The sequence below is a fragment of the Helianthus annuus genome, chromosome 17 (genome assembly GCF_002127325.2).
Source record: "Helianthus annuus cultivar XRQ/B chromosome 17, HanXRQr2.0-SUNRISE, whole genome shotgun sequence".
NCBI lineage: Eukaryota > Viridiplantae > Streptophyta > Magnoliopsida > Asterales > Asteraceae > Helianthus > Helianthus annuus.
This window is the reverse complement of record NC_035449.2, coordinates 40781669-40853757: the sequence shown is the minus strand read 5'-3', so window position 1 is coordinate 40853757 and position 72089 is coordinate 40781669. Positions and strand designations below refer to the sequence as shown.

The 72089-nt window shown below is 40.5% G+C and overlaps 1 protein-coding gene across 1 annotated transcript; it reads left to right on the top strand.

The window, feature by feature from the left end:
- Positions 1-46940: 46940 nt before the first annotated feature.
- On the top strand, positions 46941-47894 carry LOC110898318 (E3 ubiquitin-protein ligase MPSR1). The gene has a single exon (XM_022145078.2). The coding sequence runs from the start codon at positions 47072-47074 to the stop codon at positions 47624-47626; it is 555 nt and encodes a 184-aa protein (XP_022000770.1). The 5' UTR covers positions 46941-47071; the 3' UTR covers positions 47627-47894.
- Positions 47895-72089: the final 24195 nt, after the last annotated feature.

The following is a 72089-nucleotide window of genomic DNA, read 5'->3' as shown; positions in this document are numbered from 1 at the left end:
TAATAATCACTTTTATAAATTTAAAACCAATTCGTGTGTAATTTCATTGTAAAAATATGTATAGTCACGCACGTACCAAGTTTTTTGCGCCGTTGCCGGGGAGGTGGCGAGTTTTAGGAACGACCCGAGTCATTGTGTTATCGGTGTATATACTTGTTAATATTTGTGTATATTTTCATGATTATTTATTTGTTGATTTAATTGTTAATATTTCTTGCTTTTAATTCAATTAATTTATTTTCGTGATTCTTTTGTACACTTGTAAATTTTTATTCCATTTATTTGTTCAAATCCGGATTTATTTATTCATTTATTCGTTGGGTTTTCGGCTCTTAAAAATCATTTTTGTACTAGTCGATTCGATTATTTTCGTTGCTTTAATTTTTATAAAAATTTCGGCCCATTTTCGGATTTTTATAAATTTTACAGCCCATATTTATACATATTCTGCTTCTATTCAAAAAAAAAACAGCATTATTATATTAATAAAATATTCATTGTGTCAGTTTTTCGTTTGCAGGTTGATGTCCTCAACTCCCGCGCCCGCTATTGCTGAGCCGACTGACGAACCAGCGCATAATCTTAGAAGAAGTAAGAGGCTGCGCGAAAGGTCGCTTGTCGTTGCACAACGCATAGCAAATGCAATCGACGAGCCGGTGATTATCTCTGAAGACGAAAGCTCAAGGGACGAGGAGAGAGTCGTCATGGCGGACGACGACCGACCGCTGAATGAAACAAACCAGCCCGGAAGGGCAGGCCTGGAGCCGAGTATCCTTCAGCCTACTATAGATACTCCTACTTTTGAAATTAGACCTAGTATTATTAATATGGTACAAAATTCTGTACAGTTTGACGGACGTGAGCATGAGGATCCTGGGAGACATATCGCTGCTTTTCTCGCTGTCTGTTCGACATTTAGGATTACAGGTGTTTCGGAGGATGCGATTCGGTTGAGGTTGTTTCCGTTTTCGTTACGTGACAAAGCTAGAGCTTGGCTTATGTCACTTCCTGCCGGTTCCATCAGGACCTGGAATCAGTTGGCGGAGCAGTTTATGCAGAAATATTTTCCGCCCGAGAAAACGAACAAACTACGGAACCGGATTGTTTCCTTTCGCCAGGACGAGGGCGAGTCGTTGCATGCAGCTTGGGAGAGATTCAAAGATTTGTTGATTGATGTGCCACATCATGGCTTCTCCAAGCGACAGCTGGTTTTGACGTTCTATCAGGGGCTCAGCTATAATACGCAAGAGCGATTAGACGTGAACGCGGGAGGCGATCTTGGAACTAAGACGCCGACTGAAGCGTATGATATTATAGAAAAAGCTGCGTTGAAATCCAGCTCGCGTCGGGATGGAGATAGAGGTCGATCATCATCATCTCGCTCAGGAGTTCATGCTTTAGACGACTACACGGCCATTACTGCACAACTCTCAGCTCTTACATCGAGATTCGACAAGTCCCAGATGATTGCGCATGCTGGCTCGGGATGTGACCAGTGCGGAGTGTCACACGAGCCTGGGGCATGTTTTCAGGGAGTCGTATATGAGGGCCACGAAGAAGTAGATTTTGTGAGTAATCAAGTGAGGCCGCAGAACAACCCGTACAGCAACACCTATAATCCCGGTTGGAGAAACCACCCAAATTTTGGGTGGCGAGCGAACGCAGGAAATCAGAACCCATTGGGGTTCACTCAGCGTGCTCCAGCGCCTCAGCAGGGTCAGCAGTACCAGCAGTACAACCAACCCTACCAGCAGCGTCCATATTCGTACCAGAATCAGGGCACTGGGAGTAGCTCCCAGCAGCAGGCCCCTCAGTCTAGTTCCAAGCTGGAGGATATGATGGCTCAGCTTCTCTCTAGCTCTGAAAAACGATACCAACAAAGCGAAGATCGTTTTCTGGCTAACGAGGGAGAAATGAGGAGTCAGAAGGCCTCGATTCAGAATATCGAGAATCAGGTTGGTCAGCTGGCACAGATGATGTCCAAAAGACCCCCAGGCGGTCTTCCGGGTAATACAGAACCAAACCCGGGTGGACACAGGGATGTGAATGCTGTCATGACCAGGAGTGGAAAAACTACCGGACCCGTCATGTCACACCCCCAAAATCCACCCGCGGAGTATCACCGCGTGGGAGCGTGACTGACCAGGATCAAGCCACCAATCATATCGAACATGTAATTAATATCAAATATAATAATTGTAAATCAATCATTCAATATGATAGGTGTTTAAAACATAATCATAGTTTATAAGTATAGCGGAAGCATAAGTACGAAACCCAAATGTGTAACATAAGTTCAATAAGTTTCAAAACATAATCCGTGCTCCACAACGACCTGCTCCTCCTTGTGCAAGCTCCATAAGTATCTAACGACCTGCAAGGCATGTAACAGAGGATCAACAACTAGTTGAGCGAGTTCACAGTTAACAGTTCAGTAATAGCTTAGAGTGAGTAGAAGTATGTTCGTTCGTTATGTCATGTTTCGTATAAGTTTCCATCGCGGCCTCCCAGGCAGGTATGCGAAGATATTAGGGGATATTCATCCCGAGTATTCTAGACTAGGTTTATCCGTATCGCGGCCTACCAGGCAGGTGTGCGAAGGTTAGTAAATTACAGTTCACGGCCTTCCAAAGGCAGGTGTGCGAAGTCAGTCATAATATCGCGGCCAACCCTTGGCAGGTGTGCGAAGATCAGTTCAATAAGTGTTACTAGTCTAGTAGTAGTTCTAACAGTGGAGTATGTACCATAGTTCGTCAAATCACATCACTACGTTCCATTATAGACAAGTACCAGTAAATAATCAAATCCCATTCCCACCCTGGGAACCCCATGCCTTGGCTGTGTGAACTCACCTTGGTTTGCTCGGTATGTTATTGCTTCTAGAGTTAGTTAAATGTATAGGTCCGCTACACACGACCTAGGATGCATTGCACGTGATTCAATGTAAGTGTTACATTCAAGTAGGGTTTACATGTTACTTATGTCTAAACAGTTGTGATCTGTGTGAGGGTTGTGTACAGGATGAGATGATAAGAATTGTTCGCACATATAAGATCATGTAGTACCATTCAATAGCATATAATCACATATAGTACATGTAGTAAGCTTTAACTGTTTGTCCTAAACTCAGGCTACACGTCACTTATAAAGTTCAGACAACATTATTCAAATCGTGAGCTCATCATCATCAAATTCGTTATTGATTATTAGCAGTTTATTATAATCGTTTTCTGCATGCGTATCATGAAACCGTATATATATATATATATATCATTCAGTATTCGATCATCAGAACAATCACACAACACTAGACAATTACACATCAGACAAGTGTGGGGGGGGGGGGGCTTCTCCTGTTTGAAAGTCGGATCATGCAACAAAGAATTAAAACTCAGACAATATAAAGTGTGGGGTTAAAGTCGGACCATAGAATATGGGAATTAAACTCGGACATGTGGGAGATGTCACAAAGGTCGGACTTGGGTGATCCATCAAACTCGGACCATGTAAGGGGAAGGGGTTTAAACTCGGACAAGATCAAAGGGACAAGAAACTCGGACCTCATGTGATAATTACTAAACTCGGACCCCATATGATAATTAGGAACCTCGGACTTGCATTCATATAGGTAAACTCGGACCATATGCTTCTTGTTAAACTCGGACCACACTAAGTATTAAACTCGGGCAACATTCAAGTATTAAACTCAAGCAATATTACAGATTTTTAATAATAATATCGGTGGGCACTTGAACACCATTGGGCCGATTACAAAAGCCAATGGCCTTTACTTGGCCGCCCACCCCACCAATTACAAAACAGCAACATCACCACACTTTAATCTGACATGAGACTTTAATTTAATCATTCAATTCTAAACCTTAATATACTAGCCGAATAGGATCAAGTGACCACATGCACTAGCTGACAATTGCATCCCTAAACCTAATACTATTGGACCTCATTTTTCATCAAATCACATGCATGACATAGATGAATTATTGCTCTGATTGCACAATTATTACAATTCACATGTAGGCACTTTGCACGCATAACAAGATCGAATAGCAGGGTATTATGAAAACAACTACAAACCGCAAACTCGATCCAGTCATTTCAAAAACATACACATACACTTTTGTCGATCACAGTCACACATAAACAAGATCATCATTACGAAATAACAAATATGATAATTACTAACCAATGAGCTCGATCTAATTGGATGATGCCTCGAAGGGGGGGTGTCCACTGCCGTCGCACATCAAGTGAGGGGAAAATAATTTCTAGGGTTTTGGTTTTATAGATTAACCTTCTTACGTAAATGAGGAGCCGATATATTAAAACACTAATTCTGGGCCCGAAGCCCTTGTGTTAATTTGTCCGGCCCACCAGTTGATGAAAACACTATTGTGTTTTGGTTTGGCTAAGCATGTTATGTGGGGGGGTAGGGTAAACAATCCAAGTTCCATATTCTAATAAGTATACTACAATAATCATATAACACAACCCCATAATGCACTTCACAACTTATATTGCACTTCAATTAAATAAACACGATTGATAATACACCGGATATAATATATAGTCACAATACGATTTAATGTATTACTAACGTGTCCAATTGTAAAACCAACAAGTCGCGCAAACAATCAATCTAATCAATTATGTGCAATAAATGTAAGGATGAAAGTCTTAGAAACTCGAGTTGTCACATTATCCCCAACTTGAAAGAAATTTCGTCCCGAAATTTGGTACGCACTCACTGAGGAAGCTAAGTAAGCTGTATCGTTCACTGGTTTTCCTGGGGTATCACATCATCCCCCCGTTGATTTGGAATTTCGTCCCGAAATTCAGTGGTAGCTTCAGCCTCAGTAGTGGTTGCATTGGTTTCGAATAACAGGGGGTACTTTTCTTTCATTTGGTCTTCGCGTTCCCAGGTGTACTCTGGGCCACGTCGGGAGTTCCAACGAACTCGAACAAGAGGGATTCTCTTGTGTTTGAGGACCTTAATATCCCGGTCTGTGATTTCAACTGGTTACTCGACGAACTGCAACCGCTCGTCGATAGTGAGTTCCTTAAAAGGAACTATGAGAGTCTCATCTGATAGGCACTTCTTCAGATTCGACACGTGAAATACATTGTGAACTGCACCGAGTTCAGCTGGTAGGTTCAGTCTGTAGGCTACTGGGCCTATTCTTTCTATAATCTCGAATGGTCCGACATACCGCGGATTTAGTTTGCCCCGTTTGCCAAAACGTACCACACCCTTCCAGGGTGAGACTTTAAGTAAAACCCGGTCCCCGACCTGAAATTCCAAAGGCTTTTTACGCTTATCCGCGTAGGCTTTCTGACGGTCGCGTGCTGCCGCCATGCGTTGTTGTATCTGTGCAATCTTTTCTGTGGCGTCCACTACAATCTCTGGACCCGTAATCTGGCTATCCCCCACCTCTGCCCAACAGAGAGGTGACCGGCATTTACGCCCGTACAATGCCTCGAATGAAGCGGCTTGTATGCTGGTGTGATAACTGTTATTGTATGAGAACTCCACTAAAGGGAGATGCTTTTCCCAGCCGTTGCCGAAATCAATAACACATGCCCGAAGCATGTCTTCAAGAGTTTGAATCGTTCGCTCAGACTGCCCATCCGTCTGAGGATGATATGCTGTGCTCATGTCCAATCGTGAGCCGAAAGATTTATGCATCGCTTGCCATAGCTCTGACGTGAACCGTGCGTCCCGATCCGAAATGATGGAGGTGGGCACCCCGTGCCTTGAAACAACTTCTTTAAGATAGATGTCTGCGAGAGTGGAGAACTTATCCGTTTCCTTTATCGCTAGGAAGTGTGCAGACTTGGTGAGTCGATCCACGATCACCCATATGGTATCGTTCCCACGCTGAGATCTTGGTAAGCCTGTAACAAAATCCATGGAAATTTCTTCCCATTTCCATTGAGGTATCCTGGGTTGCTGAAGTAGACCAGCTGGTTTCTGATATTCAACCTTGACCCTCGCACAGGTCAAGCACTTGCCGACATAGGTGGCGATGTGAGCTTTCATACTTGGCCACCAGTATGTTGTTTTGATATCGTGGTACATTTTATCCGACCCTGGATGTACCGAATAGCGAGACTTGTGAGCTTCATCCATTACAAGTTCGCGTAGACCGCCATAAAGTGGGACCGGTAAAGTGTCCTTTCGACTGAGGGCGTCAGCCACAACATTGGCCTTGCCTGGATGATACTTGATAGCGCATTCGTAATCGTTGAGTAGCTCGACCCATCGTCGTTGACGCATGTTCAAATCCTTTTGCTTAAGAATATGCTCGAGACTCCTGTGATCGGTGTAAATCGTGCACCTGGTGCCGTACAGGTAGTGTCGCCACATCTTAAGCGCGAAAACAACAGCTCCCAGCTCTATATCGTGCGTCATGTAGTTCCGTTCATGAATCTTGAGTTGCCGCGAAGCGTAGGCGATAACTTTATCCCGTTGCATCAATACACACCCGAGACCCTGTATCGATGCGTCACAATAAACACGAAGTCATCTGTGCCCTCCGGCAGTGAGAGAATAGGTGCGCTGCAAAGTCTATCTTTAAGGTACTGAAAAGCGGTCTCTTGGGAATCTCCCCAACGGTAGGTGACACCCTTCTGTGTCAGCATAGTAAGCGGCTGCGCGATCTTCGAAAAGTCTTTAATGAATCGTCTGTAATACCCTGCCAAACCCAAGAATTGGCGTATTTCCGTCGGTGTACGCGGTGCAGACCAGTTCTTGATCGAATCCACCTTGGATGGATCGACGTGAATCCCATCCCTGTACACCACATGGCCTAAGAAGTGGACTTCACGTAGCAGAAGTCGCTTTTAGAAAACTTTGCGTACAACTGCTCCTTTCGAAAAATCTCCGAGATAAGACGTAAGTGCTGCTCGTGCTCCTCCTGACTCTTGGAGTAGATCAGAATGTCGTCGATGAAGACAATGACAAATTCGTCCAGGTAGGGTTTGCACACCCTGTTCGTAAGGTCCATAAATACGGCAGGTGCGTTCAATAATATCAAACCATCCATCATATCAAACATAAAGTATAGTAGTTAAAATAATTCATTAAACCCAATACAATTGATGTTCAAACCAAACTTTGTTTGAGTAGCGGAAACATAATAATGAAAACCCAAAATAAGTTATAAGTTCAAATATCGTTCATTGCGTCTCCTCGTCCTAACACGAAAGCTTGACCTCTTGCCTCGTTGCCATTGTTGTTGTTGTTGTTCCCGTTGCCCTGGTTATTGTTGTGATTCTGATTCTGGTTCAACTGAGGACAATCGCGTTTGTAATGCCCTTCTGCCCCACACTGGAAACATCCCCGGTTTCCACGCTGTGGTTGTTGCTGCTGGTTCTGTGGAGTTGGCGGTGGGAGTTGCTGGCCGAGAGCTTCTACAATCCTTTGCCTCATGACCCATCTTGAGGCATCTTTGACAACGTTCCCTGCGACATCTTCCGCTGTGGTGTCGGTTGCACTTATTACACAGTGGGTGAATTCCCCGATATCCACCCTGCCCCTGACTGCCAGATGATTGCTGACTCGAGTTCTGGTAGTCATTTGTCTTGCGCTGCTGAGACTGAACAGAAACCGATCCCTTGCTGGAATCCCCCTCCCATTTCCTCTTGTTGTCACTGGGAGTAGCAGAAGTGGTGACAGCAGCAGTGGTAGCCTTGACACGTTTTGGCAGCCTGTTCTGATCCACTGCCTGATCTGTAATACGATGAGCAAGGCGCTGAATAGCCTGGATATTATCAAGATTAGCCGATGTCACATGGCTCTGGATCTCTGGCGCCAAACCCTTGAGATACATCTCAATACGCTTGTATGGTGGGTCTACCATAGTTGGGCACAACACAGCCAACTCGTTCGACCTCTTGGTATAAGCCTCGATTTCTGATCCAACCATTTTCAAATGATACAGCTCGTCTTCCAACTTATGAATGTCTTCTCTAGTGCAGTATTCACGCTTAATCAATTCCTTGAAGTCATTCCAGGGTGTGGCGTTAGCAGCTGCCAACCCTAAGATCTGTACCTGCGCGTTCCACCAAGTCAACGCGATCCCTTCCAAAGTACCAGTGGCAAACTTAACCTTGCGTGCCTCAGGGCATTCACACATCTTGAACACTGACTCGAGCTTTTCAAACCAGTGGAGGAGTCCAACCGCTCCTTCAATGCCGCTGAACGTGCTAGGGCGACAATCCATGAAATTCTTGAAAGTGCAGACAGGCTGCTGCGCGTGTTGACCTATTGTGTACGAATAGGACAAAGTTAAATACGAGAATTTATGTAGGATCTAAAGATCCTAGTGTATGTCTATACTGCAGGGTATACTACCTGCTTGAGCAGCTGCAAGTGCCGCAGCAACTTGAGCCTGAACAAGAGCCTCTAGCTGGGCTTGAGTCATGTTAATACGTCCGGCCATTGATCTTCACATCAAAGGCAATATAAGTGAGAAAGGTTCGCGAATAGTGCGATGACAGAAGAGTGTAAGCACGTAAGTGTTCTTAAGCAATAACAAGTAGTGAGCAAAGTAATGTAAGCATACTACGAGCAAAGTTCTATGCAGTTCTAGCGAGCAGGTAATAAACATAAACCTTATTACCTAGGATGTCGAGTCTTGCACGTGGAGCGAAGCGTCGTTGTGGATCGTTGAGAGCACTGTTCTGGTTATAGTCTGGTTTTAATAAAAACGTTTTCCCATATTAAAACCAAGTTCTCTATAACCAATGGCTCTGATACCAATCTGTCACACCCCCAAAATCCACCCGCGGAGTATCACCGCGTGGGAGCGTGACTGACCAGGATCAAGCCACCAATCATATCGAACATGTAATTAATATCAAATATAATAATTGTAAATCAATCATTCAATATGATAGGTGTTTAAAACATAATCATAGTTTATAAGTATAGCGGAAGCATAAGTACGAAACCCAAATGTGTAACATAAGTTCAATAAGTTTCAAAACATAATCCGTGCTCCACAACGACCTGCTCCTCCTTGTGCAAGCTCCATAAGTATCTAACGACCTGCAAGGCATGTAACAGAGGATCAACAACTAGTTGAGCGAGTTCACAGTTAACAGTTCAGTAATAGCTTAGAGTGAGTAGAAGTATGTTCGTTCGTTATGTCATGTTTCGTATAAGTTTCCATCGCGGCCTCCCAGGCAGGTATGCGAAGATATTAGGGGATATTCATCCCGAGTATTCTAGACTAGGTTTATCCGTATCGCGGCCTACCAGGCAGGTGTGCGAAGGTTAGTAAATTACAGTTCGCGGCCTTCCAAAGGCAGGTGTGCGAAGTCAGTCATAATATCGCGGCCAACCCTTGGCAGGTGTGCGAAGATCAGTTCAATAAGTGTTACTAGTCTAGTAGTAGTTCTAACAGTGGAGTATGTACCATAGTTCGTCAAATCACATCACTACGTTCCATTATAGACAAGTACCGGTAAATAATCAAATCCCATTCCCACCCTGGGAACCCCATGCCTTGGCTGTGTGAACTCACCTTGGTTTGCTCGGTATGTTATTGCTTCTAGAGTTAGTTAAATGTATAGGTCCGCTACACACGACCTAGGATGCATTGCACGTGATTCAATGTAAGTGTTACATTCAAGTAGGGTTTACATGTTACTTATGTCTAAACAGTTGTGATCTGTGTGAGGGTTGTGTACAGGATGAGATGATAAGAATTGTTCGCACATATAAGATCATGTAGTACCATTCAATAGCATATAATCACATATAGTACATGTAGTAAGCTTTAACTGTTTGTCCTAAACTCAGGCTACACGTCACTTATAAAGTTCAGACAACATTATTCAAATCGTGAGCTCATCATCATCAAATTCGTTATTGATTATTAGCAGTTTATTATAATCGTTTTCTGCATGCGTATCATGAAACCGTATATATATATATATATATCATTCAGTATTCGATCATCAGAACAATCACACAACACTAGACAATTACACATCAGACAAGTGTGGGGGGGCTTCCCCTGTTTGAAAGTCGGATCATGCAACAAAGAATTAAAACTCAGACAATATAAAGTGTGGGGTTAAAGTCGGACCATAGAATATGGGAATTAAACTCGGACATGTGGGAGAGGTCACAAAGGTCGGACTTGGGTGATCCATCAAACTCGGACCATGTAAGGGGAAGGGGTTTAAACTCGGACAAGATCAAAGGGACAAGAAACTCGGACCTCATGTGATAATTACTAAACTCGGACCCCATATGATAATTAGGAACCTCGGACTTGCATTCATATAGGTAAACTCGGACCATATGCTTCTTGTTAAACTCGGACCACACTAAGTATTAAACTCGGGCAACATTCAAGTATTAAACTCAAGCAATATTACAGATTTTTAATAATAATATCGGTGGGCACTTGAACACCATTGGGCCGATTACAAAAGCCAATGGCCTTTACTTGGCCGCCCACCCCACCAATTACAAAACAGCAACATCACCACACTTTAATCTGACATGAGACTTTAATTTAATCATTCAATTCTAAACCTTAATATACTAGCCGAATAGGATCAAGTGACCACATGCACTAGCTGACAATTGCATCCCTAAACCTAATACTATTGGACCTCATTTTTCATCAAATCACATGCATGACATAGATGAATTATTGCTCTGATTGCACAATTATTACAATTCACATGTAGGCACTTTGCACGCATAACAAGATCGAATAGCAGGGTATTATGAAAACAACTACAAACCGCAAACTCGATCCAGTCATTTCAAAAACATACACATACACTTTTGTCGATCACAGTCACACATAAACAAGATCATCATTACGAAATAACAAATATGATAATTACTAACCAATGAGCTCGATCTAATTGGATGATGCCTCGAAGGGGGGGTGTCCACTGCCGTCGCACATCAAGTGAGGGGAAAATAATTTCTAGGGTTTTGGTTTTATAGATTAACCTTCTTACGTAAATGAGGAGCCGATATATTAAAACACTAATTCTGGGCCCGAAGCCCTTGTGTTAATTTGTCCGGCCCACCAGTTGATGAAAACACTATTGTGTTTTGGTTTGGCTAAGCATGTTATGTGGGGGGGTAGGGTAAACAATCCAAGTTCCATATTCTAATAAGTATACTACAATAATCATATAACACAACCCCATAATGCACTTCACAACTTATATTGCACTTCAATTAAATAAACACGATTGATAATACACCGGATATAATATATAGTCACAATACGATTTAATGTATTACTAACGTGTCCAATTGTAAAACCAACAAGTCGCGCAAACAATCAATCTAATCAATTATGTGCAATAAATGTAAGGATGAAAGTCTTAGAAACTCGAGTTGTCACACGTCATATCGGACTCAGTACCGATCACTGAAGCGGTCCCGACTGACACACTGGACGAGGTGCAAGCCAGGCTGCGCCCAGCAAGTACAGCACAAGTCCAGGAGCTGGTCAAAGATTACACTCCTCCGGTACCTTATCCAGGCAGGCTGAAGAAGCAGAAAAATGAAGAACAATACGGTAAGTTCCTAGAGTTGTTTAAGCAACTACACATCAATATACCGTTTGTTGAAGCCTTGGCCCAGATGCCAAAGTATGCGAAATTCCTTAAGGATATCCTCTCGAATAAACAGAAGCTCGAGGATATATCATGTGTGGTGATGAATGAGACTTGTTCCGCCGTTCTGCAAAACCGTCTGCCCACGAAAATGGGAGATCCTGGTAGTTTCACGCTCCCGTGTTTGATTGGAAACATGTCTGTTAGCCATGCATTGGCTGACTTGGGAGCGAGTATTAACCTTATGCCGTATAAGGTTTTTACTAAACTGGATCTGGGTGAGCCGTCACCCACTAGGATGAGCATTCGGTTGGCAGATCGCTCAATAAAGTATCCGCGCGGATTTGTGGAAAACATGCTTGTAAAAATCGATAAATTTGTTTTCCCCGTGGACTTTGTTATCCTTGACATGGATGAAGATTCAAGGGTACCTTTGATACTTGGACGTCCTTTCCTCAATACAGCGAGGACGATTGTTGATGTGGCAGCTGGCCAAATCACGCTCCGAGTGAATGATGAGCACGTGACATTCGATATCAAAAGATCGATGCAGCATCCGCAATGTCACGATGACAAGCTTTATTACGTCGACATTGTTGATGCATGTGTGTGCTCTCATTTTCAAGGTACTATTGACGAGATTGATTCGGACACACGTCTGTCGTGTGGGGACCTGATTGGCATTACGCAGGAGGGCCACGATTTCGAGCAGCCAGTCTATCAGATTGGTGACGATGGTTCCCAGAGTCCGGAGAGATTTCTTGAAATTGACCATGTGAAAAAGGGGGAAGCAGAGCCTTCGGTTGAAGATCCGACGCCTTTGGAGTTGAAAGAACTCCCGCCACATCTCGAGTACGCATTTCTGGACGAGGAGCGTCGCTTACCGGTCATAATTTCGGCATCATTGGAAAAGGATGAGAAAAATCGGCTTCTCGAGGTTCTGAGACTTCATAAGAGAGCCATTGCATGGAAAATCATGGATATCAAGGGCATCAATCCTTCTTTTTGTACTCACAAGATTCTGATGGAAGACGAGTACAAACCATGTGCACAACATCAGAGACGTTTAAATCCAAATATGCAGGACGTGGTGAAGAAGGAGGTGATTAAATTGTTGGATGCCGGCATGATTTATCCTATTTCTGACTCTGTGTGGGTGAGTCCGGTGCAGGTTGTACCTAAGAAAGGTGGTATGACTGTAGTCTCGAATGATAGGAATGAACTAATTCCTACCCGTACCGTCACTGGGTGGCGAGTTTGCATTGACTACCGCAAGCTCAATGATGCTACTCGCAAGGATCACTTCCCGCTTCCATTCATCGACCAGATGTTGGAACGTCTGTCGGGGAAGTTGTATTACTGTTTCCTTGACGGATTCTCTGGGTACTTTCAGATTCCTATCGCTCCTGAGGATCAGGAGAAGACTACCTTTACATGCCCCTTCGGCACATTCGCCTACCGGCGGATGCCTTTTGGGTTGTGTAATGCACCAGCGACCTTCCAGAGATGCATGGTTGCAATTTTCCATGACATGATCGAGGATTCCATGGAGGTTTTCATGGATGATTTTTCGGTATTTGGGGATTCCTTCGATCACTGCTTGGAAAATTTGAGAAAGATGTTGAAGAGGTGTGAGGAGACGAATCTGGTCCTGAACTGGGAGAAATACCACTTCATGGTGAAGGAGGGCATAGTTCTTGGACACAAGATTTCGCATGCTGGTATGGAGGTCGATCCAGCCAAAGTGGATATCATTTCGCGACTTCCGCCTCCCACCTCTGTTAGAGCGATACGGAGCTTTCTCGGTCATGCCGGGTTCTATCGGCGATTCATTAAAGATTTTTCAAAAATCGCCAGACCCATGACCCGTCTGTTGGAGAAAGACGCTCCGTTCATATTCGGAGATGATTGCTTGAGAGCCTTTGACCTTCTCAAGCAAAAGTTGATTGAGGCCCCTATTTTAGTTGCACCGGACTGGAGTTTGCCGTTTGAGATTATGTGCGACGCGAGTGATTACGCCATAGGGGCCGTTCTTGGTCAAAAGAGAGAAAAGCACTTTCATCCGATCTATTATGCGAGCAAAACTCTTCACGACGCTCAAGAGCATTATACCACGACTGAAAAAGAGCTCTTGGCGGTCGTTTTCGCATTTGACAAATTTAGATCGTACTTGGTGCTTTCGAAAACCGTTGTGTATACTGATCACGCAGCCATCCGATATCTCTTCAGCAAGCAGGACGCTAAGCCACGTCTGATCAGGTGGATCTTGTTGCTGCAGGAGTTTGATATTGAGATTCAAGATAAAAAGGGTGCGTTGAATGTAGCGGCTGACCATCTATCTCGGTTAGAGCATGGAGACATCGTGGACGCGCGTTGGGATTCCATAAATGACAACTTCCCACACGAGTCTTTGATGAGTGTTGAGATATGCGATGAGTCGCCATGGTTCGCTGACCTTGCGAACTACCTTGCTTGCGGGATTCTGATTAAAGGGTTGACTCACCAGCAAAAGAGGAAATTCTTTTCGGATGTCAAGCACTACATTTGGGATGACCCTTACTTGTTTCGGGTTGGTGCTGATCAGGTGATTAGGAGATGTGTTTCAGGGAAGGAGGCGACCGATATTCTGCGCCACTGTCACGAGGGACCTACCGGAGGCCACCATGGAGCCAACTTTACCGCCAAGAAAGTGTTGGACTCCGGGTTTTATTGGCTGACTATATTTCGTGATGCGCAGAGTTGGGTTAGAGCGTGCGATGCTTGCCAGAGAGCGACAAATATATCGGCACGTGATGAAATGCCTCAGACCTGGATTCAGGTTTGTGAAGTCTTTGATATCTGGGGGATAGACTTCATGGGACCATTTCCCCCCTCACGAGGTAATAATTACATCCTGGTCGCGGTTGACTATGTATCGAAGTGGGCGGAGGCACAGGCCTTACCCACCAATGATGCCAGGGTGGTCGTGAGATTTTTGAAAAGCTTATTTGCCCGGTTCGGCGCTCCGAAAGCGCTTATCAGTGACAGAGGGACGCATTTTTGCAATACTCAGCTCGAGAGAGCCTTGTCCCGTTACGGTGTGCATCACCGTCTATCCACGCCCTATCATCCACAGACAAGCGGGCAGGTGGAAGTCACGAACCGGGGGCTGAAAAGAATCCTTGAGCGGTCAGTGGGTGCAAACCGCAAGGATTGGTCAGATAAGCTTGATGAAGCGTTGTGGGCCTTCCGTACGGCTTACAAGACGCCTATTGGGACTACTCCCTTTAGGCTTGTTTACGGAAAGGCATGCCATTTACCGGTTGAGCTGGAACATAAAGCGATGTGGGCGCTAAAGACCGCAAATCTGGACCTAAAAGCCGGAGGTGAAGCCCGGTTCCTCCAGATTCACGAGTTGGAAGAGTTGCGACAGCGCGCTTATGAGAACTCCGTGTTGTACAAGGAGCGCACGAAGAGATTGCACGATAAACGCTTGAAGGACCACAAGGAATTCCAAGCGGGCGATCTTGTTCTTCTTTACAACTCGCGGTTGCGCTTATTTCCCGGAAAGCTTCATTCACGTTGGACAGGCCCATACACGGTTAAAGAGGTATTTCCGTATGGGACTGTTGCAATAGAGAACGCGGACGGCGTTATTTTCAAGGTAAACGGGCATCGCTTGAAGTTATACGTTGCCGGGCCGACAGAGTCGGTGATGGAGGTCATTGAGCTCCAAACCCCGCACACGTCATAAGTGTGGGGAGGAGAGAGTCTACGCTGCTGACTCGTGGATCAAAAATGCAGCAAGAGCGTATTTTGCGCTTTAGGGGTAGTTTAGTCATTTAGGATTTAATTTCTAGTTTTAGCTTGGAGTCTTGCTATCGACTTGTCGACAAAAATTTAGCTTGAGTCTACGCTACTGACACGCCGACAAAAATGTAGCAGGAGCGTCTTTGGCGCTATAGGGGCAAAATTGTCCATTTTTATGTTTTTATAGTTTTAGCGTAATTTAGGTTAGTTAGGTAGTTTCCGTTAGTTTGTACAGTTTCTATTCGTGCCGAGCGAGGGTTCTATGTTGCAACATTGTTAGAACAGTAGGCGTGTTGAAAAAATGGCGAAAAACGGCCAAAACAGTTGCTGGAAATGCCTTCTGTAGAAAATTCTGATCTGCAGCTGATGCACGCCCGTGCCAGGATCCGCACGACCGTGCGTTTTCGGGGTTCCGGCACGGCGGGTCGCACCCTCGGTGCATCACCGAGGAAAATGAGAGTCGTCGGATTCGCACGACCGTGCCAAACGGCGAACGACCGTGCGGCAGGCTGAGGGCATTTTTGTCATTTTGCACATTATATATACCTTCATCTGCTGCAAAACCCCTCATTCGCGAACCCTAGCAACTGCAGCCGTTCCAGAGCGGTTTTTACACCAAATCGCACGATTTTTCGCACGATCTCGCACCCAAATTCGCACGGTACGTCTCTAGTGTTAGATTTCTTATTTTCTTGCTTTCTAGGTAGATTTCCTCCGATTCAACAAGGGATTTATTAGGGTTCTCTTCATAAACAAATCGAAACCCTAACCCTTGTTGAATCGAAGTATCGTGGACACCCGATTGTGATTCCGACCCCTGTTAGCCCAATACTTGTTGAAATTTGCGAAACATCAGGCTGTTATTAGATCAGGGGTTCGAAATACTGCAGAATCGGCGTTGCACGGTCGTTCGTGTATGGAACGGTCGTGCCTTTCCAGGTGTTCACTACTTCTGATGTTGGTTCGGAGTTGCACGGTCGTTCCGATGTTCGCACACCGTGCGTTTCCGAGTTTGCTGGGCAGATGGTGCACTTCGTCGGTGATGCACGACCGTGCATATCGCCGCACGCCCGTGCCGGATGCCCAGATCAGTTGGACAGAAGCTTCATAATTTGCTGCTCGGTTGTTTTTAATTCCATTTTCTCCTGTTTCTATCTTTCTAACAATGTTCCCCATTACAGATGAATCATCCCTTCCTACAGTTTGACCCCAACAACGAGCGTGAAGCTTTATGCATTCCAAAAAGAGATGAATTATGGGCCCGGAGGGGGCAATTCGGAGTCCCTAGATGGCTGTATTGGGAAGTAATGCAAGAACTAAATCAGTATGACCGTTTAGAAAACATGATGAGTCGTCCACTTATAAATCTGGTTGGTTGCAACCGACCCGTTTACTTGGAGCTTACCATAGAGTTCTTTGCATCATATGCTTACGAAAAGCCAGTTGCTGCTCGACGACCCAAATTCCGCCACAAGGAGCGGATAGCTTTCAGATTGTGTGGAAGACGGCACAGGTGGTCGGTTGGTCGTTTGGGAAGGAACTTGGGATTTACACTAGGGAAGACATGGATGATCCCAATGTCTTCACAGAGCAGTTCACTTTCCCGTCTGATGCAGCAAGGGATGAGTTTTGGGCTGCAAATGCTGTTGGGGACCCATACAACCCAAGGATGTCAAAGGCCTCACGACTTAAAGACCCTCTGGTGCGAGTGATGCACCATGTGTTTAGCCACACCATATGCGGGCGCATGGACAGTCTTGGTAACTGTCCAACACCTGATTTGATTTTTTTTGTATGCATTGGTGGAGAAGGCGCCCATCAACTTAGCGTTTTAGAAAGCATCGGACTTGATAAAAACTCGACAAGCAAAATATTTTTGAAAAAGGAAACCGGAAAGCGTGACAAACAAAGAAAGACTTACATGATAGTTTTCACACTTTTACCCATTCCATCCGTTACGTGAGCATATTTGAGCCTATTGTTATATATTTGTTCATTTCGGATATAGGAGTGAGCCGGATGTTATGTGTAATATAGAACTTGTCACTAGTATGCTTGTTAAAACCATGAACTTGTGAATTTGTGTAAAAGTGATAGAGGCACTTAGATTACCCCTTTGTTGTAAGCCTTGTTCTTTGTGTTGTGCTTTCCGTTCACCTTATATTACCCTTTAGGATTAACCATGTCGAGCCTTCCCGTTTACCTTTGTTTACCCACATTATCGCCCACTTAGCCAAATTTAGCCTTTGTATGTTTTAAACCCTTTTTAGTGTTGAAACTCGGACAAAATAATCGTTTAACTAGCATTTGTTTCGGTTTATCGTATAGTTATTTATATATATATATATCTAAAAAAAACAACCCAGAAAATAAAACACCCTAAAATAGGGTGAAGTTGATAGAAATCGAGCAATTTTGAATGCTTAAATGTTAAAATTTCGTTGATAAGCTCGATTGCGCTTTAGTCGCCTTTTTAAGGCGTTTGTATGTATAGTTGTATTATGTTCTTGCTAGTTAAACGCTAAAACCGAGTTTTAACCATTTTCGCCACTTTAAATGTCTATTTCCATACCCTTCGCCCAAGCCTAACGTTACAACCCGTAAAGACCTCTTGATTTACACTTATTTGCATGTTAGTTGGTGGAGACGAGATCTTATGACAAGCTTATGATATTGCATGTTTCGTTGACTAGGCGTTGAGTGTTTACACATACACATTTTATGTATGTTTCATAAATAAAACCGAGTGTGTGAACATTGTGAGTCGTGTGAAGATTAGCATGTGAGTCAATTAAATGTGAAGTCACGGCTTTTTGGTTGTCGCTTTTTAATTGCATATGCTTGGTTGGGTTTGAGTCTTTTGATGACGTCTTTCGACAAACCGGCTAACCGTTTATGGTAGTTTTCAATAAAATAGTGTGTAAATTATCGTTCTTGTTTATTTCCGTCTTTTATTGCTTTTTAGTTCAGCTTGCTTGAGGACAAGCAAGGTTCAAGTGTGGGGAGATTTGATATTCGCTAATTTACACATATTTTAGTCCCCCGTTTTACCCCTATTTTATGCGTTTTCGGCCGTAAAACCGTCATTCGGATACTTAATTATCTACATTTTTGTTTACAGGCCTAAAACAGCATACCAGACAAGATGATAGCGAAAACGAGGACTTTCCGGACAAAACGACAAGGCTGCGAAGATTCTGTGAAGAAAACTGACCTGGGCGTTTGGCACGGTCATGCGGCCATATGCACGACCGTGCATATCCGATGACCCATGAAGACCAGCGGTGAACGAGGGTGCAACTCCGAGATAAAGGCCAAACCCAAAACGGCACGGTCGTTCCAATGAAGAACGGTCGTGCGGGTCCGAGATCAAACATAACATCGGAACTGAACGACCAAGGAACCAAGCGTGCAACTCAGACCTCGGTAAGGAACGCCCGTGCCGAATGTGGAACGCCCGTGCGTGACCGAAGACCAGTCAACGATCTGTGACGTCATGCAGTATGGTGGCCCACCACCAATAATGCTTAAAGTGCACGGTCGTGCGATCGGGAGAACGGCCGTGCGACACCGAAAAAGCATAAAACAGAACAGAACCATTCTATTAGTAACTCTGGAATTTTGGAGAGCTTTGCAGGCGATTTTGAGGCTCCGAAGGCTTCTGCTTTCAATCGGATTCAAGCCACATTGCCCGGTTTTGCTCATTTACTATCCGGATTCTTAATCTTGTGCTTGTTTATGGTTGGGTTTTCTAATCTTTCCATGTTTTTGTTAATCTTTCAAGCATGTAGATTAATATTTATGTATTATTGTAGCCTTTGGGCAAAAACACAACAATCCCTTGCTTGATTATAACCATTAGTATGTTAATCTATGTTTGTAATGAAACCTTGAAATATTTTCTATGATTATCTTTGATGATTAGTTTGCAACCTTGTTATTGATATTGATTTCTTGATTATAAGTAATTGTGTTGGATGATTGGTGCTTGGTTAGGTAAGATAGTTGAAAAATGAAGCTTATTTAATCATGTATTAGTAAACTTTTAATTTGGTTAACTAGCTTAACTTGGTTAAAATGTGGGCACCATGATACTCTAACGGGTTAGTGGTTTAATAAAATGTAATTATTGTTAATCAAGAAAGCTTGCCTTCACGGAAGGACTCTAACGGGTTAGATGGTGTTGTTATGAATTCTTGCCATGATTTGTTAGCTTAGTTAGTAGTTTCGGCCAAAATTGCTATCTTGGTGAATTTATGCGTAAGATTTGTAAAATGAACTCGGTTGTGATTTAATCTAGTTTATGCTTGTCTCGGTGGTTGCATTGTGTTTATCGGTGTTGCTTTCCTTGATTAAGTGAGGTTAGAAAACTCCTAACGGATGACTAACTTATTTTTAGGAGATTTTCATAGACATTTATCAATTGCACGTTAAAGAACAATTTTAGGTGGTTAAAGTGTGTTTATCGTTTTAACTTTCCGAATGATTGTCATGTTAGGATTCCCAAAAGGGATACTAACTGTCTCGAAATGGAAAATTGACCGAATGCTTCTAGTGCCAAAACTGACTTAGTTGACATGCTGTGGTTGTGTATTAAGCAAGGCTATTAATATATAATTTACTATGTTTTATAAGTTTTTATTTATGCTTACTTTAGTTTAATTAAAACCAATACCATTTATGTTTTTACCGGTAATTTAGTGGCAAAGGTCTAGTATTATTTCTCCGCCCATTTCCGTGGATCGATACTTGGTTCTTACCGATACTTTACTACATATATGACGGGGTACACTTGCCCTTTCGTGTGTGTTTTGATGTAAAAGTAATAATCACTTTTATAAATTTAAAACCAATTCGTGTGTAATTTCATTGTAAAAATATGTGTAGTCACGCACGTACCTTGGGGATGATGTGACAACCCGAGTTTTCAAGGTCCTTACTCGACATGTTACTCATTTCGCAAAGTGTTTTCATAATTCGTATACATTGTAACTTGTTCATGTTGGTATATGTTTAGTGTTCGTATGATTATTTGGTTAATTAATAAAAATGTATGAACTATTTAACAGTAGATAGACTTGTCACAAGCATCTTTTGTGAGTTTATACATCAGACTTTCGCCATCATCCATCTTCGACGAAACATGGGGGTTTCGTCACATTCTTCAATCGACGAAACATGGGGGTTTCGTCCAATGAATTTCGTCGCTATGGGCCTCGGCCCAGTATGGTTTTGTGGCCCAATCTTTTAAGTATATATATAAACTTTTAAGATCTGTTACGTAAGAACACACATAGAACCCTATAGCATCTCCTTCCCTGTGACGGCAACTGTGAACTCGGAGCTTTCTTATTCATTCGAGCCATCAATCCGGAACCTTGGTTAGTATCTGGTTATGATTTATTAGATTTATATTTCTGATGTGTGGAATTGTATTACGATGATGTCGTATGTATCGTAGGATCTGGTATGCTTAGGGTTTCATTATTCATTAACTGTAATGTGTTGCTAGGGTTGTATGATGATTGTCGAGGATTCATGTGTGTCTTGATGATTTTGGTCATGTTAGAATGATAATCAAGGGTTGATCGAATGATTGTATGATTGTAATAATGGTATGAATCTGTAAATTATTAATGCCTTGGTAGTATACTACTAATAATTAACAATCTGTTGATTGGCCGACAATCATGTAGAAATTGTGATGATGATTAGGGTTCTGGGAATCCTGAAGTTGTAACTGTCTGGTTCTGTAACTGATTCATCACCTCTAGAGGAGGGCGACGAAACTTGTAGAGTTTCGCCATACATGGAGCTCGACGAAACTGATAGTGTTTCTGTAACACCCCGGAAATATAAAACTTTATATTAGAATTATAAAGTTTAAATAAACAAGAATATTATTTAACTAGGAAATTATAACCTAGTTAACTACATGTCTAGAAATAACTGGAAATAGGGTTTAAATAACCAAACTATATGTTGAACAAAAGTGGAGAGGCCTATGTTGTTAAAATTGAAACTATATTATTAATTTTAGTAAAAACAAAACCAAACACCCCATTTTGGAGATGTCTGGTCGTACAGAAGCAGGAAGGGGCGATTCTTGTAACAACTCTCACTAAAACCAATACTTAGTATGTTAATTGTCTCTTAAGGAAACCCTAATTGAGAAACCTAAGTAATTCTGCATAAACCCTAAAATTTTCAGAATCATCAGAATCAGGATCAGGGCCCCTAAAACTCAGGGGGGGTCAAACCCTAGTTACGATTATCTAAATTGAGAGCTGTCAAATTCGAATTTTAAAATTCTATCAACTCAGCAAGCCTACACACGCAAAAACCTACCCTATGAACATAGGTTAGCCCTCGCGTCACGCGACGCCCAAGGGGGTACCCCTCGCGTCACACGAGGGGTTCAAATTTCGTGTATAAATAGGGGTGTCTGGGACTTGATTTTGAGAGTTGAAATGACGTAAAACATCAAAATACACGCTGAGTTATCAGCTATATACTACACAAACACACACAGATCTCGAATCGCTGCCGCAATCAGGGTAATAACTCGATCGCTATTACGATTCAACGTCCGATCGATTGTAGCTATCCAACGATTGTTTAAGTGCTGCTCAAATTGAGTTTATACTTTGTTATTCATCGTGATTTCGACTTGAATGTTTGAGTGCTGTTTGAACTCGGACTATACTCTGTCATTCGTTGAGAATCCGCTGAATTGTTAAGTATTGCACTTGTAAATCGTTGTGAGGGTTTAATCTCGTGAATTGTCGTAACTGCTGTATTAGTTACTAACCCGTTGTGTGTGCATTGTTATTTAAATTAGGTTAATCAAGGCTAATCAGTAGGCTTATACTCTGCTCGTTAAATCTGCAATGTGGGTCATTCTCTTTTTATCAAAATGTTTTACAATACTCCAAATTATTTTCGAAGTTATAATTACAGTGATTAAGTTTATGTAATCACCAAATTACAGCCGGTATGTGGGGTATTGTGCACAGTATTATTATTTTTATCACTTTAGGTGGGCGAACCTAATTAGTGATACCCGTCACCATTGGGGCAGCCAATGGGTGATATGAACAGTCACCGAAGCGAGTCGAGTGACAAATACTGTGGGTAGTTGGTTTGATATCAGAAACATTGTAATCACCCTTAATACTGTGAATTATAACAAATGTGTCGTTTTCAGTAAAATGAATGATTTCACTCAGTATTTCCCCGCTCACAAAATCTTTTTTCAAACGTGTTTCAGGTGATCTGTTGTGAGCAAAGAAAAGTGTCGTGGAGCACTACAAGCTTAGAAAAGTGGCTCAATGTAAATAAATAAAGAAACATGTTTTGAGAAATAAAGATTTCCCAGTGAAATCACCTTATTGTAAATTATGGGATTTATCCCTATATTATATAAACAAGCAGTTTTAATATTTAAAGATCCTGTTTTGAAAAGACTTCCGCTGTCACCTAAAATAAATACCAAGGGATTTATCCCTATATTATACCAATCGAGAGAGTTCGTTGGAACTCAAGACGTGGACCGGAGTTCACGTGGGAACGCGAGGATCAGATGAAGCTTAAGTACCCACATTTATTCCCAGATGACAAGTCCAAGCCTGGCAAACCTAAATCTAATGCAATTAGTGAATTTTGGGACGAAATTCCCGTTCAAGTTGGGGATGATGTGGTACCCGCGGAAAATCTACAGTCATCCTGAGTTAACGTCTTGCTGTTTTGTATTACTTGTCAAATTTCGGGACGAAATTTCTTTCAAGTTGGGGATTGATATTCGCTAATTTACACATATTTTAGTCCCCCGTTTTACCCCCCATTTTATGCGTTTTCGGCCGTAAAACCGTCATTCGGATACTTAATTATCTACATTTTTGTTTACAGGCCTAAAACAGCATACCAGACAAGATGATAGCGAAAACGAGGACTTTCCGGACAAAACGACAAGGCTGCGAAGATTCTGTGAAGAAAACTGACCTGGGCGTTTGGCACGGTCATGCGGCCATATGCACGACCGTGCATATCCGATGACCCATGAAGACCAGCGGTGAACGAGGGTGCAACTCCGAGATAAAGGCCAAACCCGAAACGGCACGGTCGTTCCAATGAAGAACGGTCGTGCGGGTCCGAGATCAAACATAACATCGGAACTGAACGACCAAGGAACCAAGCGTGCAACTCAGACCTCGGTAAGGAACGCCCGTGCCGAATGTGGAACGCCCGTGCGTGACCGAAGACCAGTCAACGATCTGTGACGTCATGCAGTATGGTGGCCCACCACCAATAATGCTTAAAGTGCACGGTCGTGCGATCGGGAGAACGGCCGTGCGACACCGAAAAAGCATAAAAACAGAACAGAACCATTCTATTAGTAACTCTGGAATTTTGGAGAGCTTTGCAGGCGATTTTGAGGCTCCGAAGGCTTCTGCTTTCAATCGGATTCAAGCCACATTGCCCGGTTTTGCTCATTTACTATCCGGATTCTTAATCTTGTGCTTGTTTATGGTTGGGTTTTCTAATCTTTCCATGTTTTTGTTAATCTTTCAAGCATGTAGATTAATATTTATGTATTATTGTAGCCTTTGGGCAAAAACACAACAATCCCTTGCTTGATTATAACCATTAGTATGTTAATCTATGTTTGTAATGAAACCTTGAAGTATTTTCTATGATTATCTTTGATGATTAGTTTGCAACCTTGTTATTGATATTGATTTCTTGATTATAAGTAATTGTGTTGGATGATTGGTGCTTGGTTAGGTAAGATAGTTGAAAAATGAAGCTTATTTAATCATGTATTAGTAAACTTTTAATTTGGTTAACTAGCTTAACTTGGTTAAAATGTGGGCACCATGATACTCTAACGGGTTAGTGGTTTAATAAAATGTAATTATTGTTAATCAAGAAAGCTTGCCTTCACGGAAGGACTCTAACGGGTTAGATGGTGTTGTTATGAATTCTTGCCATGATTTGTTAGCTTAGTTAGTAGTTTCGGCCAAAATTGCTATCTTGGTGAATTTATGCGTAAGATTTGTAAAATGAACTCGGTTGTGATTTAATCTAGTTTATGCTTGTCTCGGTGGTTGCATTGTGTTTATCGGTGTTGCTTTCCTTGATTAAGTGAGGTTAGAAAACTCCTAACGGATGACTAACTTATTTTTAGGAGATTTTCATAGACATTTATCAATTGCACGTTAAAGAACAATTTTAGGTGGTTAAAGTGTGTTTATCGTTTTAACTTTCCGAATGATTGTCATGTTAGGATTCCCGAAAGGGATACTAATTGTCTCGAAATGGAAAATTGACCGAATGCTTCTAGTGCCAAAACTGACTTAGTTGACATGCTGTGGTTGTGTATTAAGCAAGGCTATTAATATATAATTTACTATGTTTTATAAGTTTTTATTTATGCTTACTTTAGTTTAATTAAAACCAATACCATTTATGTTTTTACCGGTAATTTAGTGGCAAAGGTCTAGTATTATTTCTCCGCCCATTTCCGTGGATCGATACTTGGTTCTTACCGATACTTTACTACATATATGACGGGGTACACTTGCCCTTTCGTGTGTGTTTTGATGTAAAAGTAATAATCACTTTTATAAATTTAAAACCAATTCGTGTGTAATTTCATTGTAAAAATATGTGTAGTCACGCACTACCTTGGGGATGATGTGACAACCCGAGTTTTCAAGGTCCTTACTCGACATGTTACTCATTTCGCAAAGTGTTTTCATAATTCGTATACATTGTAACTTGTTCATGTTGGTATATGTTTAGTGTTCGTATGATTATTTGGTTAATTAATAAAAATGTATGAACTATTTAACAGTAGATAGACTTGTCACAAGCATCTTTTGTGAGTTTATACATCAGACTTTCGCCATCATCCATCTTCGACGAAACATGGGGGTTTCGTCACATTCTTCAATCGACGAAACATGGGGGTTTCGTCCAATGAATTTCGTCGCTATGGGCCTCGGCCCAGTATGGTTTTGTGGCCCAATCTTTTAAGTATATATATAAACTTTTAAGATCTGTTACGTAAGAACACACATAGAACCCTATAGCATCTCCTTCCCTGTAACGGCAACTGTGAACTCGGAGCTTTCTTATTCATTCGAGCCATCAATCCGGAACCTTGGTTAGTATCTGGTTATGATTTATTAGATTTATATTTCTGATGTGTGGAATTGTATTACGATGATGTCGTATGTATCGTAGGATCTGGTATGCTTAGGGTTTCATTATTCATTAACTGTAATGTGTTGCTAGGGTTGTATGATGATTGTCGAGGATTCATGTGTGTCTTGATGATTTTGGTCCTGTTAGAATGATAATCAAGGGTTGATCGAATGATTGTATGATTGTAATAATGGTATGAATCTGTAAATTATTAATGCCTTGGTAGTATACTACTAATAATTAACAATCTGTTGATTGGCCGACAATCATGTAGAAATTGTGATGATGATTAGGGTTCTGGGAATCATGAAGTTGTAACTGTCTGGTTCTGTAACTGATTCATCACCTCTAGAGGAGGGCGACGAAACTTGTAGAGTTTCGCCATACATGGAGCTCGACGAAACTGATAGTGTTTCTGTAACACCCCGGAAATATAAAACTTTATATTAGAATTATAAAGTTTAAATAAACAAGAATATTATTTAACTAGGAAATTATAACCTAGTTAACTACATGTCTAGAAATAACTGGAAATAGGGTTTAAATAACCAAACTATATGTTGAACAAAAGTGGAGAGGCCTATGTTGTTAAAATTGAAACTATATTATTAATTTTAGTAAAAACAAAACCAAACACCCCATTTTGGAGATGTCTGGTCGTACAGAAGCAGGAAGGGGCGATTCCTGTAACAACTCTCACTAAAACCAATACTTAGTATGTTAATTGTCTCTTAAGGAAACCATAATTGAGAAACCTAAGTAATTCTGCATAAACCCTAAAATTTTCAGAATCATCAGAATCAGGATCAGGGCCCCTAAAACTCAGGGGGGGGGGGGTCAAACCCTAGTTACGATTATCTAAATTGAGAGCTGTCAAATTCGAATTTTAAAATTCTATCAACTCAGCAAGCCTACACATGCAAAAACCTACCCTATGAACATAGGTTAGCCCTCGCGTCACGCGACGCCCAAGGGGGTACCCCTCGCGTCACGCGAGGGGTTCAAATTTCGTGTATAAATAGGGGTGTCTGGGACTTGATTTTGAGAGTTGAAATGACGTAAAACATCAAAATACACGCTGAGTTATCAGCTATATACTACACAAACACACACAGATCTCGAATCGCTGCCGCAATCAGGGTAATAACTCGATCGCTATTACGATTCAACGTCCGATCGATTGTAGCTATCCAACGATTGTTTAAGTGCTGCTCAAATTGAGTTTATACTTTGTTATTCATCGTGATTTCGACTTGAATGTTTGAGTGCTGTTTGAACTCGGACTATACTCTGTCATTCGTTGAGAATCCGCTGAATTGTTAAGTATTGCACTTGTAAATCGTTGTGAGGGTTTAATCTCGTGAATTGTCGTAACTGCTGTATTAGTTACTAACCCGTTGTGTGTGCATTGTTATTTAAATTAGGTTAATCAAGGCTAATCAGTAGGCTTATACTCTGCTCGTTAAATCTGCAATGTGGGTCATTCTCTTTTTATCAAAATGTTTTACAATACTCCAAATTATTTTCGAAGTTATAATTACAGTGATTAAGTTTATGTAATCACCAAATTACAGCCGGTATGTGGGGTATTGTGCACAGTATTATTATTTTTATCACTTTAGGTGGGCGAACCTAATTAGTGATACCCGTCACCATTGGGGCAGCCAATGGGTGATATGAACAGTCACCGAAGCGAGTCGAGTGACAAATACTGTGGGTAGTTGGTTTGATATCAGAAACATTGTAATCACCCTTAATACTGTGAATTATAACAAATGTGTCGTTTTCAGTAAAATGAATGATTTCACTCAGTATTTCCCCGCTCACAAAATCTTTTTTCAAACGTGTTTCAGGTGATCTGTTGTGAGCAAAGAAAAGTGTCGTGGAGCACTACAAGCTTAGAAAAGTGACTCAATGTAAATAAATAAAGAAACATGTTTTGAGAAATAAAGATTTCCCAGTGAAATCACCTTATTGTAAATTATGGGATTTATCCCTATATTATATAAACAAGCAGTTTTAATATTTAAAGATCATGTTTTGAAAAGACTTCCGCTGTCACCTAAAATAAATACCACGGGATTTCCTGCCTCGCGGCTCTGGACCAGGTCAAACCGGGGCCAAGGGCCGTGACAGGAAAAGGTGGTATCAGAGCCACTGATTTAAGCTCACTATTGATTTTAGCCTATTAAGAAATACTTAGAAATTCTAATTGCCATTCTGTGAATATATGTTATTAACTAATTAATTGTTAAGTTACAGTATGGGTAATTAAAAGCTTTCTGCTATCTATCACAAATTAGATACTGCACACACAGAAAAAGGAACCTCTTCCTCCAAATACCCAGCAGATCTGGAAGAAGGGATTTTTGTCCGTAAGGCAAATTATGAAAATCCTCTCACCTCAGATAAAAGAAATTCGATTCTTAGGAAGGGTCAGGAGAAAATAAAGAAACCCCAAATCAAGAAAGTGAGGTTTAATCCAGAAATTCAGGAATTAGGCAATAGTCCACCTTGGGAAGACAAATTAGATGAAAAATGGGCAAATCTTTATATGCTAGCTACCGTAGCAGAGAATGCAAACCTCTAAACTATCAATAAGCCTGGTCTAGTAGAAAATTACTACCCCGTAAATAAATAAATCCTAGTGTGTTCTCTTTTGTCTTTTGTACAAATTAGTATGCAATAAAACTTTAAAGTTTATTTGTAAAACTTTGTTCCAAAGTTTTAACTTAGCATTTTTGTGCATTTTGCATATATGCTATCCAGCATGAATGAGATATCGGAAGCATTTCAGAATCTCAACCTCTACCCAGTACCAATTGAAGTCTCCCACGACTTTACTGGTTATATTGCTGACATAGAGGAACCTCTGGAATTCCAAGCTCCACCACTGGAAAAAGCAAAACCTAAAAAGAGAAGAAGATATGTAGGATGGAGGAAAGTGAACAGAAGAAAGCCAGCCACTAGGAAACTCCCCAAAGTAGAAAACCCTATAGACAAAGGAAAAGGAATCGAAACCGGAGAAAGTTCTAAGCCAGCAGAAATAGAAATCAGGAAAGATTCTAAACAAAAAGGAATAGAAATTGGAGAGAGCTCTAGGCAACCTGAAGAAATCACCTTTCAAGACGAAATAGACCGTCTACTGGCAAATTGTGATGTCATTAGCCCTATCCATAATAATCTATATCCTTACCCGGCCGAAAACCAACTTCCTGTAAATCTGGAACCAGCTATTCCAGACCCACTAATCCACACTCGACCTTTAGGCCAAATGGAAGAATGGTGGAAGAATGACTGGCAATTCCAAAATATAATCAACAGTCCTTATACTCTTCTCCCACAGTTTGATCCAGAACCATTCCCCAATCCTCCAATGAGTAACGAAAACTTAGCCGAACTTCGTCAGTTCGGTGAAGAGCTGATAGGTACAGGGAATAGGATCCGAGAAATGGGGGAACAAATCTCCTGGAAGTACGACGAGAGAGAGCGTCGCTACTAAAACTGCCAGTTGACCAAAGGATAGTGGGGTGGGAAGTGTGTCTGTATCATAATAGTAATAGTAAAATCTAACTCTGTAAAATGGGAAATAAGACCTTGTAAGATAAACAGTGTGTATGGATGCCTATATAATCTATAAAACAAAATAGAAGTCGAAACATCGACAATTTTGGCTATATATATATATGTGTGTTGTGAAAAAGATTTTGTGATTACTTTTCATTGTTTTATTTACAATCATTTAATACTAATAGCTTATCTATAATAATTATCAGATGGAAAACGCTAGTAATGAACCAGTTAATGAAGGGAATCAATCTGAGCAAAATCAGGAAAACCAATATATGACTAGACAAGATATTGAAAATATCATCACTCAAGGGATAGCTAATGCTATTCCTGCAATCATAGCTGCTACTCAGAAACCTGTTGAACCACAACAAATCATTCCTAGTAAACGTACCCAGGAAGACAATTTTAGTCATAGTGTAAATAGAGGCGGCAATCATGACGATAGTAATCCACGACAGGCTCCACCTCCTAAGAAAATGAAAGCTGCAACGCCTGGTTGCACTTACAAAGAATTTCTTGCTTGCAAACCTGCTGAGTTTGCAGGTAACGAAGGAGCAACTGCAGTACTGCGTTGGTTAGAGAAAACCGAAGCAGTAATTGCAATAAGTAAGTGTGCCGAAGAAGATCAGGTTATGTATGCGTCAAATCTGTTCAAAGAAGGGGCGTTAGAATGGTGGAACACTGTATTACAAGCCAAAGGAAGAGGGATGGCTTATGCTATGAGATGGGAAGAAGTTAAGATTCTTGTAGAAAGAAAATATTGTCCTGAATATGAAAAAGAACAAATAACAAATAAGTTCCTAAATCATCGTATGACGAGTGTCGATTGTCGTGGTTATACTTTGACATTCTTTGAATATGCTAGAGTGGTACCAACACTGGCTTCGCCAGAACCGGTACTCATTTCCCGTTACGTTTGGGGATTAATTAGTGAAATCCGTAACATCGTTAAAGCTGCGAGACCTCGCACTATTGACAATGCTGTGGAATTAGCTAATACCCTAACCGATGAAGTGGTACGCACAAGAGAGGTAATTTTAATTACAGGAGATAAACCACGAAATCTACTGAAATTCATTTCAGTAATGAAGTTGGCTAGTTATTCAAGAAAACAAGAAATGGGGTATATGATTTCGGTAATCATTAACACTAAAAGTAAGGAACTTCAAAACATTCCTATAGTCTCAGAATACCCAGATGTCTTTCCAGAAGAATTACCTGGGTTACCACCCGATAGAGAAGTAGAGTTTAGAATTCATCTAATTCCGAGTACTACACCAATAGCCAAGGCACCTCATCGATTAGCACCCACCGAAATGCTAGAATTGAAGAAGCAGTTAGATGAATTACTAAGCAAAGGATTTATACAACCTAGTTCATCCCCGTGGGGAGCACCAGTATTGTTTGTGAAAAAGAAAGATGGATCAATGAGGATGTGTATCGATTACAGGGAACTAAATAAAGTTACAATTAAGAATCGATACCCATTACCTAGGATTGACGATCTTTTTGATCAACTTCAAGGCGCTAGGTATTTTTCTAAAATAGACTTAAGATCCGGATATCACCAGCTGAAAGTACAAGAAGAAAACATACCTAAAACTGCTTTCAGAACTAGGTATGGTCATTATGAGTTTACAGTCATGCCCTTTGGACTAACAAATGCTCCAGCAGCATTTACGGACATGATGAATCGGATCTGTAAACCATACTTGGATAAATTTGTAATAGTTTTTTCATTGACGATATACTTATTTATTCCAAAAGTCAGAAAGAACATTGCGAGCACCTGCATGCACTCTTAACTTTGTTAAGAAAGGAAAAGCTTTATGCCAAATTCTCGAAGTGTGAATTCTGGTTACAAGAAGTGCAATTTTTAGGTCACATGGTGAATCACGAAGGAATTCATGTAGATCCTGCTAAAATAGAAGCAATCACCAAATGGAAGGTCCCCCAAACAGCTATGGAAATTAGAAGTTTTCTAGGATTAGCTGGATACTACAGGCGATTTGTTAAGGATTTCTCTAAGATAGTTGTACCTTTGACTAAGTTGACCTGTAAAGCCATTAAGTTTGAATGGGGACATAGACAAGAAGAAGCTTTTAAGATTTTAAGGCACCGATTGATGAATGCTCCAATTTTAGCCTTACCCGAAGGAACAGAAGATTTTGAAGTATATTGTGATGCTTCAAAATTAGGATTCGGATGTGTGTTAATGCAACGCAAAAAAGTAATTGCGTATGCTTCCAGGCAATTGAAGAAGCACGAGGAAAATTATACGACTCATGATTTGGAATTAGGAGCTATAATTTTTGCCCTTAAGATTTGGAGACACTATCTGTACGGAAGTAAGTTTATTGTTTATACAGATCACAAAAGCTTAAGGTACATATTTGGGCATAAAGAATTGAACATGAGGCAAAGAAGATGGATGGAAATTCTAAGTGATTACGACTGTGATATTCAATATCACGAGGGAAAGGCAAACGTAGTTGCAGATGCCTTAAGTCGGAAATATCATGAAAAGCAAAAGCGAGTCCGTGCTCTTAGATTAAATCTACAAGTAGATTTAATGGAACAATTAAAGAAAGTTCAGGAAACAGCAATCAAGGATGATGCTGAAGGAATGAAAGGTTATATAAAGGAATTAGAGCAAAGAAATGATGGAATTTGGAGATTCCACAAGAAACAAATTTGGGTACCAAAACAGGGAGAATTAAGAAATAAGATTTTAGAAGAAGCTCATAAATCTAGGTATACCATACACCTAGGAAACAATAAGATGTACCAAGATTTAAGAAATAATTTCTGGTGGATAGGAATGAAAAAGGACATAGCTGAATATGTATCGAAGTGTCTTACTTGTTCACAAGTTAAGGCCGAACACCAGAAACCTTCAGGACTACAACAACAGTTAGAAATGCCTGTATGGAAATGGGAACTCATAACAATGGATTTTGTTACTAAGTTACCCACGACCAGAAAAGGCAATGATGCAATTTGGGTAATTGTGGATCGATTAACCAAATCAGCTCATTTTCTACCAATGAAGGAAACCTTTAGCATGGAAAGATTAGCCAAATTATATGTAGATGAAGTAGTATCTTTACATGGAGTCCCACTCTCCATTGTATCAGATAGGGATAGTCGTTTCACTTCCCATTTCTGGACTAGTTTCAAGGAAGCAATGGGAACCCGACTCAATTTGAGTACTGCATATCATCCTCAAACGGACGGACAAAGTGAAAGGACGATCCAAACCTTGGAAGACATGCTTCGAGCATGTGTAATTGATTTTGGTGGTAATTGGGATAGCCACTTACCCTTAATTGAATTCTCCTATAACAATAGTTATCATTCAAGCATCGAAGCTGCTCCATTCGAAGCACTGTATGGACGCAAGTGCAGAACCCCAGTTTGTTGGGCAGAAATAGGAGAAAGTCAATTATCAGGACCTGAAATTGTGCAAGAAACCACTGACAAGATAACTCAAATCAAAGAAAGACTAAAGACTGCTAGAGATCGCCAGAAGAGCTATGCAGACAATCGCCGCAAACCACTAGAATTTCAAGTCGGAGACAGAGTACTCTTGAAAGTTTCTCCTTGGAAAGGAGTAGTACGATTCGGTAAGAAAGGAAAGCTAAGTCCAAGATATATAGGACCATTTTCAGTAATACAACGAATAGGACCAGTTGCTTATCACTTACAACTACCAGAAGAACTAGCTGGAGTACATGATGTATTTCATATATCCAATCTCAAGAAATATTTATCAGACGAATCCCTGATAGTACCTCTTCAAGATGTAGAGGTAAATGAAAAGTTAAAATTCGTAGAGAAACCACTACAAATAGAAGACAGAAAAGTCAAGTTTCTCAAACACAAGCGACTAGTGCTAGTCAAAGTCAAATGGGATTCAAAGAGAGGACCAGAATACACTTGGGAACTGGAATCAGAAATGAAGCGGAAATACTCTCATCTATTCCAATAAATCTCGAGGACGAGATTTTTCTTAAGGTGGGGAGGATGTAACAACTCTCACTAAAACCAATACTTAGTATGTTAATTGTCTCTTAAGAAAACCCTAATTGAGAAACCCAAGTAATTCTGTATAAACCCTAAAATTTTCAGAATCATCAGAATCAGGATCAGGGCCCCTAAAACTCAGGGGGGAGGGGTCAAACCCTAGTTACGATTATCTAAATTGAGAGCTGTCAAATTCGAATTTTGAAATTCTATCAACTCAGCAAGCCTACACACGCAAAAACCTACCCTATGAACATAGGTTACCCCTCGCGTCATGCGACGCCCAAGGGGGTACCCCTCGCGTCACGCGAGGGGGGTCAAATTTCGTGTATAAATAGGGGTGTCTGGGACTTGATTTTGAGAGTTGAAACGACGTAAAACATCAAAATACACGCTGAGTTATCAGCTATATACTACACAAACACACACAGATCTCGAATCGCTGCCGCAAACAGGGTAATAACTCGATTGCTATTACGATTCAACGTCCGATCAATTGTAACTATCCAACGATTGTTTAAGTGCTGCTCAAATTGAGTTTATACTTTGTTATTCATCGTGATTTCGACTTGAATGTTTGAGTGCTGTTCAAACTCGGACTATACTCTGTCATTCGTTGAGAATCCGCTGAATTGTTAAGTATTGCACTTGTAAATCGTTGTGAGGGTTTAATCTCGTGAATTGTCGTAACTGCTGTATTACTAACCCGTTGTGTGTGCATTGTTATTTAAATTAGGTTAATCAAGGCTAATCAGTAGGCTTATACTCTGCTCGTTAAATCTGCAATGTGAGTCATTCTCTTTTTATCAAAATGTTTTACAATACTCCAAATTATTTTCGAAGTTATAATTACAGTGATTAAGTTTATGTAATCACCAAATTACAGCCGGTATGTGGGGTATTGTGCACAGTATTATTATTTTTATCACTTTAGGTGGGCGAACCTAATTAGTGATACCCGTCACCATTTGGGGCAGCCAATGGGTGATATGACCACAGTCACCGAAGCGAGTCGAGTGACAAATACTGTGTGTAGTTGGTTTGATATCAGAAACATTGTAATCACCCTTAATACTGTGAAGTATAACAAATGTGTCGTTTTCAGTAAAATGAATGATTTCACTCAGTATTTCCCCGCTGACAAAATCTTTTTTCAAACATGTTTCAGGTGTTCTGTTGTGAGCAAAGAAAAGTGTCGTGGAGCACTACAAGCTTAGAAAAGTGGCTCAATGTAAATAAATAAAGAAACATGTTTTGAGAAATAAAGATTTCCCAGTGAAATCACCTTATTGTAAATTATGGGATTTATCCCTATATTATATAAACGAGCAGTTTTAATATTTAAAGATCCTGTTTTGAAAAGACTTCCGCTGTCACCTAAAATAAATACCACGGGATTTCCTGCCTCGCGGCTCTGGATCAGGTCAAACCGGGGCCAAGGGCCGTGACAATTCCCCACTCTCAAAACCCTAAACATCACTAAACTCTCAAATTGAAGGCTCAATCCAAGCTGAAATCGAAATTAGAGCATAGATTAGTGATCCTCATTGCAAGGGGATTATCAGGTATGTAAAATTTGGTGAAAATTCCCCAACTTGAAATTCTCATAAATTCGGGAAATCTGAAATTTATGGTTGCATGTTTGTTTTATGATGGATTAAGAACAATATAGTGTCTAGGGACAAACCCTAGACAAATATAAGTTGAAATCATGTGAAATTTTAGTAAAATCCATGAACACCATTGTAGGTGATTAGTGGGTTATGTAGAATTTGATAAACACTAGGAAATTGGCTATTGTTCTAGTGTAATTTGACAATTTTGAAGTGACTTCAGAATTATAGAAGCTAACAATTATGTAAAATGGTTGATTAATGTGAAATAAGGGCTAAGTGATAAGCTAGAGACTTGATATTTAATCATGTAAAAATCTGCCCTTAAAGTGTTTGTGAAAATGCCTCAAGGAAGGCTTAAAACTGAAATTCAAAGTTGAAACGCATAATTATGATGTTTCGGTGTATTATGCGAATTATGATTTAAAGAGAGTTCTAAATATGTCATAAATGAACTCTATAGGAAAGGACACAGGAGCGTCAAGCGGACAAGCGGGTGGCGAATCACGTTTGAAGGGCCTACTTTGAAGGTATGTAACTTGACCCGTTACATTAAGCGAAATGTTGTTAAATTATGTGTAGTTGATTAAAAGTTGTGTTGATTTTAAAGTAATCATGATTACTATTTGAAAGAATAGACTTAGAGTTGTCAACGAACAGTTTGGTAGTCATCATAGTGGAGGATTCTGCAAGATGAGCCAATGGGTCGTTTAGTTGCGTAAATTGTAACCTTAGTGTTCTAGTAGTGGATAATGGCGATAATAATCACAAGAGCATTAAACCAAAAGATTGGTAAAGAAAATGCGGGTGATAATGAGCCCCGGATTTTGGGAATAAGGTGCCATCAACATACTAGTTAAATGGTAGTAAAATGGCTAAGTTGGGATGGGTCGAATAAATGCATAAGGGCATATAGTCTTTTGGTCCGTAAATAAATTTTTCGGAATGATAATTATAATAGGCACGTTGGTAATGAATTTACAGACGTATAGGAAAAAGAATCGTATAAAACGGACTTACGAGTCAAAAGATATGCTCATTGGAAGTTAAAATCTGAGTTTTCCGGAGCTGGTAGAAAATGCAGCTCACAAAACACAACCTGCTGGAAAACATGTTCCCCCGCGCCACGCGAAGGGGAAGTTAAATCTGTCGCGACACGCGAGGCGTTCTCGCAGCCCGCGTAACCTAACACGATGTCTCTCGCGGGGCGCGAGAGACCCTGATTCAAATATTTTATTTGTTTTTCATGAATTTGTTATCCGAATTCATTTATACGTGTTTTAATGTTGTCAAAATTAAAATTTGATGTGATTTTGACATTAGGTGACTATGGTGAACTTACGGATGGTGATCAAGCAAATGTTGAAGAACCGAACACGACTTTTGAAGCTTCCGCAACATTTTAACCTCTAATAGACTATGTTTAAGGGATGTAAACAAATTGTTAAACAACTTTTGAATGTTTTAACTTAGTCGTTAGTTGACTAAGGGTTTGCTACTTTTAAACTTTATTTATGGGATCTATATTATAACTAGATATCTTTTATCTAAAATGGCATGAATTATTATTAAATTCAAGTAAAATTAGACGGGTGTTACAGTTTTGCCATGCATGGAACCCGACGAAACATGGGAGGTTTCATATGGGTGTTTCGCCGTGGGAGTTTCGCCACCCAGGATTTAGTTCATGGTAGACTATGGTTGAAACTTGAGTTATACGCATGATCTTATTGATGAAACACCACTGCTGTTGCTAAGGGTATGAGTAAATACGCATTGATTGAGGAAACATGATTTGTTTAAAACGAGTAATACATTTAACTGTTAAGTACACATTCAACTGTTAAGTACTGTTATAGAACACGCATATGAACTGTGGATGTGTATGAGCTTGGATAACTGTTTATGTGTTAATCGGAAACAGTTGCTTGAATGCGCACCATGAATACAATTTATAGGTGAACCAAGTGATTGCAAACTGATTTCGTGTACATGCATATCATAGGCTTTGACTGATTTATTTGTGAACAAGTAACTAATCATACCGAGCAAACCAAGGTGAGTTCACTACTCTTGAGCATGCGTCCCGGTGGTTGGGACAGTCAGTGGGTATCCCGGGGAGGGATAAGTCTTTTGGGTAAAACTGGGATGTTGGATAATATTCTCACTCTCTATCTCTTAAGTCCCATCTTTTTGTTACCGGAGAGGTAACGGGGTATTAGTTGGTAGCGCTACTTAGGTTTGGCACCCTCACCCCGTACCGGAGAGGATGGGTGTGAACTAATGACCCAGTCATGCCAAGTGCTTTGATAGGAGCACTGGGGAACGGGCAAAACATACAACAGGAGCCGTCTTGTTCAGTATCGAGATATTATCAACATTACTTTCGGATTTGTTAACAAACTGGATTAAACACTTGGTAATTTACGTTTTTGTAAAACTGTGAACTCGCCAGCGTTGTCTGATACACTTGTTGCATGCTCGCAGGTCGTTAGGTGCTATGGAAAGGAACTTGCTGTCTGGATGGCTGGAGTGGTCATGGTCATGTTGCTGAGGATCACTTGCATGTTATTTAAACACTATTACATTTGGTTTTGAGAATACATTAAACATTACTATGTCATTTGCTTCCGCTGAACCTGATAACTCTTGTTTGACAATTATGATTACTTAATTCAATAAACATAAACTTGGCAATGTTTTGTTATTGGTTCAATGTGATTGGTGGCTTGGATCCTGGTACGTCACACGTCCCGCGGTGCTTCCGCATGTGGTATTTTGGGGGTGTAACAGATGTGATTTGTTCCATATTGGCGTTTTATTCATCATTATGGCGTTTTGGTATAGAGGTGTGAAGACACTTTTACCCTTAATAATGCGCGTCCACGTAAGTAAATTGATGTTATTTATGAAAACGCCACCGCGCCAATCTAGTCCATAGATTGTTTTAATCGGACGATCGATAAGCGTTCTCACCGTTCTCACACTTTTTAGCATTTTCTCCAAATCCCGACCCTATATATATATATAGGAGAATGATCCGTTAAGAACCACCTTTATTGCGAATACCGCGAGAACCAATGGGAACACAGCCAAAAATACCTAAAAAAATCTAAAAAACACACAAAAAAATTAATATTTTTTTTTTAAAATTGCTACTTTTCGTTATTAAAAAATCTTTAAAAATAAATAGCCTTGTGCCTCTATTTATTCTCGGCTTTTCTTGATCTTAGCAACCATTGCTTTGAGTTCTCCATCTTCTTTAAAATGATCATTCCAATTGAACCCTTCATCGTCTTGAATCCTCCATTTGCTATCATCTTGAAGAATACTGGATTCACTAAGGTCACGAATCGTCAACACAGCTTGTTTCTTCTCTTTGGATGAACTTTCTTCAAGCTGCTGTCTTGTTGGTTGCTCATTGTTCTGATGATAGATAGCTTTCTTGTAATAATCATCGTGAAACGGATTCACACTATCATCAACTTTGTTGTTCGTGCATTCCCTCTTGAAGTGCCCATTTTTGCTTACACTTAAAACAAGTAACTTTAGACTTGTCAAAACCAATCTTCATGACGGGACCTTCTAAGCACTTCCTGCCGGTGATTTCCATGAACCGCTGAGCTATCCTGATGACACTAGCCATGCACCAGCGAATGTCCATGAGCTCCATCTCTTCTGGATCAACCTGATCGTAATCCTCCTTCGTCATATTCGGATTACCGATCTTTCCTGCAATTAAACCTTCATAAGATACCAGAATAGATGCTAAGAAACTCATGTGCTGTTGAGAAAACTTAATGTTAAAATGTGGAGAATTTTTCCAATCTTGACTTGAACCAGATTTAGATGATGTAGATGAAGAATGATATCCTGGATCATAGCTTGACGATTTATTGTTTGACGAATCACCAGATTTATTTGCATTGAATGTTGTTCTGATCTTTGCAGATTCGTTGTTTTGCGACATACCTCTTCGGTAATACAAATCAACATTTTGTTGATAACTAGAACTAGACATTTTGTTTTGTTTTTGCAATAATAGATCATGTCCCTCTAGTTTTTCAATCAAACTCTCTAATGTCGTCTCTTCAAATTTGGCATCGTTTTTCAAAACAATCACATAAGTTTTCCAATATTCTTCATGTGGCAATGCCTCAACCAGTTTATCAACCATCTCTTCTCTCTCTTTATAGATTCCAAAACGCTCTAACTCTCAGATGACAAAACCTCTCAATCATTTGTCGCACACTCTCTCCTATCATACAATCAAACAAATCAAACTCCTTTTTCAGTAACGAGATTTTGTTTATCTTAATGTCTTTTCCCCCTTCAGCTTTCAGCTTTAGAGCTTCCCACATTGAGTTTGAAGTTTCACCATGCTGAAGCAGAGAAAGAATATCCTCTCTTACGGCCTGTTGTAATGATGTTACCATTCTTAGCTCATCAGAATGTTTTACTTTCTGAGTTTTTGAATATTCAGGAACTGGTAGTAAAACATTATGCTCATTTACAGGTTTTACATAACCGTAAATCATAGAAACCCAACTTTCATAGGCATAAGCCTTCACCAGTTTTCAAAACGTGTACTCCACCAATGACAATCTTCAATGTTAATTAGTATAGGTGGCCTTTGGTGATTTCCATATACAATGTCATGATTTATGTTATGAGTTATAGTTTTAGAAATGCTTTTCGGTGTGACATTTGTTGGTTCTGATGTCTCGGAAGTGAACGCATTATAGAACGTGTTATAGAACTCTTCATCCATGATTCCTGCTCTTTGAACAACCTGCAAACAAGCAAACACTTGATTAAATCTGAAAAAAAACACAATAATCTTCCATTCGTACGAAGCCAGAAGGCAAATAGGTCAAACTCAGTGTGGGTTCGTACGAGGATGTGTTCGTACGAAGTCACTAAATTTGATTTGAAAAGGTACATTCGAACGAGGTTGCTACAGTAGCTTCGTAAAACTATCAGACACTATCAGCTTCGAACAAATATTTCTTTTAAACCACGGTGGCTTTGTTCGAAAATGTGGCTTCGCACCAAACATATTCAACAAACATTTTCATTTTCGATCAGTTTTTTAATCAATTGAATGTGTAAAACTTTGAATTTTGTTTTGAAACTTTGTAGGATCAGTTAAAACTGTTTTTCACACGTTATATCAAAAATCCAGCCAATTTTAACCGTGAGAACACCGTAAATCTGAGTTTAAAGTTCAAGAAAAATGAGAAGAAAATGAATAGAAGTAGAAGTGTGATGTAGAAAGTGAAATCAGCTATGAATCTGATTTAGAAGCATGATTCTCCATGTCTTCAGTCCTAGCAATCAAGCACCTGCTCTAATACCACTTGTGAGTTCAGGATCTTGATGAATTCCTTGACCTTGAATGTGTACCGACATGTGAAATGTGCGGAATCCAATCACGTGTGTGGAATGAACACAAAGATGTAAATAAAATTGGTCTCTATTAAGATCTGACAGAGACTATACCACGAAACCAAACGGACAGAGCTTCGCCTCAAAGTTGTCCAAAGTTTACAAATGACAAAGACAAGCTAACTATTTATAGACTTCTAGGTTCGAACCAGGTGATGCATGGCTTCGTACGAAGCCATCATCCTTCGTACGAAGGCACAAGTAATGAACATCCATGGCTTCGCTCGAACCTGCCCTTCGAACCAAGATCTTCTATCTCAATGACCTTCATGCATTTCTCAGTGCAGCACCAGTCTTGTCTCATTTGATTCAGCTACGTTCCGTGATTGACGCAAGCGATAAGCATACTGCACTCACAATTAGGAATATTAGAGTTAATTTTTTTGCCTTGTGATTTCTGTTGTTTATGATCAAAGGACTGTGACGGATGTTTGTTAGGTCATGGGTTGTCTGGCATCCAATGGGCGGTCGGGGTTCAGGGAAGAGGTGGTGCAGCGGTGGTGGTGCGGCGTCGAGATTGTGGTTGTTACAGTGGTTGATTGGCGGTGTTTGGTAGATGTGGTGTGGTATGGTGGTGGTGACCAGTGGTTTTGTGGTGGCATAGTGGTGGTAGTGGTGGTTTTGAACAGATTTAGAGAGAGAGGGAGGTGGGGTGGGGGTGGGGTGTTGTATATTTTTATTTAATAATTAATAATTAAATGTGGAGCCCAATTGATATTTTAAATGATTAATTAGTTTTTCATATATTTTAATAAAAGCAAGGGGTAATTTTGTCATTTTACATAGATTTAACGGAGAAAACTAACGGATATCCACTCCAGGGACTATCCGAGATACAACTCGTCAAACCATACGGAGCACCGGTGTAATTTCCAAAAGTTGGGGACTATAGGTGTTATTTTACAAAACCACAGGGACTATCCGGGCATTTTAGTCTTATGTTAAAAATCAAGGTTTCGATACATAGATGTTCGTTTAATATAATTTACGAAAATCTGCGTTTTGACTTTTATTTAATAAAACTTTGACCCGTTCTTTGACCAACTTAACGTGATATTCAGAAGGTGCTCTCATAGGGGATTAACACCAAATCCGTACCCGAAACCCAAACTGTACCCGAAACCTAACCCACTTCCTCAAAAGATGGACGGTCTAGAAGGCACCGTAAGAAGGGTGAGAGCGAAGCACGTGTTCCTAAGACGATCGAGAAGTGGACGCCTAGGGAAGAACTTGCTTTTTCACAAGCATGGCTCGACGTGTCGCAGGATTCGATTGTTGGTAATTTTTCTCTCCATTAAGTTTTTTATAAACATACATTTATAATTGTTTTTTATTTTTATAGAAATCGACCAAGATGTAAAAGTATTTTGGAGGCGTGTACCTAAAAAGTTTTTCGCCGCAATGGGTCGTGGTGAATATCGTACGGCCGACTCATTTTCGGGCAAGCGGACCGCAATGCGGACCAAGATTAGCAACTTCAACAACATACACAATAGTCTCGTCAACAATCATAGAAGAAGAAGCGGTTCGAGCGACGTGGACATTATGACCGTCGCCCACAACGACTATAGATTGTATCATGGGCATGCGTTTAAGATGATACCTTCGTGCGAGCTTCTTCGCAAATCTCCCAAGTGGCATCTTGTACCGTCGTTTGACCCAACGACCCATAGGTTAAAACGGGCCAAATCAACAACGACTACTGAACCATACGAGTCCAATGCTCGTACTACTATTAATCTAAACGAGTAGTTTGAAGATTTTGAAGAACCGCAAGAGTCGCAAGAGCTGCCACGAGCGAAGGGTAGGGATAGAAGTAAGGCAGCTACACGAGTGTCACACCCCGATTTCCACGTGTCTCACCGGTGGGCCCGGTGGGGGATTACCGTGACGTAGTTGGCAACAATATAGTCAAACCACACAATTATATGAATGCACAGCGGAAGCATAAAGATAAATATAATTCAACCTTTTGAATGTAATATCAAGTGTATTACAGAAGTCGAATTGTATCCACAGGGGATCAAAATAATAATAAAGTATTGTTCAGTCAGATACAGCATCAAGCTTGCGAGACTTATCACGATGATAGGAAGCTATTACCAGCCAATTTCGTGTAGTACCTGCACTTAATCTTTTTGGGAAAATACGTCAGTTTACACTGGTAAATACGTTCAACTGACACATTTGAAAATGTTTATTAAAATTGATTTGAATGCACGAGGCACAAACTCTTTTATAACTTGGGAAAATTATTAAAATCTTGTGAACGAATTACATGTCCTTTTATGCGTTCAGTAGCCCGGATCCTGTCCGGGTTAAAGATTAATAGACACACCACATTGCGTAAAACCGTAGTGTAAAAACCAACGGCTACGTCTTTTAATAATAATAATGTCGACATAATATACCGGGTGTACGCCTACACCGGGATGTCGAGGTCGTGGCCATTTCGTAAAATGATGCCAAGGATATCCGGGACAACGGTCATTAACCCCCCAAAGGCTTTTAAGAAACAAGACTGTTTAAATGAGCCGATCACATTATTCAATTAACCACCTAAGCGATGGAAGATATGATGCTCAATCAAGCGGTATTAATATACCGTAACCCAAGCCCGTATAAGGGAAAATAAGTTAAAAGTATTTACCTTTGCAAGTATATTCCATAATGGATTACGTCACAAGTAGCTTTTACTGGGGCTCCTATTCTGGAACGAAGGTTTTAATTAACCTATTAGAATCCTAACGGGTCTTTATATTGGCCGTAGCCTAGACCGGTTGGTTCCGAAATATAAATATGGTTTAATCGCGCGAAAAGGCGAAAACCGAGAATGGAGTGTGATTCTGACCCAACAAGTTCAGAGACTTGTCTTATATGGGTTTAAGGTTCACACTCTGGATTTTGGGGTCATAATGATATAATTTGACCCATATCGGCTAATTTACGAAAACTAGTTTCATAAGCCGAACCGTGCGCGCATTAGGCGAAACGGTTAGTCATGAGAGTCCTACGCTTATTTCCTAAGTCAATATGCCTTAAAGAGGTTGTGGCATCAGTAGGATACCTTCCGTGATGCCCGTAACGAGTTTAAGTTATTATTACGCCCCATAGGGGTTTTTCGGTCATTTTAAAGACTTTTAAAGAGCTTTTCGAGTTCTACAGGAGATCTGAGTTTTCCGAACAGTTTATAAAGTTTAAAATAATTTATTTATCATTTATAATCAGTAGCAACTGGAATCGGGTCAAAAGACCTTGTAGAACTCAAGTTTTGGCCGAAAAGGGCATATTCGGTATTTACCGAACCGTAGCCATAACCGCAGGTTATGAGCAAGGTAAAAATAATTAAAAATCTTTAAAAATCCCTAAATATTATTTTATAACAGTGGGTAAAAGTTTTGGTGACGAAATCTTGGTTTAGATAGGCGTTATGCTAATTGCGCCGTTTATTACTAAAGTTTACTTTAATTGCGCTTTTTAGCATAGCTCTCATTCTAAACCTCGGATTGACGTGAAACTTTAAGGACATGCTTATAATTTAGTAAGCAAGGTTATGGTCCGTTCACGCGTCCGAAATACTCGTTTTATTTTAAAAAGGCCGTTACGGTCAACTTTTAGGCGATTAACGGAAATGCGTAAAAGACTCGGACAAACAATGAACCGGTCACAGAGGGTTATACCATCATGTAACCTGGTCCTAAGAGAGTCCTAAGGCATATCTATACCTCACTAAAACGGGTCAGAACTGAAGTCAAAGCAAAGGTCAAACTTTTGCGACATTCGGCTCCGAACCGGGTCAATATAGCAAATGGCCGATTCAAACGAGCTTAGACAAGTTTATATGTTTAATATCATGTTTATAAGTGTCAAAACAGGTTTCATATCATCTGCATTACAATTTATACAAGAATCGTTAAAATAGCTTTATGTTGACTTTTTAAGCATTCGTTTGACTCGACATTTGAACTAGTTAGAGTGGTGATCAGAGGGAACCCTTTTAGGGGTTTATTACCCACATAAATACCAACTCATAACTACTTTTGATTCGACAATTCACTGGACCATTCGTGAACTATTGCTATGACAACCGTTAGTTACGACGGTTGGATTTATGAGCTAAACTAAGCAAAAACAGAACTATGGAAGGTATGATATACTTACAGAAGCTTAAGGCAAGACTTAAGAACAGAGAAGGAAGCTTGAGAGCTCTTAGAATGATCAGTAGTTGAGTGTTTGAGGTGTGTGTTGGTTATGAACCAAACATGCCTATTTATAGTGTTCAAATTGCCATGAGATCATTACAACTCACACTACAGAGGAGTATGGATGCTGGGCAGGTGTCCTAGAGAGTTATGGGTCGAGTAGGGGGCGCCCATGCCTCATTTATTGATGGTTTGATCGTTCACTAGCTCAAAAGGCATAAAAATCCAAGGTTTCTGCATCTGGGCGTCCCACGCGGCCCGCATGGAGGATCCATGCATTTTGTACGTGGGCCGCCTGATGTTTAAAAATCAGGCGCGTATCTTAGGGGGCTCGCGGCCCGCCTTAACTTAACCCAAACTCTAATGCGGCCCGCGAGAGGGTTATTTTTCAGAGATTTTAAATCTTTTGTAATGATTATCCGAATCTGGTAATTAATAACGAAATCTTTCGTAATTATTAACCTGACCTTTCGGGTTTGAAGGGGTAACTTTGCGGTTTGGCCCTCGATTATTTACAACTAAGGGCCTCATGTTATTTACCCGCATTGTTAAGTCCCCCGTTAGTTTATCAATTATTCGGAAAGCCTTAACTTTCATTGTTGACGCTTTTAACCCTTCTCATACGAATTCGATCATAACTTTCTCGTTTTAAAACGGACTTCGCGGAATTTATACAGTATATTCTAGTGAGCGTATAACACTGTTACAAAGTCTCGGGAGCGTTAAAGGGTCACTCAGAGGTATAATTAAACATGTTGACACAGTTAACCCCTGTAGCTTGTAATCTCTCACTTTCTTCCGCGTTTCGCTTTCGTACGATCCATGATTTATTCGTTTGAAGGTATAAGCACCACTTAGGGTTACTATACAGTATATTTACCCTTGTTTGACATTTATAACCCTCGAATTTATATACTTTCAAGGTTTGTCAATATTAGTCCTTTATTTAATATCAATGCCACGTGTAAACAAATGACACGTGTTAACACATCATTGGACACAAAAATTCGAGGTGTTACAACGAGCACGTGACACGATTTCTTCAACGCCATCGGATAGTCCGTCAAGGTTGGACGAGTTCGACGATAGACTCAATAAGCTTCTCTCAATCAAGGAAAAGGAGCATGAACCTAGAGTGGAGAACAAATCCAGAAAGATATGAAGTTTCTTGAGAAAGACTTTTCGCACCTACCAGAGGAGGATCGAGTCATTTTAGAGGCTCGTAAGGAAAAAATCCGAGCGAAATATATGTAGTTTTTTATTTTCAAGTGGTTTATTTTTTAAGTACTTTGGATTTTTTAAGGACTTTCTAATGTTTTATTTACTTTAATGAAATTATGTTTTTTTATTTCGTTTTAAATAAAATTAGCATATAAATTAAAAAACAAAATATATAAATAAAAATTAATAATTAGGTAATGATAATGTTGGCTTTAAACCATTACATGCAAGTTAAAGGAAGGGACTTTAAAGCCCCCTATGTGACATGGCGGTGAGGTGATTCTTATGTGGCGTGATAAAGCACCTATGGGCTTTATACCACACCCTCTAGCCTTATAGCTATAGTTCAATTGACATTAGAGTGGAATTAAAATTTGGGTTTGAGGCTATAGATCTTAAGTTTGAATTCGATCCCAACCCGGTTTTACAACACTCAGCCTCCGGAAACAGTGTGTTTTCCTCGAAACCGGAGATGATTGGGCTTGGGCTACTCAACGTTGTCTGCGATCGCAGGCGTATGAGGTCGTCTTTTGCTATTAGGTTACTCCAGATAGCCGTACTCGTATTTCGTTGGCAGTAAAAAAAAATAACTAATATAAACGACTCGGTTTATTTAATTATTTGGACCCTTAAGACTATGTTCATTGGTGACCTAGTGTTAGCTTGGTCATCAAAAAGACAAAAAATTTGAGTAATTAAAAACATTAAAAAAGAAACTCACAACAACCAAAGTTGGCAACCAGGTGAGCACCCTTGGTTGCAACCCAAACTAATACCCCTAACAATTTAATTAATCAAATAATGTATAATATTTAAAGTTAAAAAAAGCTAAATACATGGTATTTCTTAAATTTTTTCTGTGAACATCCCGATATAATTTTTTTTTTAAAAACCGAGTTCGTTCAAAAACATATATTTTTAGATTGGGATAGGTTATGAATGTGTGTTAAAAATTAAGTTGGGTTGGATAGGTGAAGAAAAGAGATTAATTTTTCAATAAAAAATTGGGTTGAATTGGGTCCATAATCTAAAATTCCATTTCCAATAAATTCATGATAAAGGGATTAACGTGACCCTTTATTTATCTTATTGAAAAGTCGGCATTCTGTGTATATCTAAACTTTATACAATTGAATCCACTCGTACATACTAGAAACAAAACCATCCTCTCATCGTCAAACTTCCGAGTAATTATCTTGAAATCACCAAAACCCAAAGGGAGTATAATACAAATTCCCTTCAGTACCGCCTTAAGACGTAAGCAGTGACCGACACCACCTTCCAGAACCTTCCCTTCATACACCGTATAAATAAAATCCAATCTTCCAATAAATCCACTTTCATCAACAATTCAACACCTAATTCAAAACGATGTCGTATCCTCCATCGCTGGAATTCGAAACATTCATCCGTGATTTCATCACATCACACGCCACAACAATCTTCGCCGCTGTACCTCCGCCGCACGACGACGGCACCGTCGAGCCACTCATCTTCACCCTTCACTCCAATCTACTAACAAATCCGGCGAAAGAAGGAGCGTTACCGGCGTCAAAAGCGGCAATAGAGGCGTTACCGACGGTAACAGTAACGGAACAAGAAGACTGTGCGATATGTTTAACGGAGATGTGTTTGACGGAGTACGAAGCAAAAGAGATGCCGTGTAAGCACCGGTACCATTCGGATTGTATAACGAAGTGGTTAGGGGTTCATGGATCGTGTCCGGTGTGTAGGTATGAGATGCCGGTGGATGAGGAGGAGGAGAAGAAGCGGAGGGACGGTGCTGTAGGGTGGCAAGTGACGGTTACGGTGGTGAGGAGTGGTTCGGTGGATGAACCGGATTTGAGTGGGTCGGGTTCAGTTGAAGATGTGGATGTTGAGATGGTTGGTGGTGGGGGTAATCATAGCATGGAAGATTTAGATTAGGGTTTGGATTAGTTTTTTTTGGGTATTGAAAGGGGAAAGTTATATGTGTAGACATATAGTTAGGTTTTTATTTGTTTTATTTTTTAAGTTTGATTTTGATGATTTAACGAAGTTAAATTTTCTGATTGAACATTGTGATTAAGTGGGTGTTTTGGAAGGGGAAAGTTATATGTATAGACATATAGTTAGGTTTTTATTTGTTTTATTTTTTAAGTTTGATTTTGATGATTTAACGAAGTTAAATTTTCTGATTGAACATTGTGATTAAGTGGGTGTTTTGGAAAATATATACATGAGTCATAGTTTATTAAAGAAATGTTTATAAACTAGTGGGATATACATATGCGTGGCTTGGCCCGGTTTTAAACGGGTTTGAATGAAACTTGCATTGAATGGGTTTGAATATACTTATTATTGAACGCGGATAAAACAAGCACGTTTTAAGTGTTTTTTATTTTAAACGAGAACTTCATAAAAAAAATACCAGCCCGAAAACCCGAAGGCCAAAAGAAACAACCAAACTTACATAATTATAAATTTATACCAACTTTATAGTTCAATTTTATAGAACAATGAACTTGAATATAAATTAATAAATATGTTACGTGGATCAGAAAACAGATGGATATTGTCATCGATGTTATTCGGTTGGTGTCGGTTCATTTCGATACCAGGTGTGAAAAACCCGAATTAACTGATCTTTAACCAAATTGACCCATAAAACCGAACCGAAAAAACTGAACCGAATAAAAAACCAGTGCGTTGGTTAATTGTTTTTCTGGAAATCGAAAATAGTGGGTCGGTTCTAGTTATCAATGTTTCCATAACCATCATAACCAAACCGAACCAACATATTGTAAAATCTTTGTCAACTTTAAAACTTTTAACATTTTTTTAGAGTTAAATGCCATTTTAGTACTTATGGTTTGGGTCATTTTGCCAGTTTAGTTTAAAGGTTTCATTTTTTGCATGTGGGTCCAAAAAGGTTTCACTGTTGCCATTTAGTCCACTAGGTCAACTTCATCCATTTTTTATGTTAACGAGAAGGGCAATTCAGTCATTTTATATATACTTCTGTTAACTAGAAGGGCAATTCGGTCATATAAAATGACCAAATTGTCATTCTCGTTAACAGAAATAATAGATGAAATGACCTAGTGGACTAAAATGGCAACGCTGAAACCTTTTTGGATCTACAGGCAAAAAATGAAACCTTTGGACTAAACTGACAAAATGGCCCAAACGGCCAAACCACAGAGACTAACATGGCATTTAACTCATTTTTTTAATATTTAATGTTTTTGGTTGAACGTTTTTAGTATTTGATGACGAGGGTCACCCAGTGAGCCCCCTCCTCTGGACTTTTTTTAGTATTTGACGACGAGGCCCAAGCCCATTACAAGTTTTTTGCTATTTGGCGTTTGGGAAAGAGAACCCAGTCGAAGGAACTTACATTCTCTACATTAATTGCTCCGAAAGGCGCCCGTGATGTTTTCGGCTCAAGCCTGTAAAAGATGAGTTGTTTGCTTGGGGAGAAGAGCATACATTAATTAGATAATCTCAAGAGATCCTGTAGAGGGAACAAGGCTCTGACAATACCCGAACATTCATGTTGTCCGGGAAAGGACCCAATGGTTATTGACTGGAGAGGTAACACCTCGAGTAAAGAGTTCCTTTTATATATGTAGGGGAGATGATCACAAGAAGGTAAGTTATCAAAAATATCCCACTCAAGACTGAGAAAAGGCTCTTGAGTCACATTGAGTTCTCACATTCAATTCCGAGATCTCAACCACAACATCCCGACCAATTTATTTACTCTCATTTGCTATAAACTTTGATCCAAGGCATGAGACTTAGGTGTAGTTTGTTTTTCAAGAGGTAAAATGTTTGTCGTCTGCGGACCACATCTACAGACATCTGTAGAACAAAAGGTGGACCAAACCTCTGCAGTCCGCAAGAAGAAGGTTGTTTGTTTTTTTAACGTATGCAGACTTCTAAAATAAATTGGTGGTGGTGTACAGACGGTAGTGGTGGGTGGGGGATGATGGGTGGTGGTGGACGGTGGTGGGTGGTGGTATTTAACCCTCTGCAAACCTTAGAAAGTCTTAAAAGTGGTTGGGCCAAGTCTGCGCCAAGAAGAGCTCGCGCATACGTTTTTTAGTGAAACGTTTTCGGAAAAACAAAAGGTCTGCAGATGGTAATGTGTGCGCGGCGCAGACAGAAGAGCCTGTGCAGATCTTTTTTAGAAAAACAAACACTACCTTATTCTCACGCCGGAGCTTGGTCACAGATCCCCTTTGGGCTCTCCATGACGAGACTAATGGTGTTCTTTTTTGTAGGTCAATTCCGGTAAACGGCGAACGTTGGCGGATCTCTGGTGACGGACACGTCGTCTATTATCTTATGGGATTCGACAGTATCATTATGAGCATAATTTCGTTTACAATAAAATCGTGTATTTAAGTATTTAATTTATAGTTTGTATTCATATGACCATGTTTTAGGGGGGACAAAAGTGAAATTGTAACACCTTGAAAATTTATGTCCAATAACGTATGAACACGTGTCATAAGCTCTGAACGTGTGAAAGAATACTTTAGAGGGACTAAAGTTGACAAACGGGGAAACTATGTGAATATAAGGGTCCAAAGTGTCAACAATGGATAAATATATTCAAAAATAGCCCCACACAATGTTTATACCTTCAAACGAATAAATCATGAATCATACGAAGCTAAATATGAAAAAAAGTGAGGAATTACAAACTACAGGGGCTAAATGTGTCAACATGTGCAAAGTATACCTCTGAGTGACCTTTTGGCAGAATCGAAGCTTTGTAACAATAAAATATACTCACTAGAATATGTGGTTAAAATTTCAGAAAGTTTCGTTATCGTATGAAAAAGTTATGATCAAATTCGTATACGAGGGGTTAAAAGCGTCAACATTGAATTCTAAGGCCTTATGAGTGGTTACAAGGTTAGCCAAGGACTTAACCAAGTTAGTAAAAGTCCCAAGGCCCTTAAAAATCAAGTTAGAAGGCTGGAAATGCAATTTAAGGGCTTAAAACCACGTTACAAAGGACCAGGGACCGAAAATGCAAATTGTGAAACTTGTTTGGCAGGTTTTGCAGGTCCAGGCGACCCGCGTAAAGGTCCCCTATGACCTTACACGGGCCGCGTCAGAGTGCCAGTAACAGAAAAACGTGCACAGCTGCCAGTCAGACCTGTTAACCGACTTTAAAGGCTTGTTTTGCATACCAGGGGCTGCCCCAACCAGTTTTCATGCACTAGGGACAGTTGTGATGATCAGGGGACATGCATAGACTTGTTTGGCATCATCTAAGGGACTTGAATTCACTATATAAGAAAAGGGAAGTTGTAACCATTCTCACTTGCATACACAACTTCTCTCAAGTTCACTACTGGAGCCTTCTGGACAGCAAGCAACATTCCTAGTGGTCCCTAAGCATAACTAGGACTCTTGTAAGTGTCCTTAACCCTTCTAAATTCGTTTTAGCTTAGTTAATTAGTTAAAAGTCAAACCGTCGTAATTAAGGTTTGACTTCGGGATTAGTCAATAATTACCCACTAATATCCCGAATTAAAAATACATTTAAGTAGGTAATTATGTGGGTAACAAACCCTTAAAAGGGTATTTCTAGAATCCCACTCTAACTATGTTAATTGTCGAGTCAAAGATGATTATGAAAAGTCAACAGAATGGTTATTTGCAAATTAATGCATAATTAGCAACGTAGGATACATGCAACCTGTTTGATCATTAAAATAACTAGGTAATTAATGTAAGAACATGTTCCAACATGTTCAACTCGACAATTTTTAGTTTAGGCTCGGTTTGGAACCGAAAGTCGCAAAGTTTGACTATTGCTTTGACTATCAGTTCTGACCCATTTAAGCCAAGTTTAGGATTGCCTTAGAGCTTCTTTTGGACCTAATTGCATGTTAGTATAACTCTCTGAGATTATACAACTTGGTTCATTAGACATCCTATGCACATGCATGTTTCCGTTAATCGCTTATATGTTGACCATTATGCCCAAATGACCTTAAAATGAGATTTTTGGGAAAGTAAAAGGGTAGACACCTTAGATACTGATTTATAAACTTGCACCTAAAATTTGAGATCAGTTTGAGGTGTAGATTAAGAGTTATGCTCATTAGCGTAAAATTAAGCTTCTTTAGTAATTAAATGGCGTAAATTGCATATAGCCTATCTAAACCCGAATTTTTATACAAAACCATATACCCACTGCTATAAAATACTATTTTGGGATTTTTGGAGATTTTTATTTATTTTTAGGCTGAGCATAACTTAGTGTTCTAAGCTTAATTCGGTTTATGTCGGTTTTGCCCTTTTGGGCTATAAAATGAGTTTTATAAATCCTTTTGACCCCAAACCTTTTTCTACTGATTTGTTATGTTAAATAAATTATTTTGAGCCTGCTGGAATATTAAAAATATCAGCTTTTTACAGAAAACCCGGAAATGGCTCCAAATCGCCTTTTTAAGCGTTTTTAGCACATAAGTATGCACTAGAACCTTACTAAGCATATGGGATTAAAACCTACTGATGTACTCAATAACATTTTTATATTTTAACAGTAGGCTAATGTTTTCAACTCAGAATAGCAGTTTTGACCCTTTAAGCATATGTGAAATTACCAAAATGCCCATACGGAGCATAGTATGGTTATAAGTTATAAATTTCATATATATTGGATACCCTACTGTTATGACTTAGTAAATTAAGCATATTTACTAATTTAATCAGACCTGTAACTCAGAATATTTATTAAACTCTTTTACACCTATTAAAATGACCAAAATGCCCTTATGAGGCATAGTTTTGGCTTAAAACCATTTGGGGTATAATGGAAGGTATCATTCTGATATCACAACATATTTTAGGCATATTAACTTCAGAAACATGTATATAACTCTTATGGTTACTCGTTACGCACTATACGCGTTCGGATCGGCTTTTGTGACTAGTTTGGCCGTTTTAGCCGAAACGGGTCAAACCATGTCATTTTGGTCTCGAAATTCAGAATGTGATTATGTTACCCATGTTAAACAAGCATGCAAGCTTGTTGGGTCAAAACCACATTCTAAAACGGTCTTCGCCTTATCATGCGTTTAAAACCGTAATCTTTATATAAAACTAACCGGTCTAAGCTTAAGACCCGTTAGGATTCTAATAGGTTATTAAAACCTTAATTTCCAGATCTAGGAGCCCAGTAAAAGCTATGTGCACTCGCTGTATTTGATTTATACTTTGCTCAGGTAAATACGTTTAACTTATTTCCCTATACGGGCTTGGGGTACGGTATATAAAATACCGCTTGGTCGGGGAATTAACCTTAACCAGTTGGTGGCTAAGTGTTGTCAAATTAACCCGTTTAAAAATGTTGTTTTGTTTGTTTAACGCCTTTGGGGGTTTAATGACCATGTCTCGGATATCCTTGGCATCATTCAAAGAATGGCCACGACCTAGGGCATGTCCCTATTGGAGGTGCAACGATCCAACAAAGAGCCACCAATCATATCAACACAAGTTATAATAAATTACCAAACTGAAATAAATATAACGTTTGAAAAGTTTAACCAAAGCTAAAGTATTGAGCGGAAGCATAAAAGCATAAATGTATAAATGTGTCGAAACCCAATCAATATAAATGTTTATCATGACCATAACCACTCCAGCAGCATCAGACAGCAAGTTCCCAAGTTCCTCCAGTAATTACCTACAAGCATGTAAACAAGTGTGTCAGACTACGCTGGTGAGTTCAAGGTTTGCGGTTGTTTACCAAGTTGTGTTACCGATCATGTGAGTAAAACAGTTTACAAAACGATATGTTGTTTGTTGTTATGATGTTTGATGTTTCGATGTTGTTCATGTTAGATACCCTAGGGAGTGTGCCCATGTGTATCCGGGGAGTGGATACCCCTTAACGACCGTTTGCTATGTTGCCATCGTTAGATACCCTAGGGAGTGTGCCCATATGTATCCGAGGAGTGTGCCTCTAACAACCATAGCCATACCCAGATAATTAGTTCACGCCCGTCCTTACGGCCCGGTGTGAGGTTTCCCACCTAATAGCGCTATCAACTAATCACCCCCATTGCCCTCCAGGCAATAACCAAAACCGATTAAGTTATTTACCCAATGTTTCCCTTCCAAATGTTTACCAGTTGTCCCAAACCACCGGGACGCATGCTTGAGAAAAGTGCAGTGAACTCACCTTTGGTTTGCTCGGTAAGGTTAATTACTTGTTAATAGTTGGACACCCGGATCCTAATATAGTTTCAATGCCAGTCAGTTACATACACACATAAATCACATATTCTTATTATACAAGTAATGAACAAGCATGGCACATATTATCACTCGTGTTACAACCCGTGTTCGAGCCGTAAATATACCCACATCTCATAATCGTATCTCCCCACGTCGTGCATTCAAACAGTTCAGTTTACTTTCAAGCAACATACAAGTTCACATAATACATTATAAGCATTCAGATCATAAATGATTTCATATCACAAACATTACCTACCCAACAACACTTGGTAGCACATTGCACTAATTGAATTAAGGTGCGGCCCACTATACTTAACCGATGTACGCGGCCCATAAACAATCTGTTAGCCCATAACAGCATGCGGCCCTCTAAACATAATTCAAATCAAGTGTTATGGCCCATAGTCATATGCGTAACCCACATGATCAGAACTATCATTACAAAATCCACATCTCATAGTTGGCATTAATTATAATCCATCAACAACAGACATGATGCAAACTAATAAACACATCACGTGAAGGTTAACTTAGCATTTATGACTTGCATACATGTGGGACTTTGATTGGACCTCCAACACAAGTGGTGGACATGGGGGCTTGGTTTAGAAATTAACTTGTGAAGGGCGGCCGACATACCAGGGGTTTTCAGAATGCATCATCCCACATCATCAACCTTCACACACTTCAAGAGGTACATGCAAGTCAACTCACAAACAACCACACCAATTCCTATGTTTAATTCAAGTCAACAAATATATATATATATTCTGTGAATTCCATGAATCGTGCCAGCATGTGTAACCCAATTGATTTGATCAATTTATTCGGTTCACATACATCACATGCAAAAGGCATATAAGATTCGATCCACCCTATCCTTTACTCTTAGATTATCACCACCTAAAATCACAGTTCCTAACAGTCCTATACATCGGGTAACATCACAATCTAAATCAAGCACTACATTGATTATTCCATGCAATTAATCAGAATCATACGTTGCAATACATAATCAGAATCATACAATCAGTTTCGGTTCATGCTAATCCATCTATCGTTATTCCATGCAATTAAGTGTTATCTTATTCTTACAATAGTTCAAGCATTAAAACATAGCAACAAGCAGGTTACATGAATTAAATAACATACTAACCAAGGTGTAGGAGATACGGAAATCAGACCTTGATGACGAAGAGGGGAGGGGTTTCCTGCTGCCGTAGGTAGGTTTGAGAGAGAGAGAGATATGGAGTTTGTTATAGTTTTAAACTAGATTGAATTTGATTTAGATTACAATTCGTATGAGATGTTGGGCCGGTTCACCAAGTAATAAAGATGTTGGGTCAGTTAACAAATTAACAAGGATGTTGGGCCGGCTCGCTAATTTACAAGGAGGTTGGGGCCGGTTGGTCATTTAGTCGGTCATGGGCTCAAGCCCAAGTATATATATATATATATATGCGATACATGGGCCGATACATTAAATAAACATAATCATGTGAGCTGAATCAAGCAACACCTACACAAATGGGCCGATCGTTTGTTGCCAAGTCGTGTGGGCCGAAGATAAGCCCAAACCACGTATATGATTTGATTCGTATGGGCCGGACTAGGTTACATGTTTAACCCGTTTAGCAAAGCAAAGATCATGAAAGAGAAATAGCGCGGAATCGAGATTACAAACTAACCTCGGAAGTTCGGGTTGTCACATCATCCCCAACTTGAAGGAAATTTCGTCCCGAAATTGGCAAGCGTCAAGTGTGAGAGAAACGAAGTGAGAAGTCAGAGTTGTTGCGGGTTTTGCTCAGTTGTGACATCATCCCCAACTTGAAGAGGGATCTCGCCCCGAAATTTAGCAAACAGTCACTGAGGAAGCTAGTTTCGTTAAGCGTTTTCGCGGGGTGTCACATCATCCCCAACTTGAAAGAATTTTCGTCCCGAAAATTGATCTGAAACAATGGCTTGAAGTGAGTTCCGACGAACTCGATCTATAGATACTTTACAACGCCTGGGGGCTAATCTTGTGATCGATGGAAATCATGGTATGGTTGCTAGCATTTTGTTACATCAGTCTGCGGATCAAAGAAATAGGGAATTAATGAGGTTCGTCACATTGCGGTCGCGCGAGTGTATCATTTGTCCAAAACAGAGTTTGGTGGGTGAAGGTTAGTGTTGCAAAACGACATACGCGTGTAACTGTGACTGCCTCACTTCTAGCGTGGGTATAGTTCTTCTAATCCCGTGTTCGTTCGGAAGTTCCATTCTAGCGATGCCTTCACGTGGTTAGCTCTATTGAAACAAGGGTGCACTGGAGGCCCTTGTGATCGGTCTAATTGGTGCCCTCGGTACCGTCCAAGAAATGCCTCCTACTTAAATCCAATGACCACGGTTCCCACCGGAGGTTATAGGTCGTGCAGTTCCTCTCCGTAACACCATCATGGTATATCGCTGGATTATTGGCACCTTCGGATAGAAACGATGCTTCGCGTGTTGTAGGGTTGGGTTTCAAAAGCTGTAAGGACGTTCTCCGATTTTATTACTCAGGGATTCACAGCTCCCCGCTATGCTAAGGAGGTTGAAGTTGCGAAACCCTCGAAAATCCTACGACGAAGCTGTGATAGTATTTAGCAAACCTAAGGGATTTCTGTTTATTATACCAAGCATACGATCTTAACATCCAGTATCAAAACAACTATCTTATAATTCACGAACCAAACTTAAGATCACCATTTACTTTCGCATATATTCTAACCGGTTTCTCACAAGACCAGTTACACCAATTCCATACACATGACACATTAGATCAGTCATCATATCACATAAGATCACCTTATAAATTCCTCATGGCTGTGGGTGGTTTCAAAGCACATATACAACAAAATCATGCAAGGGTTACCGGAACATGATATGCATATAAAGTGATCGGAGTGTCGCGCTCCGGTCAAAGATAATATTTATATACCCTAATTACCCTTAACAAATAGCTAGTGGTAGCAAGGGGTCGAACCACGAAGAGTATGTGGTTTGTGTGCGGATTTGATTGAATGATGAATAGTTGTCACTTTTATGAAGCTTGCTAACTTGATTTTGAATATTTTGATTTGATTGAAAGATGTGAGTTGAAATTACTAAAACGATTAACTAAAATTAACTACTAAATGCAAGAAGTGAAAATGATTGTTTAAACAATAAGAAGAAAACAAGGCTCACACCCGGTTTCAACAATTGCAAGACTTAGGGTTACTATGTATTTTAATTAGCTTTACTTGAAATAGTTCGTTAACGGGTCGCAATCACAAAGCTTAGGTGTCAATCGCTATCAACGTTGTAAACAACGGACCATGATACACTTCGTTACTTTGGACTAACAAATCCTACCAAAAGACAAAGCATAAATACGTGCATTCATTTCACAAAGTCAAATTTAATCATTCACTCGACAATTTGCAAATTCAATACCAACGTAGGACAATTGTCTAAGATTCAAACGCAATTCAAGTTGTCACAAAACAATCAACAAAACATAGTAAACCCTAAATCTTACAAAAGTCTACACCGGGGTGAAACCTCCAAGAAATTAGCCGCTCATGGTGTAAACGGTACAATCAACGGATGCACAAGACTTCAATTGGATCATCTTGGAGCTTGAGGATGGATGGTGGAATGATTAGGGTTTGGAAACGGTTGGTGGTGATGGATGGATTGAAGGTGGTAGAATGGTTGTGATGATGATGAACTAGGGTTTGGAATCAAGGAGATGATGGTGCCTTTGTTCTTGATTCCCAGATGTAGAAGTGATGGATGATGGATTGGTGATGAGATAGGGTTTTGATTCGGATCGTGATTCGGTTGTTGAAAGGATGGAGTATGGATTTGAGATCAATTGGTAGTCAAGGGATCATGAATGAATGGCTCCAAAGATGTTTTTCAAACTCAAAACAAGTTGTAACCCCCGTATTCAATGAGCTTGAACCAATAAAAATCGAACTAAACCCCCAAAGATGCAAATTCCCGTTTCTGATTTTTGCAGGCCGTCGCCGACGGCCCTCAACCCGTCGGCGACGGGTCTTGGATTTCCCATATTTGTCCGACGGCTAATGCATCTGGTTACGGCCATTTCCAGCTTACGGGCATTTTAAGGGGGCGTCGCCGACGGCTTGGTGCCCGTCGGCGACGGGTTCTCAAAACTTGATTTCCAATTTTCGCTTGTTTCGCTCCCGTTTGATCCGTAATCCGTTCCAATGTTCCGGTTTTCAATCCGACGACCCGTAAAGCTTCCGAAAAGCTCCTTAAACTTCATCAAACCTGCAAAACACAGTCTCGATCAAAAGTAGGCTATTCGAAACTAAAACTCACGTAAAAACGTTAAGTTAAGCAATTACAAGCACCGGTTTCCAACCACGTATCACATCCCCACACTTGTCTTTTGCTTGCCCTCAAGCAAATCTGTTTTTCACTTTCACGTGGGTCAAACGACGAACATACATCCCATTCCCGAGACAAGGTTAAGGTCTAATGTCATACAAAAGTTCAACTCTTTACAATATTCAATGTATTTAACGGTGACGTACTTTAGATACACAAATGGTTATCCAAGATTAACCCGCCCATAAAACTAACAACTCATGCATATCCCTCACAATGTGCTCTCCACTCGGCTTAAAATTTACTAACATGTGTAATGTGTTAGCTTTTCAACAATTAATCGCTCAAAACCAAATAGAACACGTACCCGCATAGGCTTGCAACCCAATCATTCTCCACTATTGAACACAAGTACTAAGCACAAGTCAAAAGGTCTTTGAGGGGTTGTAACGGGGCTAGGCGAAGGGTAGGAATAGGTTATTTTTAAGTGGCTATGGTGATGAGAAATTCGAATTTTATTACCAAAGACTATCCTAAACAAAAGCAAACTATAAACATCCAACATGGGCAAAAACTTTCGCCTTTTATTCAACAACTATTAACACATCTTTTTGTGTTTTTCACACTGCTTTTTCATTCTTTTTTTTCGAAAGATTTTCTGATTTTTATTTTTATTTTTATTTTTTTTTATAAACCATAATTATGCAAACAAATAATCCTAAAATCGAATTTCCATCACACGGGTTTAAAAGAAAAAGGTTTACGGTTATGGGCTATAGGGTGGTCAAATGAAAGGTTTAGGCTCAATGTGGGCGACTAGGGGATTTATTTGGGTAAAGGTAAGAAAATGGTGTAAAAGAAAAAAGGTTTACCTAATGCCTTAGTCATTCTTGTGCTTGTATTCGGTCTATAGTCTCGAATGTATCAAAAGTTGCAAGTTCTACAATACGCGACTAATGGCTCACTCAACAAAGAAACATGTAAATGTGAATCTATGATGTAGAAAGGCTCAAACCTCACGTATAAGGGTATGATATGTGATATGCATATATTGCTAGTTCCTTAAGCGAATTATTCTCAAATAACCACCCACTAAATACCCGATATGCTTATTAATTTAAACTTTACCATGACAAAAGACCAAATGGTTTGTGACATCCCTCGTTGACTTGGTTACTTGTGCTTTTGAGATTGCTTTGAAAACAAAACATTTTTGAAAAATTTTTGAAATTTTCCCCCATCCCCACACTTGAGGTACACATTGTCCTCAATGTGTAGAATTTAAATGAACGGGTCAAAATCGAAAATTTTTACTACTCCCCCATCCCCACACTTTAGGTACATATTGTCCTCAATATGTAAGAACTAGAGTTTGTAAAGCACAAGGGATGTGACACGGCTAACCTCCCCAAATTACACCCCGGAAAATAAAATACAGAATACAATCCACTTATTTGCTAAAAAAAATCAAAGGTAAAAAGAAACGTATGCACCTGGTTTTTCATTAGTTCCTCGTGTGCTCTTCATCTTTTCAATCAAGCGGTCGTCTCACGAACATAGCGCACCTACAAATCTTAACCCTCGTGTAGAAGCATGCTTCTCACGACCATCAAAACTTGTTAGTTACCTAGTTCTACCACTTTTATGAAATTATTACCAAGCCATACATTATTGTACCTTTAACTTTATGTGGAAAAATAATTTACAACAATAACAATCCTAACTCACTTTCGTAGGAATCACGGTTGCATTTAGCGTATGCAACAAGCCCTTTAAACCTCCCGATAGCTCGGGAGGACGAGTAGGTCTCGTGAGGGTTATATAGGGAACACACCCACAAAGTTCATTTAACTAGGCAATAATTAAGTAAAAACAAAAAGAAATAACGGAAAATAATATACAACAACAACAACATAAAACATACCATACCTCTACCGCTGATATCGCTCGTTTGGATCCATGGGCGGGTTGGGTTGGTATGGATAACCAGTGAGGGCCTCGAACATCTCCCTATAGTTATCTAAGGGGCTTTGCTCCCCTTGGGGTGGTGGTTGGTACGGGATTGGAACGAAGCTAGACCCTACCGCTTCAGGCCAATGCGGAGTCGGGTTGGATGGGCCTTGAGGATAGGGAAGATCGGAGTAATTTGTCCACCCCGAGTGCTCGGCGTAGGGGAGGCCGGCTTGGTAGTCTCTATGGTGTCGCTCCTGATCATGCAACACTTTGGCGTTATTAAGCGCCATCTCTTGAGAGACATACATGGCACTCCAACGGCGGCGGTTCAATTCTTCTTCTTGTTGTCGACGCGCCGTTTCCGCTTCTTCCCATGCCCGCCTTCGGGCTGCTTCATCCTCCTGTTGCTTTGCTAACTGTTCCATATGTGATCTTTGCATGGCTTGAAACAGTTCTTGCTCTTCCATGAACTTATTCATTCTTTCACGTTGGGCTCCTTGAGCGTCCCAATATTCTTGCATTGAAGCTCCGTAAGACCCTTGCCAAGCTTCTCTCCTTTGATTGTATTCCCGACCCTCTCCTATACACGCGGAGACATTATCATATATCTCCTGTTGCCCCCTGTCAAAGTTTTTGTAGGAGGGTACACGTCGTCGGGTCACAAAACCTGCCACCTCAGCGTTTATCTCCCTATGTGGCCGCATATAACGTTGCCTTGGCCTTCGTGCCTCGGAGGGTTCAGCTTCCTCCTCTTCTTCCTCTTCTTCCTCCATCTCCACATCTTCTTCCTGCACGGGTGGTGCCCCGGAAGTACGAACCTCAAACTTATTCCCCAAATCATCGGTCACCACATACCTATTTCCCGAAAACTTGACCTCTATCCTCCAATTTTTCTTCATGTAACCCCAAGTAAATTCCTCCACTGGCTTAGAAACCCATAGCGCTTCCTCGGGCAAGCAATTCTGCTGCACAAGCATGGCACTAATGAGGCGTGCATACGGAATAAACCGCCTCTGCGACGACTCCCTGGTAGCCCATGTGTTCATCATGACTATGTGCCTCCACGACAGTGTCGGGGTCCCATACAATAAGGCATGCGCCACCCTGCAATCACTTACTCTCACACCCCCACGATCACCAAATCTTGCTAAAATGTTCTCAACCGAGATCCCTTGAAGGATCTTTCCCTCGAGTGACATATGCTTTCGTTTCATATCACCCCCTGGGTGGGTTGGCAAGATAACATCTACCAATTGATCTATGTCGTTGGTGTTCAAATGATTATCCAAAAAATTTTCAATGGATGGATAATCATAGGCTTGTACCCCCAAAGAATCAAACCTAGCAATACGATTCATAGTTTCAAAAGACATCGTCATGTTTCCTCGAGATGTCTTCCCCACTAACTTCCATTGCGAAGGGGGTTCATTCTTGTTGACAAGCTTCAATGTGGACAACCACTCACATACTTCTGACAAGTAAATCCGGTGAGTGTTGTCTTCACACCAATCCAATACACTCTCCCAGCCCAACCTCTCGAACATTTGCACAATTCCGATTTTCCGGAATTCTTCTACATTCACGGTCCGTTCACATATCACTCTTGTTGGAACCGATGTGTTCACCCCATTTGTCATCTTCCATTTCCATAACTTAGCTTCCAGCTTTCTATCTTGGTAGCTCGACAACTGCTTGTTCTTCTCATCATCCCAAATTCGGGCATTCTGACTATCCCTGAACTTTGCCCATTCCCAATCTTGTCGGTATAATCTTGGATCATTTTCTGCAACAGTGCTCGGTTGTTCCCATTTCTTCGGTATTAAACCGGAAGAAGACCCAATCCCGGATGATGACGCTTGACCCGTAGTCTTTTGTCTCTTGCTTCCTGCCATGACTACAATAAAAAACAAGCAAAACATCAACATAGATTCAACCTTCCTTAACTCCCAAACTTTGAACATGATGTATGATGTTGACAATTTAATTAACAAGTATACGCAAAGTCGCCTCTTTAAACTTCCAAAGTCGCTCACTTTGTCAATAACTTATTAATCTTTTGTCAATCTTACAATATCTTACAATTTCAACAAGAGTCAACATCATATTCATGTTCAATCATGTTCATAACAGTGTAATCACTTCACTTATGGTTATAACATGCTCAAATTCCATTCAAAACTACTAATCTTGCCCAAAATCATGCTGTCATAACATACATTGTCTAAACAACCTACTTTTAAACTAAAAAGTTTAAAATTTCGGAAGAAAAACACTAATATATAATAATCAAGCATAAATTTAAGAAGAATCCATACCTTTGGTGTTGTTAGACAAGAAAACTTAAGAAAGGAAGACAAACAAGCACTTTTGATGCACACCCTTTCAAAACCCTAAAGAACACGTCCAGAAATCTTGCACAATAGCAAGAATTGATAAAAACCGTGTTAGGGGTTTTGTTTGTCTTGAAAAATTACTCAAGATGGATCCAAGAATCAGTGGATTTGGTGGAGAATTGAGGAAGTTATGAGAGCTTGAAGGTTGCTAGGGTTCTTGTGGTGGGATGAGGAAGATGAAGAGAATAAGTGAGTTTGGAGAGAGAGAATGCAGAGAATTTGTGGTAAAAACTGATATAGGTCGAATTTGTGGTGTATAATGGGTTTAGATGATGTTTGGTGAGGTGGAAATAGGTTTTAATTCGTTTTTTTAAACCCTGGGACGGACCTGCGTCGGAGCGAAAAAGAGAAGCCGTCGCCGACGGGTCCCACCCCGTCGCCGACGGGCTTTGAATTTCAGAGGTAGGGGCGACGGGTTATGTGTCTGCCGACGGAGAAAAGGGTGCCTACGGGCTTTTTTTAGAACCCGTGGCCGACGGCCACCACCCCGTCGCCGACGGGTAGTGTAAAAATTTTTTTTTTTTTTTTTTATTTTTTTTTATTTTTTTTATTTTTTTTTTTTATGAAGAAAATTATGAATATTTACCAAAGGGACTATTTACATCAAAAATTCCTAAAAATATAAAAAAATATTTTTGTGATTTTTATAAATTAAAAAATTTTAAACAAATAACCGTTAACGGCCCTACCACCCCCCAAAAAAATCGTGTATTGTCCTCAATGCACCAAATCAAGTCTAAATCATACCTTGTATCTTCACGACCCGTTTGGAATGCCCGAACTTCACACAATCAAGAAAGGTTAGTATGAACCGGAAACGATTCACATCCAATTACGCAAACAATTAAATAAGTATACATAACTTTACAAATCGTGTTACCGGTCCTTTTAATTCACCTCATATGTTGGTACACTTCCCAAGAAGCATATCAACTCCACATTTGCATCCTTTTTCTCTTCATTACCATCGAGGAATGGTTTAAGGCGGTGACCGTTAACCGTTTGCTTCGACCCGTCCTTCGGGTCCTCGATTGTGACATCTCCAAGTTTCCCGACCCGTGTTATCACATACGGGCCCATCCACTTGCTCTTGAGCTTTCCCGGGAAGTATTTAATTCTCGAATTGTAGAGCCAAACCTTTTGGCCTACTTCAAACTCTTTTGGCTTCAACTTTGCATCGTGTGCTCTCTTCATGTCATCCTTGTACTTTGAAGCACACTCGTACGCTTCTTCCCTAAGCTCCTCCAACTCACAAAGCTTCAACTTTCGCTCCTTTCCTGCATCGTCATATTTCATGTTAACCTCTTTTATAGCCCACCAAGCACGATGCACAAGTTCCACCGGCAAGTGACAATTTCGCCCATAAACTAAGCGATAAGGAGTAGTTCCAATAGGTGTTTTATGAGCCGTTCTATAGGCCCATAAAGCATCATTCAACTTTGTTGACCAATCCTTTCGGTCGGGTCGAACAGTCTTTTGCAAAATTTCTTTTATTTGCCTATTGGAAACCTCAACTTGACCGCTTGTTTGTGGGTGGTAGGGAGTAGCAATTCGATGGTCAACACCATACCGTTTCAAGAGTTTGCCAAAATTAAAGTTCTTGAAATGAGATCCCCCATCACTAATGATTACCCGGGGAACCCCAAATCGAGAAATTATATTCGTTTGAACAAAATTGCAAACAACGGTATGGTCATTTGTTTTGGTGGCAATCGCTTCGACCCATTTGGATACATAATCGACCGCCACCAAAATGTATAAGTTGCCATGTGAATTAGGGAATGGGCCCATGAAATCGATCCCCCATACATCAAAGATATCTACAATAAGGATCGGTTGCATGGGCATTTCATCCCTTTTAGAGATACTCCCCAACTTTTGACACTCAACACAGTTTTTAGCGAAATGAAAAGCATCCTTAAAAATAGTCGGCCAATAAAGGCCGCTATTTAGCACTTTGTGCCCTGTTTTGTGACCACTAAAATGGCCCCCACAAGCAAATGAATGCAAGTGCATCAAGACGCTAGGAATCTCCTCGTCGGGTATGCATCTTCGAACGACTTGATCCGGACAGATCTTGAATAAGTCCGGTTCTTCCAACGTGTAGTACTTGATTTGAGACAGGAAATGCAACCTCTTCCTTCTATCCCAATGAGCTGGCAAGTCACCTGTAACCAAATAGTTGACAATATTAGCATACCATGGTAATATTCCAACTTTTAAAATGTGCTCATCTGGAAAAGTCTCATTAATTTCTTCACGGGAAGAATCCTCTACACTCAACCGAGACAAATGGTCCGCGACCACATTCTCACTCCCCTTCTTATCTCGAATCTCCAAATCAAACTCTTGTAATAAGAGTACCCATCGTATCAACCGCGGCTTAGCATCCTTTTTCTCCATGAGGTACCTGACAGCACTGTGGTCAGAATAGATAATAACTTTGCTACCCCATATGTAAGCCCGGAATTTATCTAATGCATAAACTACCGCAAGTAGCTCTTTCTCAGTTGTCGTATAGTTAAGTTGTGCATCCGAGAGAGTCTTACTTGCGTAGTAAATGGCAACCGGCTTTTTGTCTACCCGTTGACCCAACACGGCCCCAACCGCATAGTCGCTTGCATCACACATAATTTCAAATGGTAATGACCAATTTGGTGATTGCAAGATTGGGGCTTCAACCAATTTCTGTTTCAACACATTAAAGGCATTTTCACACTGTTTGTCAAAATTAAAGTCTCGGTCTTTTAACAAAAGATTACATAGAGGTTTTGTAATATCACTAAACCCTTTTATAAACCTCCTATAAAATCCCGCATGACCTAAAAACGACCTAACACCTTTAACGGTCGTGGGATAAGGTAGAGTAGATATGACTTGTACCTTAGCACGATCAACCTCTATCCCACGACTTGACACTACGTGCCCCAACACAATTCCCTCTTGAACCATAAAATGGCTCTTTTCCCAACTTAGGACCAAACTAGTTTCAACACATCTTTTTAACACTTTGTCTAGTTGGTCCAAACAAGTCTCAAATGATGATCCAAAAATTGAGAAATCATCCATGAAGATTTCTAAAGACTCTCCCACCATATCGGAGAAGATACTCATCATGCACCTTTGAAAGGTGGCGGGAGCATTACATAATCCAAACGGCATCCGCCTAAATGCGAAGGTACCGTAAGGACATGTAAAGGTAGTCTTTGCTTGATCTTCCGGATGGATGGCAATTTGGTTATAACCAGAATAACCATCTAGGAAGCAATAAAATTTTTGCCCCGATAATTTCTCAACAATTTGATCAATAAACGGTAAAGGAAAATGATCTTTAGAAGTTGCGTTATTCAACTTCCTATAATCAATACAAATTCGCCACCCGGTTACCGGCCGGGTAGCTACCTCTTCACCTGCGTCATTTTTGACGACTTGTATGCCGGCTTTCTTGGGAACCGTTTGTGTTGGGCTTACCCATTGGCTATCCGAGATCGGGTAAATGATACCCGCATCAAGCCACTTCAACACCTCTTTCTTCACGACCTCCCTCATGTTCGGATTTAACCGTCTTTGCGCATCTCTAACGGGAGTCACATTCTCCTCCGTGATGATTTTGTGCATCACCACCGAGGGGCTAATACCTTTCAAATCCGCGATGGTCCATCCAATCGCCGCCCGATTGGTGACCAACACCTCCATCAACTTTTTCTCTTGCTCTCCGGTTAAGTTGGATGCAATGATAACCGGGAGAGTATTGCCCTCTCCAACATAAGCATATTTGAGATGCTTTGGCAATGCTTTCAACTCAACTTCCGGAGGCTCCACTAAAGACGGCTTCAATTTAGTATCAATGCTCTCCGGTAAGCTCTCGACTTGGTGCGTCCATGTCGGTTTTCCTTCTCTAACCGCAAGCACCTCTAAACTCCTCACTTCCTCGTCCATGCTTCGTTCCACCTCCACCTGTGACCTGTCAAACACATAACAATCCTCCATTGTGTTTTCCCCATAAACGACTGTGTCGCAAAGAGGTATACACGTGTCAACAATGTCTGCCATAAAGCATTCATCATCAACTGAAGGGCTCATAAGTCCGGAAAAAACATGCAACCTCAACCTCCGGTTTCCAAATGTCATGTCAACCGTCCCCGTTCTGCAATCAATTTGAGCATTTGCAGTTGCTAAGAACGGTCGACCCAAAATCACCGTAGGTTGCTTGGTTGGGTCCTTGGCCACATAATCAAGTACAAGAAAGTCCACAGGATAGTAAAAATCCTCGATTTTCACTATCACATCCGAAACAACTCCACGGGGTAGTTTAGGTGTCAAATCGGCTAACACCACGGTGGTGTTTGACGATTGAAGTGGACCAAACTCATATTGGTCATATAAACTACCCGGTAGGATGCTTACACTAGCACCAAGATCTAGAAGTGCCCGGTTGATTTTAAAATCGCCCACTTGAATTGAAATGATAGGCGCACCCGGATCTTGGAGCTTAGGTGGAAGTGTACCCGAAAGGATCGAACTCACATTTTCGGTTAAATCTAATTTCTTTGGAAATTTGTGAGTGCGTTTTTGGGTACACAAATCTTTCAAATACTTAGCATAAGACGGTACTTGTTTGATTGCATCCAAAAGAGGTAAATTGATTTTTACTTGTTTGAAAATTTCCAACAACTCTTCTTGTTGTGGACCTCTTTTGTTTACAACCTTTTTCGTCGGTCCCTTCAATGCTTCGGGATAAGGGGCGGTATTAACCTCCACACCCGTTTCCTTAGCCTTGGGGACGGGGATGGCCACAACGGGGGTAACATTATTCTTTTTCAAATCGTTTTTGTTTTGACCCGTTTGGCCATCTTCAAGCTCATCATCACTAGCATCTTCCACCACCCCTTCAACAAATTGGGGTGGTGGTGTTTTGACACCATTATCAACAACTCTACCACTACGTAAAGTAACTTTATTAATTGGTACCTCACGTGTGTTCCTTGAATTCGACCCTTGATGCTTAGGGTTTACGGTGGTGTCACTCGGAAGCTTTCCCGCGCCTCCCTTGATTTGGGCTACTTCTTCCGCTAGTTGGCCCACTTGCTTTGCTAATGCCTCATGTGCTTTATCTCGAATCTCATTCTCCTTCTTAGATTCTTGCATCATCGAGAGCATCACATCCATCTTTGTATTCAAGTCATTGCCACCGGTTTGGTTGTTTGACCCACCTCCGTTACCGCCTTGGTTGTTGTAATTCTTTTGGTATCCACCTTGGTACCCTTGATTATAATTTCGTTGGTAGCCTCCTTGGTTACCACCTTGGCGGTTTTGGTATGATGACCCGCTTCCCCCTTGATTACCCGCTTGGAAATTCGGGTTCATTTGATTTGAAGCATTACCATACCGAAAGTTGGGGTGATTTCTCAAACCCGGATGGTAAGTGTTGGAGTTCATGTCATAGTGCTTCCTATCTCCATACACTTGATTGACTTCTTCGGGGTAACCACTCGAACCCATTGAACATTGCTCGGTGCTATGTCCAATATCACCACAATCCTCACATACTTCGAATTGAACCGCGTTCACCTCTTTCTTCTTTTTCAATTGAGCTATCTCCCGTTCTAAGGAGGAAATCCGATCCTTGGAATCAAGATCGGGGAGTGATCGGGAAACCGGATGCCTTTTTGCTCTATCGGCCGATTCTTTTTGCTTGGACCGTTTGCTCATCCTCTCCAAAAATTCCCAATCGTCATCCTCATGGTTGCTCAAAAGGGTGCCATTGCTTGTCGTCTCAAGCCGATTCCACGTCGCATCATCTAAGCCCCGTACGAAACATTTCACCAATTCCCATTTTTCTATTTGGTGATGTGGGCATCTCCTCATTAGTTCCTTGAATCGGGTGAAGGCTTCATGTAAAGGCTCACTTGAAAGTTGACGAAATGACCGAATTTCATCTCTAGCATCATCGGTCTTGGCCATGGAATAGTACTCGTCCAAAAATGCTTGTTGCATTTGTTCCCAAGTTCGAATACTATTAGGCGGAAGTGTAAAGAACCACTGCTTTGCCTTATCCTTCAATGAGAATTGAAAAAGGCGAAGCTTCACTTCCTCCAATGCAAAGTTGTGTCCTCCAATAGTATCACAAATGGATGAGAACTCCGTTAAGTGGTTGTACGGCTCATCGTTAGACCTTCCGTTGAAATGAGGAAGGATGTTGATGTAATGTGGTTTACAATCAAACATCCTCCTTTCACATACTATTGGAGAATTGTTTTCGGTCACTATCGGTCGGAAACGGTCATTGACTCCCCGTGGAGGTTGTTGACGACGTTGTGGCCCGTTGACTTCTTGATCGACTTGTCTCCGATTATCCCGTCTTTCATCCCTTCGCTCCTCTCTTCGATTATCTCTCGGGTTACCACCTCCCACAAAACGAGGAATCCGGTTAGGGTTTACATTTTTGTTGTTATTGTTGTTGTTGTAAAACCCTTCATTCCGGTTTCGTCGGTTGTTGTTTTGTGGTTGACGGTTGTTCCCATAACCCTCATTTCTTCCACCTCCATAACCATATTCCTCTTCCCCAACGTAATTGGCGTTTTGAGACCCAAACTCCTCATCATCATACCTTCGAGCATTATATACGTTTCCCTATTCAAGTAACCCCAATCTTCATCATCATTGGCTCGATCATCATAATAACCCCCATCGTCCGAATTTTCCGTATGAATACTCACGTGTTCCGGCGATTGATAACCGGGAACACTATACGGTTCGTCATCGGGAATTGCATTCCTTAAATCGTCAATGTTGAAGAATGGGTCTTCATTCACGGGATTGCCGTGATCACGGTTACCTCTTCGATCGGAGTTGACATTCCGATCATCAAGGTTAATAGGCAACGATGCTTGTCGGTGAATAGGTTGTTGCTGAGGTGTTCGTTGGGTGTTGTTGGTGTTTTGGTTTCGGAAAGGTGGAGTGGGTGGTCTTGCATTGGTGTTACCACCCGGTAGCTCTTGAGCGGGGAAAAAAGTTCCTCGGGTTTGGAATTGATTTGGGTGGAGGTTTTGGTTTGGGTTAAATTCTTGGTTGGAATTGTGGTTCGCCATTGAATCGGTTTCAATGGTCGGTGTGAGTGGTGGTGTTCGGTTGGTTTGATTAGAAGCAAGAGTTGCTTCTAACCGGCTTGCTAAGTTTCTTCTTGCGAGTCTTTCAATTTCCGGTTCGTAAACTAGAGGTGAAGTCCTCCCGGAATTTCGTGTACGCATGCACTACCTGTAACCTGCACAAGTAACACACCCCGCGTAACAAGGAAAAAGACAATACAAAAAGAAAGCAAAACAATTTAAACAGTTAATCACACAACTTCAAACAATATCCAAACACAAAGCGCACGCACTCCCCGGCAACGGCGCCAAAATTTGATCGGAGTGTCGCGCTCCGGTCAAAGATAATATTTATATACCCTAATTACCCTTAACAAATAGCTAGTGGTAGCAAGGGGTCGAACCACGAAGAGTATGTGGTTTGTGTGCGGATTTGATTGAATGATGAATAGTTGTCACTTTTATGAAGCTTGCTAACTTGATTTTGAATATTTTGATTTGATTGAAAGATGTGAGTTGAAATTACTAAAACGATTAACTAAAATTAACTACTAAATGCAAGAAGTGAAAATGATTGTTTAAACAATAAGAAGAAAACAAGGCTCACACCCGGTTTCAACAATTGCAAGACTTAGGGTTACTATGTATTTTAATTAGCTTTACTTGAAATAGTTCGTTAACGGGTCGCAATCACAAAGCTTAGGTGTCAATCGCTATCAACGTTGTAAACAACGGACCATGATACACTTCGTTACTTTGGACTAACAAATCCTACCAAAAGACAAAGCATAAATACGTGCATTCATTTCACAAAGTCAAATTTAATCATTCACTCGACAATTTGCAAATTCAATACCAACGTAGGACAATTGTCTAAGATTCAAACGCAATTCAAGTTGTCACAAAACAATCAACAAAACATAGTAAACCCTAAATCTTACAAAAGTCTACACCGGGGTGAAACCTCCAAGAAATTAGCCGCTCATGGTGTAAACGGTACAATCAACGGATGCACAAGACTTCAATTGGATCATCTTGGAGCTTGAGGATGGATGGTGGAATGATTAGGGTTTGGAAACGGTTGGTGGTGATGGATGGATTGAAGGTGGTAGAATGGTTGTGATGATGATGAACTAGGGTTTGGAATCAAGGAGATGATGGTGCCTTTGTTCTTGATTCCCAGATGTAGAAGTGATGGATGATGGATTGGTGATGAGATAGGGTTTTGATTCGGATCGTGATTCGGTTGTTGAAAGGATGGAGTATGGATTTGAGATCAATTGGTAGTCAAGGGATCATGAATGAATGGCTCCAAAGATGTTTTTCAAACTCAAAACAAGTTGTAACCCCCGTATTCAATGAGCTTGAACCAATAAAAATCGAACTAAACCCCCAAAGATGCAAATTCCCGTTTCTGATTTTTGCAGGCCGTCGCCGACGGCCCTCAACCCGTCGGCGACGGGTCTTGGATTTCCCATATTTGTCCGACGGCTAATGCATCTGGTTACGGCCATTTCCAGCTTACGGGCATTTTAAGGGGGCGTCGCCGACGGCTTGGTGCCCGTCGGCGACGGGTTCTCAAAACTTGATTTCCAATTTTCGCTTGTTTCGCTCCCGTTTGATCCGTAATCCGTTCCAATGTTCCGGTTTTCAATCCGACGACCCGTAAAGCTTCCGAAAAGCTCCTTAAACTTCATCAAACCTGCAAAACACAGTCTCGATCAAAAGTAGGCTATTCGAAACTAAAACTCACGTAAAAACGTTAAGTTAAGCAATTACAAGCACCGGTTTCCAACCACGTATCATAAAGCAAGATCAAGAAATCAGATTATTAACCACGACAACTAACCCTATTCAATCAATGCATAAGGATTCACATATTATCACACGATTAATCAATCATATATGAAAATCACACCTTCAATATCACATATGAACAATACCATACGACAATGAATATTGCAGGCAAGAATCAAGAATTACTAACCAAAACCAGTCACACGATAACATTTTATAATTACTGAGTTCTATGCCCTAAAACATCATGGTTCTCATTCATCAAGCGACATACTCACATGATAACAGAACACAAATCACGCATACACCATGTATAACACAATTAAATACACATATCATGCGTCAATCAATAATAGTTAACTATGATGGAACACTAACCCGACAAACAACACACGGCGACCCGTTAACACGCAAGAAAGGTTTGCGACTAGGCTGGCTTTTCTTGATGTTGTCGTCGACCTCAGGGGGGGGGGTTTCGAGAGAGGTGAGGCTACCGTCCAAGATTGAGAAAGATAGGGTTTGTTTTGGTAAATTAGGGAT

What these genes read in the sequence shown, in the direction of transcription:
- LOC110898318 (XM_022145078.2), top strand. Translation starts at nt 47,072, where the DNA reads ATGTCGTATCCTCCATCGCTGGAATTCGAAACATTCATCCGTGATTTC.